General features: G+C 40.7%; 3 protein-coding genes across 4 annotated transcripts; 1 reads left to right on the top strand and 2 right to left on the bottom strand.

The window, feature by feature from the left end:
• Positions 1 to 14,870: 14,870 nt before the first annotated feature.
• On the bottom strand, positions 14,871 to 19,906 carry GNG11 (G protein subunit gamma 11). The gene is made up of 2 exons (XM_019959688.2): positions 19,593 to 19,906; positions 14,871 to 15,317 (listed from the first exon to the last, which is right to left on the bottom strand). Exons 1-2 carry the CDS (start codon positions 19,686 to 19,688, stop codon positions 15,192 to 15,194), a joined length of 222 nt encoding a protein of 73 aa, XP_019815247.1. The 5' UTR covers positions 19,689 to 19,906; the 3' UTR covers positions 14,871 to 15,191.
• A 7,362-nt stretch (positions 19,907 to 27,268) lies between these two features.
• GNGT1 (G protein subunit gamma transducin 1) lies at positions 27,269 to 36,149 on the bottom strand. Of its 2 annotated transcripts, none has more exons than XM_070787376.1 (3): positions 36,062 to 36,149; positions 33,238 to 33,343; positions 27,269 to 27,533 (listed from the first exon to the last, which is right to left on the bottom strand). In XM_070787376.1, exons 1-3 carry the CDS (start codon positions 36,067 to 36,069, stop codon positions 27,405 to 27,407), a joined length of 243 nt encoding a protein of 80 aa, XP_070643477.1. In that variant the 5' UTR covers positions 36,070 to 36,149; the 3' UTR covers positions 27,269 to 27,404. The 2 variants fall into 2 exon arrangements, with proteins under 2 accessions (XP_070643477.1, XP_019815104.2); XM_019959545.2 differs by having other exon boundaries at positions 33,238 to 33,340; positions 36,062 to 36,142.
• A 17,776-nt stretch (positions 36,150 to 53,925) lies between these two features.
• On the top strand, positions 53,926 to 59,673 carry TFPI2 (tissue factor pathway inhibitor 2). The gene is made up of 5 exons (XM_019959687.2): positions 53,926 to 54,240; positions 54,494 to 54,676; positions 55,891 to 56,070; positions 57,234 to 57,404; positions 57,766 to 59,673. The coding sequence occupies exons 1-5, from the start codon at positions 54,153 to 54,155 to the stop codon at positions 57,846 to 57,848; spliced, it is 705 nt and encodes a 234-aa protein (XP_019815246.1). The 5' UTR covers positions 53,926 to 54,152; the 3' UTR covers positions 57,849 to 59,673.
• Positions 59,674 to 64,604: the final 4,931 nt, after the last annotated feature.

Below are 64,604 nucleotides of genomic sequence, written 5' to 3'. Positions count from 1 at the left end.
GCCTTCTCCAAGTGTATCTGCTCAGTGATCAGAAAAAGCGTACCTATCCTAAGAGTATGCAGCACAGAAAATTTCCACAAAGTGAACCCAATTGTGTCAGTAGGGACCTTACTCTACACCCAATATCCCAGATGCAGCATCTTCTTCCTGTCCCCCTTTTAGTCATACCACACCCATAAGAGCAATTACAGTCTTGACTTTTAACATCATAGGCTGATTCTGCATCAAAAAGTTTACTGTCGTTTGGTTCCTATTTTTAATACTCTCTAGGCATTTAATACTCTCTAGTACTCTTGCCTGGAAAATCCCATGGATGGAGGAGCCTGGTGGGCTGCAGTCATGGGGTCACTAAGAGTCGGACACGACTGAACGACTTCCCTTTCACTTTTCACTTTCATGCATTGGAGAAGGAAATGGCAACCCACTCCAGTGTTCTTGCCTGGAGAATCCCAGGGACAGGGGAGCCTGGTGGGCTGCCGTCTCTGGGGTCGCAAAGAGTCAGTCACGACTTAAGTGACTTAGCAGCAGCAGCAGGCATAGTTCAAGATAGATATATCCCCAGGTGGTAACACACCAAAAAAAATGCTAGTACTTTAATACTTTAAATGGCATGTCACAAAGAAGGCCAGTGTAAAGAAAGGGTGTGAAGAGCAAGGCTAGTGCTATAATCACCAGGGTTAAAGAGACAGAGAAATTATAAGGTGGGGGGTGTCAAAAAGTCATCTGAGGTTGGCAGGAGACTGAGGAAGTGGGGAGGCAAGGTCTCCGATGTCATCAAGGAAGAAGCAAGGCTGGTGGGTGACTGCGTCCAAGGAAGGAGGCTGGGGAAAGAGAGCAGCGTGAACTCGAAACACGAGGAAGTGAAGGCAATCGGGTGGTGGTCAGGAAGTGGCCGAGGGGATCCCTCCACCCAGGAAGGAAAATTGGGTGAAGGAGGAGCAGTCTCTCTGACTGACTGTGATCATGGAAAAGCCACGGGAAGGAAACCATTGAGAAGAGGGGTCAGTTTGATTACCCTGGGCTGGAAGGCAGGCAGGAATCAGCACAGGGGACCCGGGACGCAGCTCCAAGCCTTCAACACACTGAAACAGTAACAGGATCTAAACTGAAGTCAGTCCCTTTCATAGGGGTTATACATGCAACCTCCCTCCCAAGGTAAAGAATTCTAACTGTTTTGGGCTTCTTGACACTTCTGAGATGAAAACAGCTGATTGTCTCACCAGAGTGGGCAGGAGGTGGGATAAACATGGATAACAACATTTTACATTAAATTTCAGAGGGTTGCCTGACTCCTAAAACTCATTCACTCATACTTATGTATATCACAAGTTACCAGGAAGAGACAGGCAAGAAGAGAAGGGAGAGGAAGAAGAGGAGGGAAAGATGGAGAGGAAGAAAACCAATATGCCAACAGCAATGTTGGAGACCAAGAAGACGCATGTGCTTCTAACCCCAAACCTCATTTCTTTTATCCTCTTTCATGATCAACCTCTATTTATTAAGAGTTGATTGTGCCCTGTACTAAAGAGAATCCAGATGTATATGATTCAGTTCTTTGTTACATACATGTATACCAGGTAACCAGGCGGTTTCTTGTGAAATATATTAAAATCAGCATCTCTAGAGCAGGTATCCCCAACCACTGGGATCTAATGCCTGATGATCTGAGGTGGAGTTGATGTTACAATAATAGAAATAAAGTGCACAATAAATGGAATGAAACCATCCTTCCTTCCCACCCTGGTCCATGGAAAAAATGTCTTCTACAAAACGGGTCCCTGATGCCAAAAAGATTGGAGACTGCTGCTCTAGGGAATGGAATGCACATATCCAAGGAACCAAGACTAAGCAATGAGCAAAGGAGATTCAGGTGGAATCAGGGTCTCTGGCTTTGAGCACTGGTTTTACCATTTTAAACCTCTATGACCCTGAGGAATTTACCTACACACTCCAAGCCTTGGTTTTGTCACCTAAAATGGGGCTCATTCTAATATTACAAATGTTGCATGGTTTTGGTGAGGATACAATGAGTTAATGTGTATCAAGCCCTTGGCAGAAAGTCAGAAAAACTCAACACATGTTAGCATTTGTCAGCAGGCATGACACAGGAGTAAGAAGAAGCCTCTGAACAAAGCAGGCTTGTAGAGCTGATCCTCTCACGGTGGCCTTGCCACTACTTAGCTGCAGTCTTTATACATGTCCTTGGCTCACGATTTCCTCTTCTGAGAAATTAGAAATTTCAGTCCACAAAATCCCCCTCACTTCTGACACTATGACGCCCCAATAACGAGTTCAGGAGTCCCTCAGACCACCCTTAGAGTGAGTAATTTGCTAGAAGCACCCACGAAATTCACTGAAAGCTGTTTTACTCACAGTGACAGTTCATTACAGCTGGAAGAGACAGATTAAAGTCAGCCAAGGGAAGTGATGCATGGGGCAGAGTTCAGGAAAGTTCCAACTTTCCAAACATCTTCCCCCAGTGGAATCATGGCCACCATGGCTCACTCAGAAACAGTGTGGAGTACACACGGGGAACTTACTGCCAGGCAGGGAAACTCACCAAAGCCTTGGGATCCCGAATCTTTATTGGGGCATCATGGTCAACTGTCCCCATGCTGGCCTGTCTCCAGCCTCTCCAGAGATCAAGCTGATACCACATGACACAAAGACTCACCAGAAATCACAGTGTTAGACTCTCTGGCTTGAGCCAAAGTCCACAGCAAATGGACATTCATAAGGCAGCACATTCAGAGGGCTTAGAGAGTGCCTCCCAGAAATAGGCCAGACCTCTATTTGGATGCTGCTGGTGGTTCAGAGAGTAAAGAATCTCCCTGCAGTGCAGGAGACCCGGGTTCAATCCCTGGGTTGGGAAGATCCCCTGGAGGAGGGCATGGTAACCCACTCCAGTATCCTTGCCTGGAGAATCCCATGGACAGAGGAGCCTGATGGGCTACAGTCCATGGGGTTGCAAAGAGTCAGACATGACTGAAGGACTAACACTTTTTCTTTGGATGAGGTTGAATTCTTTATACTAACAAAACCTGGACTTCCAGTTCCAACACTCTAGACCAGCAACCTTCAAAATTTTATTGACTAGAATATACAAAAAGAAATGAATTTTACATGCTAATTTCAACTTATACACATTTCATAAGACAAATACCCTTTCCCTATATTGCAGGAGACATTAGAGATGTGGATTCTACCCCTGGGTCAGGAAGATCCCCTGGAGAAGGGAATGGCAACCCACTCCAGTATTCTTGCCTGGAGAATCTCATGGACAGAGGCGCCTGGTGGGCTATGTACGGTCCATAGGGTCACCAAGAGTCACACACAACTGAAGTGACTTAGCGTGTGCGCACATGCACACTTGCGTGCACACACACACACACACACACACGAATAATATTGGTAACATGCCGGGGTCCAGCCCCGGTGGATCCAGGGAATTCGAAGCCGGGACGGCATCGGCGAGGATCAGGAAACAATTGCTTAATTAAATGTTAATTAAGGATATAAAGAGTGGTTAAATAAGGATAGCTCAGTGAGGAAATTCAGTGGAGAAAAGAGGCTGAATAATTCAGCCAGAAGGTGAGAGAAAGAACGACATGGGGAGACCAAGTTTCAGTGAACAAGGCCCACGCTTTATTTTTCAAAAGTAGTTTTTATACCTTAAGTTATGCATAGAGGATAATGGGGGAAGGGGTAGAGTCATGCAGTAAGCTAGGCTTTCTTCCTGCAAACTTATCATATGCAAAAGTTTGGATGATTTGCATCATCTTCTGGCCCGGAGGCCTGTTAACATTTTAAGACCCTTTCTTCAGATAACTTATTTTTCTCTAAAGGTGATTAGTCAGGCGCCACCTTCCAAAAGCAGTAGATAAAGTTGCATTCCTATAGGGCAAAGGTGTGGTGGGCTATAACAAGAAAAAGAATTAGCTCAAGGGTCCAAGGTTACAAACATTAAAGCTACTACTTACATTTCTATACACCAATTATATCAATCAGTACACTGCCAGGGACACAGTAAGTAAGGGATATGGAGTCTTAGCAGCAAACATTGGCCCAACAAGTGAAAAGCCCTTCACCAATACAATTTCTAATCAATCTTTTAACTGCTCAAAGGAATCTGTATTTAGACAGTTTAGAACATCTCATGCCTCTCATGGTTGGGAGGCTCTGAACAATCATATGTGGCCGGAAAAACCTATTCAGGCAGGCTAGAGGACTTCCAAAGGAGTTTGTAGGTTGAAACACTGTCACACCCAAGAATTATTAACTGGAGCTGTAAGCTAACTCTTTTTTCAGAGAGAGGTAGTGGGGGACAGCCCCCCGTAAAGTCAGAGGTGTGGGTGAGAGCACAAAGCAGAAAGTAGGCAGACTCTGGTTTTGGGGGTAGATGCTCGAGAATTTCCAGGGGTACTCCTGAGGCTCGATCCCGCCTTTGTGAATGCCGAGCCTCCTTCCTCATATCCTTTGCCATGGGTGGAGCTCCTGCTCCGGGCAGTAACATTACACAAAATTGATTGCTAATGGGTCCTCATATGCAATTTGAAAGACATTGAAGCAGAACAGCCTGCTGCTTACTTTTATAAAAATGATTTGAGTGGAACACAGCCACACCCATTCGTTTCTGTATTTTATTGTCAGTAGCTACTTTCATGTAGGACTAGTTGCCACAGAGATAGTACTGCATGCAGAGGCTAAAATATTTACCATCTGGCCCTTTACAGAAAAAGTTTGACAAAAGGGGGAAGCCCAGGTGGCCAGTGGTAAAGAAACCACCTGCCAATGTCTGAGACGCAAGAGATGCGAGTTCGGTGCCTGGGTCAGAAAGATCCCCTGGAGCAGGAAATGGCAACTGGCTCCAGTATTCTTGCTTGGAGAATCCCAAGGACAGAGGAGCCTGGCAGCCTACAGTCCACAGGGTAGCAAAGAGGCGGACACGACTGAGTGAGAACACAGTATATAAAGAAATGCAAGCTTCTCCAGAGGGTGAGCTAGGAGTGGTATGATATTATCATTTTCTGAAATAATAGTGGGATTGGCTTTTACCCTCACCAGACTGACTGACCAATCTTGGGAACAGAAATAAAAGCTTATGACTTCATGGGGTTTGCCTCTATAGTATTGAAAATGAGCCCCTCTGCTTAAAGAGGTGATCCAGTTGCAGGGGTCCTTTCTGTCTCTAACGTAAGACGTGAAAAGGGACATAATCAGAACTTGTAATCTTCTGCTTTTGAAAAATTGATATGTCTATAAACGGATTTAGTAAAGCTAATTTTCAAGAGGCTGCTCATTTTCTCCTTGGCGCAATCCAGCTTTGCCACACTAGCTGTGAGGGCTTGTCAAGTTACCGAAAGTCTCAAATTCATTTTGATACAGATTTCTAATCCTCTCTCCTATCTTTTTATCTTTTTCAGTTTATGCATTTTTTAAATACTGGAATATAATTGCTTTACAATGTTGTTAGTTTCTGCCATACAACAAAGTGAATCACCTGTGTGTATACCTATATCCTCTCCCTCTTGAACCTCCCTCCCACCCCCACCACCCCACTCCATAGGTCATCACAGAACACCAAGCTGAGCTCCGTATGCCAGACAGCAGATTTCCAACAGCTTGAGTAGCATCGGCATATACACGCCTCCCACCATTTTGGATTACTGCCTGATTTGTGCACTAACCATTTCCATGTTTTGCTGTTAGCACCAGAACCTTCAGGTTTATTCTACTGGAGCTTCTCTTCCTCATATCCCTGCTGCTGCTGCTGCTAAGTCGCTTCAGTCGTGTCCAACTCAGTGCGACCCCATAGATGGCAGCCCACCAGGCTCCCCCGTCCCTGGGATTCTCCAGGCAAGAACACTGGAGTGGGTTGCCATTTCCTTCTCCACCTCGTATCCCTAGGTTGTCCCTATTGGCTTCCACTGCCCAAGGTTGAGACCCCAAGATCTTCATCCAGTGACACAGGTAGATTGTAAAATATCCCCAACTTTCTACCCTTCTTTGTCTCTATGCTTTTTGCTATATGACTTTGCAGCTCCAGCATGCAAAAGGGGGCATTTATTGTCCTTCCCTTTGAATCTGGATTGGGCTGGTGTCTTGTTTGCACAATTGAACACAGCGGAAGTGATGGTGTGCTTGTTCTTCCCCTAGGCCTTAAGATGCCATTTTCACTTCCATGCTCTTTCAGCCCTCCCGTACTACGTCAACAAGCCCAGGCAAGTCTGTTAAAGGATACAAGACTTATAACCTAGTCACCGACTTTGCCCCAGCCAACTCCTAGACAACACCCAGTAACTAGTCAGCCCAGAGTTGATCCATCAGCTGACTACAGATGAATCAGTGATACCCACCAAGATCAGCAGAGCTAGGCCCACAGGGACTGACTGGTGAACTCAGAAGCAATAATAAATGCATTGTTTTAAGTCATTGTATTTGCTTGGGTCCACAATAACTGAAAAAGCATTTTGAAGACTTTTTATTAAAGACAGTATAGCCAATTAAGTTCCTTCTGCTCTTGTGATATATTAACAATATATCATATTGATAAATGCTTTCTTGGTCTGCCTAATTGAACTCAATAAGTGGAATTTCTCTTAGTTTGACCCGCAAACTCTTCTCCTTCACTTACGCTACCGTGTCTCTTTCCATGAAGTATTCCAAGAAGAACAGGTAGAAAATGTCCTAGCTTTACTTTCGTTATTCACTTATTACCCGCTCCTTTTCTCTGACAGTTAATCCACTTAAACTTTGCACATAAAGTTGATTTAATTAATTGAAACTGTTAAGTATCACCACCTTTTGTCTTGACTTCCAGTTCCTAGAATGCAGGAAAATAGTGGCCCATTTTTTCCATATAGTGTCATGCCTACAGGCCCTTAATCCAGCAAATCAAATTAAAATGAATGGTTTTAAAATATTTGAATTACTCCCTGCTCCAAAGTGAAAAGTCCAAATATTAATAAATATTATTCTATCTTACATCTGCTTTTATATTAAAATAATATATGTAAATAAGAATGAGTTGAAAACCCAATAGCATACAATCTTTCAACAATTACTTAAAACAATAAAAGAAAAGGCAAGTCTGAACATCGGCAAAGAGTAAGTGCATCCTTATTGTATAATTGACATGTGACTTTCGTTATAAAGAGGTAACATTTAGCAAGAACGGTCTCTGAAATATTTTTAACTAATCAGTGAACTATATCAGTATTTATCAGAATTTTCAGATGATGTTTTTGAAGTATTTAATATTGGTTTAAATGTCTCTTTCCTTTCCTCTTCATTTTGCTCCCTTAAACTGAGACACATGCAGGCTTCAACACTATTTCAAAACATCCAATAAGCAGGTTCAACTTCTTTTCCTTCTCTGTACTCTGAAAGTTGGAGTGACTATGCCAAGTCTGTAGAATAGGTATGTTCTATATAAATTTAATCTAATTACTTCCAAATGGGATTTGAAGGTGTTTGTTGATAAATACTGATCATTGCCAATACATGAGGACTTTTTATGAATTTAAGGAACTCTAACCTCACTAGTCCAGGTTCCATGCATGAGACAGGGTGCTCAGGGCTGGTGCACTGGGATGACCCCGAGGGATGGGATGGGGAGGGAGGTGGGGTGGGGGTTCAGGATGGGGGACACATGTACACCCATGGCTGATTCATGTCAATGTGTGGCAAAACCACTACAATATTGTAAAGCAATTAGCCTCCAATTAAAATAAATAAATTTATATTAAAAAAAAGGAACTCTAACTAAGACAGGCCCATGAATTCCCAAACCGGCTCTGTGAAGTTTGTGTGTTCACATTGTCTGTCTCGAGCTGGCTAATAAGAAAAGGCTGAGATGACTCAAGCTAAAGCCAATGGCTCTCTTTACTGAAGAGCTCAGTTTACAGGACTGAATTGATGACTTTGAACAGATTCTTTGGTACCTATAGACAGTTCTCTAGGGCTGACTATCACTAATAATGCTAATATTTTCTAGAAAGTCTTTATAGATAGAGTTTGATTTCTCTCTTCCTGGCACTTTACCATAATTCATGTAGCTTCTATCAGACAAATTTTGGTACTAACTTATTATATTATTCAGCAAAAGAGCAAATCTTTATTTATCATTATACAATTAGAGTTCATCATTGTTATAATAATTTAGAGTTGTGATATGACTTTAAGAAAGCAAACTGCACCCATTGGATAAGTTAAAATTGTTATGTTAAGTCGTAATTATAAAAAATCAACCAACAAATAAAAACAATTAAAATGAGTGACTTAAAACTCTGTTTCATACACCAGGGCTAAAATTTCTGAGGCTATAGTAGCTGGCTACACCTGTGCCAAAAGTTACATCACATAGTTGTTGAGCTAATAGTTCTCTTCACTCTATAAGAGAGGTACTAATTTCAAGAATTTTACTATTTTATACATTGCTCTATGTCCATTAACTAAAAAGTACCTGGAATATAGTAAGTGTTCACTAAATAACTTTTGAATGAATGAAAAAAAAAAAAAGAGGTACTATTGCATAATGTTTAAGGAACAGTCTCTGTTTTACTAAACTAGGTATATGATTTTGTGAATTACTTACCCAATACATAAGGCACTTGTGAGAATTAGCAGACATAATCTATGTAAAAAGCTTACTCCAGTGGCAGACAAATATAAAGCACTTCATATGTATAAGCCATCATCACCACCATCATCATAATGTATGTGTATATGTGTTAGTCGCTCAGTCGTGTCTGACTCTTTGCGACTCCATGGACTGTAGCCTGCCAGACTCCTCTGTCCATGGAATTCTTCAGGCAAGAATATTGGAGCTACCATTCCCTTCTTCAGGGGATCGAACCCTCCTACATCGCAGGCAGATTCTTTACAGTCTCTTGATCGGGAAGATCCCCTGGAGAAGGAAATGGCAACCTGCTCGAGTATTCTTGCCTGGAGAATTCCAAGGACAGAGGAGCCTTGTGGGTTACAGTCCACTGGGTCACAAAGAGTCAGTCATGACTGAGTGACTAACACATACATACATACATCATAATATCCTCTGTAATTTCCACCTATATGTGAGTAAGTATAATTTCTGTAAAGTCCATGTTCCTAAGGGCTTTATCTAATTCACTACTGTATTCTTTAGGACTAAACCAGTGCCTGGTACATAAAGGGACCTCCAAATTTTTGTTGTCAAATAAATAAATGCATACATACATTTACATGTATGTCAATACGGATTCTTTATCATGACTGTTGAATTTTACAAGGATCTGTTTCCTTCATTTTAAGAGTAACTTTTGCACAAGAACTTTGGATCCAATTTCTGAAGTTTATAATCCACTTAGTTTCATCCCTACATGAACATGAACATTTTCATGTTCAATGAAATTATGCACTCTTTAATATTAGGTTTTTATTTTTTAAAGAAAAAGAAGTCATCATTTAATGTGTGTGAACCAAAAGGAAAAGAAAGCAACAGCATCAGTGAGTCTCAAGTTTCTCCCAGTGTCAGTGAATGGTTTTTAATAGTCTATGGATTCATTGTTTCAGACCAAGTGTAGCTTGAGTGGAAAAGGTGCTGATGATGCCCTGGGTCTTCCTTGGATGGGGCAGCTCAGTGCATAGAGTAGGGTATGAGATCTTGTCCTAACAGGAGACAGCCCCCAGCACTTTCCTTCTGTGACCATCCAACTACTTCTATCAAATAAAAGATAACTTCTCATTGGTCCCTGCTCTCCCAGACTGTTCTGCTAGAAATAGGGGCTCACTTCTCACTGATTATCATCCTTCTAAGACTAAAAATAGAAGGGGTAACAGTGAAGTATAACTGTTACTGACTCAATATCTTTGTCTTACTTAGTGGGATAAGCTTAATAGATCAAAATGCATGATGGTTAGTCATATCATGTTGACTATACAAACTTATTCCTGGTTCCTATAATATTAATACCCACATATACTTACTTTGGGGCTTCCCTGGTGGCTCAGAGGTAAAGAATTCACCTGCCAACGCAGGAATCGTGGGTTCAACCCCTGTGTCAGGAAGATCCCCTGGAGAAGGGAATGGCAACCCACTCCAACATTCTCGCCTGGGAAATCCTGTGGCTAGAGGAACCAGGTGGGCTACAGCCCATGGTGTCACAAGGAGTCAAGCAAAACTGAGTGACTAAACAACAATATTTGCTTTTAAAAGCCTATACGTAGAAATATGAATCTTGTTCTATTTTAAAATTATTTTTGCCTCTTAAACTAGATAATATATTTGCCAAGTCCCCACATCAAAATTTTAGAGAAAAATATACAATGAGAAAACTCAACATCATGCTTTCCCACCTGGCACACCCAACATTTGTTCTAATACATAGCAATTTTTATTAGTTCCCTGTTTAACCTTCCAAAGTTTATTTAAACAAAGCAGACACAAATAGGTATAATAAAATGTGCTCAACGTGACTAATCATTAGGAAACTGCAAATCAAAACCACAAAGAGATATAATCTCACACCTGTTAGAATGCCTGTTCTCAAAAAGACTATCAACAACAGTGTTGGTGAGGATGTGGAGAAAAGGGACTCTTCTGCAGTGTTGGTGGGAAAGTGAATTGGTACAGAGACAGAATAACGCTTCATCAGTAATTAAAAATAGAATTACCACACAATCCAGCAATTCCACTTCTGGGTGTTTATCCAAAGAAAACGAAACTACAAGCTTATAAAAATATAAGCATTCCCATATTCATTGCATCATCATTTACAGTAGGAAAGATATGGAAATAATCTATGTGTCCATTGATGGTTGAATGGATAAAGAAATTATTTTATAGATACATGATGAAATTATTATTCAGCCATAACAAAAAAAGGAAATCTTACCATGTAACAACATGGATGGAACTTGAGGGTATTATGTTAAGAGATATATCAGACAAAGACAAATATTATATGATCTTATTCACATGTGGAATCTAAAAAAAAAAAAAAAGAAAATGAAACTCATAAATACAGAAAACTGAGTCACGGTTGCCAGAGGTGGAGGGTCAGGGAGGTGAAATAGATGAAGATGGTCAACAGGTACATGAAAATCTGCCTGTAAAACTCACAGGAAATCAAGGAAGTTCAAATTTAGATAATAATGAAATACCAGTTTGCATTCAACATACAAAATAAACTGACTTGAAATAGTAAGGATGGGTGAGCTTGGTAATGTTAATCCTGCCTAGAAACAGAGAAGTCAATTTTCCTAATATGAGTTCATAGACTCTAAGTCTCAAAACACAAAACCCAGTAACTATTTAATCAGATACCAAATGATTACAGAACTAGATTCTTGGGAGAAATTGAACACATGATTTAAATCCTAACAAATTCCTACTTGCTGAAGGTTTCTTTCATAATATATCCGAATATATGGTTTTCATATTTTTTCATTTTCTTTCTAATACATGCTAATACATTTTTAGCAGCTGAACACTCTAAAATCAAGATGATTTCATTGCAATTCTATAGGTCTGCTGAGTTACCAAGATGAAACAGTGAGGAAAAAAAGAACATAATTATATTTAGGAGAAACATCTATGATATTGGATACTTATTAAGGAAGAAAACAAAAGTGGACTGACCAATTTGTCATATGGCTGCAGGTGGGTGAAGAGAAAGCTCTAGGCCTCGGAAGCATACATGACTGAACAGGCGAATATGACAGAGAAATTCAGCGTCAGCCTTGTAATCCACGATTCTCTAGAAGTTAGAGGATACACGAGAGAAGCAAATGATTTGATCTAGTGGCTCAGCTGGTGAAGAATCTGCCAGCAATGCTGGAGACCTGGGTTTGATCCCTGGGTCAGGAAGATCCCCTGGAGAAGGGAATGGAGGCTCACTCCAATATTCTTGCCTGGAGAATTCCATGCACAGAGGAGCTTGTCTGGGTACAGTCCATGGGGTCACGACTGAACGAGCAACACACACACACACACGCACCCCTTCCCAATAACCAGAACAGATGTTTGCTTCCCTAAACAACAGAAGAAAACCTTATGACTTGAAAGAAATGAAATAGCTCATTAAAGTAAAGTTTTTCAAGCACCAAGTGTACTAATTCCATGCCATCTTAAATGCAAATAGTAGCAATACATCCCAAATACTGGTTGTTCCATGGCTGTTGGAAGAGATATATCATTACATTTTTTAACTTCACCGTGGAGTAGATCGTGCTTTGGGATAAAAATATCTCAAGACTCCCAGTAATTCCCACTGACGTCAACACTTGGAAAAAGGCAGGAAACTGCAGGAAATGGGTCCTGCTCTTGGGTTGCTGTCACCTCTCTTTCAAAAGCCTGGGTATCCTGTTCCTTCTCTGAGAGGGGAAAGAAAGTAATTTTGGAGTGAGGATGTTGATATACCTCAGGAAGCTAGTAGAGTTCACTGGCACATCTCTGGTGTAATAAGGTTCACCTATGCATCTAAGCAATTAAATGGATATGAAGTTGGGCAAACTCTGGGAGATAGTGAGGGACAGGGAGGCTTGGCATGTTGCAGTCCATGGGGTCGCAAAGAGTTGGACATGACTTAGCAACTGAACAGCAACACACATCTAAGTAGGGGTTTCCCCAGTGGCTCTGTGGTAACAAAGCTGCCCACAACGCAGGAGACACAGGAGATGCAGGTTCAATTCCTGGGTCTGGAAGATCCCTGGAGAAGGACATGGCAACCCACTGCAGTATTCTTGCCTGAAAAATTCCGTGGACAGAGGAACCTGGTAGGCTACAGTCCATGGGGTCGAAAAAGAGTCAGACATGACTGAGGAAGAGCAAGCATCTTAAGCAGGAGGCAAGATCTCACCAAGGAGAAACCTGGGCTTCTATGCCACATTTAAAATTGCACGTTAGTAACTAAACCCATTTGAGTTGGAGCTAACCTGTCAGGGTTTGGCTTCTCTTCCTTTTTACATCAACCTGGAGCAATCTGCATCCAAAAACAGCGGGAAAGGAGAATACGCTCAAAGAAAGGAAGTCTCCTCTCTTTGGGGTTGTGTTCTGGTGCCTTTATGAAAGATGGGAGGTGGCCGTATACTATGCTGTTTTTTGTTCATTTGTTTCCAACAATAGAGACATCAATGGTTTAAAGAATGGGAGACTTACAAGTCTAAAGCAAGGTCCTGGAGCAACAACCCACAGTGTGCAATGAAGGGTAGGTAGCACACAGCAGCAGCCTTTGCCGAAGCAGGAGGGGAAGAAAAGAGGTTGCCAGTTATAGGGGAATTGATATAAGGTGGGTTCATTAGTTACCAGGGAAACCAGTAGAGGGGTGCGCCTCTCACAGCCCCCTTTGCTGAGAATGAGCACTAACTGGGGCCCAGGGCAAGGTCATGGGAAGGTCAGTTGGGTGAGTAGGGTATAGGCGAAGCAAGAAACAGTCAAGCAGGGGACGTACAGAGAGCAACAGAACAGCCATCCTGAGTGGCCTGATCCTACACTCCACCCCTATATACCCTGTAGGACCCTTACAATCATAGTCTGTCCCTTTTCCGAGATGGCTTCCCTGGTGGCTCAGCTGGTAAAGAATCTGCCTGCAATGCAGGAGACCCTGGTTCGATTCCTGGGTCGGGAAGATTCCCTGGAGAAGGGTTAGGCTACCTACTCCAGTATTCATGGGCTTCCCTGGGGGCTCAGATGGTAAATAATCTGCCCGCAATGCGGGAGACCCAGGTTTGATCCCTGGGTTGGGAAGATCCCCTGGAGGAGGGCATGGCAACCCACTCCAGTATTCTTGCCAGAATTCCATGGACAGAGGAGACTGACAGACTACAGTCCATGGGGTCATAGTCAGACAGAACTGAGTGCCTAAGCACAGTGCACCTTTTCCGAGATCTCCTTGGGGCCAGGCAGTCTTCTTTGGTGTGCTGCACCCTTAGACTCATTAGGACAGCTAGGATCCCATGGTGAAAAGTTAAGCTGTGGACTGGGAGAAAATGTTCATAACACCTGTCACCAGCAAAGGATTGAGTGGCCAGAAAAAAGGAAGAATTCCAACTGAGCAAATGAGAAACAAGGCAAGCTAATTTTAGAAGCTGACAAAAGATTGGTTTGTTCCTTTGGAGAAAGAAAAGAAGTAAGCTTGGCACGGGCCTGCTGGAAAAGGCTGGTTGGCATGGGCACAGAGCCAAGCATCTGTGCCAGTGCTCAATGCCACAGAGCTGGACGGTCGCCATGGAAAGACCTGGTGATCACATGTGAGACATGCCTCCCTGTGGGAGGCAGAGCAGGGCTGGACCCAGAGGGGCTCCTCTGGACTCCCTGCATTTCTCCAGCCACCATCACTATAGCAGCACTCTGAACAAAATCTGTACAACGATAAACTGGGAAGTGCTTGAACTAGACGAGGCTTGGTCTAGTTCCTGACTCAATTATCTGACTCTGTCAACATTAAGAATTCTATTCATTCAGTTGTGTGTGTGTGTGTGCTCAGTCATGTCTCTGTGACCCCATGGACTGTAGCCCGCCAGGCTTCTCTGTTCATGGGATTTTCCAGTCAAGAATACTGGAGTGGGTTGCCGTTTCCTTCTCCAGGGCATCTTCCTGACGCAAGAGCAAAACCGTGTCTCCTGCGTCTCCTGCATTGGCAGGAGATTCTTCACACTAGCGCCACCAGACTCACTCAGTTCTCTACTAGTTAATGCTAGATGAAAACATTCTAGGAGTCAGAACTCAGTGCTGTAAACCTCCTGAGATTCGAAGCAGAGAGAGCTGGATCTGAGACCTGGTCTGTCAAACCACTTCATCTTTAGACAGGTCCCAAACAGCTGAAAGGTTATGGGGAGAAGTATCAAAGGTAATACAAAAAAAAAAAAAAGAGGGAGAGAGAGAGAAAGCGTTCTGAAGTTGCCAACACTCTTTCTGCAGAGATAAAACTTTATTTGAGGCGTCAAGCAATATACTGAAAGAGGTGTGTCATGCACAAGTGGTGTCCTTATTCCCATAATCGCACATCAGATGCTCTCTGTCCTCTTAAAAGGGGTGTGTGATGCACAGGGATGAGAGGCATACAGCTTTCAGACAAGACCACATCTAGGTGAGCGCTTAAGAAAGTCTCATTTAAATTTCATTGTTACTCCTTTAAAAGGGGGTTGGTTTTATTTTGGAAAACGACAACAAACGACCTCTTCCACTGAGGAGGAAGTGTCTCCCCAGTTATTCATGAAATAATGCAGCTGCCTTTTTCTTTAAAGGGATTCTTGTCTTCTGGAATTCCTTTCACCAGAGGATCCTCTCTAGAACGTTCTTCAATATAGTTCTTTATTTCTTCTGAACATTTAGACACCTTAAGGAGAAAGGAGGGAAGGAAGAAAAAGAATCAGGATTGTTCAAACTTTGTCACCACCCTTTAGTGAAACTGACATAACTGGATACAACCAGCATTTTAAAAATCAAATAGAACAGACGAAAATATTAGTGTGCAGCACAGAGCCTATACAATATATATGAATGATATAGTCTATATGAAATAGATTTCTTACTACAGTAGCATCAAGAAAGTTTGAAAGTCACTGTATTAAAAATATTATCCCCAGCAGTTTCTATCCACTATGTCTCATGATTTCCTTCCTCTGCTAAAATATAATGATGGCAGGTCCACAATATTTGAGGAACTGAAACATACTCCACTTTCAATTTTCCATGCTAATGAATTGTTGCAGTGCAGCTACTCCCCAAATAGCTTTTGGGGTGTTTCCTGCAAAAATTCTCACTTTACTGAGTATGTGCCAGGTTCTTCAATTTCACAGAATGATAGAAGCATTGGAGAAAGTCTGATCTGGAAAAGTTAAAGTTTGTCCCAAAGTTTCCCCACCCCACGTGCAGCACCCCCAGATCCCTTCATCTTCATCTCCCCCCAACCCTCCACCTGTGTTTCTGTGCAGAACTGATCATAAGAAAAGGCTTATCTGAGGCTTGTGTTTATGTAAGTAGTGTAAACTTTTTCTGAGTGGAGAAAGGATTGAACAGTTTCTTCAAAAAGCCTATCCTTAAGAGACAGTTTGTAAGAGTGATTGAGGGGAGTAAAAAGGCAAGGAGGAAAAAAAAAAAAGATTACTGCTTAATGAGGATCTGCATTAACTAGTAAGAAATAAGTAAAAATTATAGACGTTCCAGAAAATTCTAATGGAGTCCTCTTTTTTTAATTTTATTTTATTTAACTAACTAGGCAATGTTCCCACTGATTTTGTTATCTAGATTAGTAATCTCCAAACTGTTTCAATGTTGATCGCTAAAAAATGTCTGCATATGTAGCCGAGAATGTACATAATTATTCACTTATACCTAAGTGAAGTTACTACTGTGTTAATACATCATGTATAACCATAAAACACAAACTAGAAATTATTAAAAGATCAGACTTTAAGACAACCAAAAAGACATCATTTTGCAATATACACACATATCAAATCACTATGTTATATGCCTAAAATTATTCACACAATGTTTCACGTCTATTGTACTGCAATTAAAATTTTTAAAAAATAAAAAACATTTTACTCTCACACCTCAAAGATTTCTTGGTACATCAGTGTGGAAGCCTCTGAAAATAAAATTTAAAACTAGGCAACACAGTTAAAATGTGGCAAAATAAAATCCTTACAAGTATCATTCTCTCGGGTAACATTTACGGACAATCATTGTGCGGGAATTTTAAGTAAATTCTCAGAGGTGATGACATAAGTATCCATAAGCTGCGCTCTGTGACCACTGAGAAATTTGCAGATAAGACTCATATTGGGACTTCCCTGGCAGTCCAGTGGTTAAGACTGCCTTCCAGTGCAGGGGGTACAGGTTTGATCCCTGCTTGGGGAGCTAAGAGCTCACATGCCTCCTGGCCAAAAAACCAAAACATAAAGCAGAAGCAATACTGTAACAAATTTAATGAAGACTTTTTAAAATGGTCTATATCAAAAAAGAAAGGCTAAAAAATAGTTTTTAAGAAAATTAGACTCATGTTTCCTTAAATGGTTATGTGTTACCGAGCCTTCTTCATTAAGTGTCCAAAAGATGTGTAATCTCCAAAAGTGAACAATGGCTTCTCTGATGTATTTCCTTCCATGATCAAGAGGATACGTTTGAACAACAATTAGCTACAAGCCAGAATTCAGCCTGTGAATCTGGCCTGAGCAGAACACACAGCTCAGATATTAACAGTTTATTGACTGGGCATCAGAAGATACGTGTCTTAGTGTTTTAATAATGTCTCTATCATTGTCTCTGGGGTCTCAAATAAGGAGCTAGTTAGCCTTCTTGGAATTCAGGTTGGTTTTTTAATCCCTCAAAGTGAAAGGGTTGAATGATCTCTAAGAGCCATAATGTTTTTCTAGCATGGACATGTTATAATTCAAAGTGCATAATAAAATGGTGGAATCTTACTATTAGGACTTAGATGTTTTTCCCTCTGTCCTCTAAGGTTTCCCTGAAAGTTTTCTTCCTTCTGTTCCTTCTCCCCAAGAAAGTAATTCCAGTAGTATGTGTCCTAAGGAGTGGAGGTGGAGAGCTGGAAGGGGGGAACTGCTGATGAATGATACCTCTAACTGCCACACAGTCTGCTGCATTTAGTGAAGTGTGCAAGTGTTAATTGCTCAGTCGTGTCCAACTCTTTGCAACCCCCATGGACTCCTCTGTCCATGGGATTCTCCAGGCAAGAATACTACAGTGGGTTGCCATTCTCTTCTCCAAGGGATCTTCCCCACCCAGGGACTGAACCTTCATCTCTTGAATCTCCTGTGTTGGCGAGCAAGTTCTTTACCACTGCGCTCCTGAGAAGTCCGACAACAGGAGAGATGAGAAATCCTGGACAACTAGGGTAGTAGTAATGATGCGGAAATTACTTCTTGCATTTCTGGTGCCAATGAAAGGGTACAGAACTGAGCAAGACTTTATTTCCTAAGTGGTTTAAGAGACTGTCCTACCTCTGAATGATTTATAAATATATGATTCATTGTCCTCTTTACTGGTAGTTGTTATGAGAAGTGTGGGCAGACCCAGGTCTCCCACATTACAGGCAGATTCTTTATCAGCTGAGCTACCAGGGAAGCCCTAACTGCATCTAGACCCTTGCCCAATTTCTAATTTGAAGCTTTAGGTAAGTGGAGGACACATCTCTTTTTTTTTCCCCCTATAAGTTCTGCATTGTGATACAAAATATTAAAATATTCCAACTTGGCACAGACAACGCTTTACTTCAATCCATGCAACTCTGTTTAATATGTAACCTCTACGATTCACTGTGTCAAAAAGATCTAAGTGGCTAACAGACGGGTTTTGCCATACACAAAATGGGTCTCTTAAAAGTTTCAAGAAACAAGCCTATTCACTTTGTCCTATAACTTTGGTTTTTCCTTTAAACACAGCAGTATTTTTAAAGCTACAAAAACTTTCAACATGTACAGAAAGGACTTTGAACTTCAAAATTCTGGAAGACTAGGGATTTGGAAGTTACAGATTACATTTGAGAAAGGAAGTGTATTAAAAATACCCCCCCAAAGCCTGCATCTTCCAAATATTCAAAATGTGCCTTCTGAATAAAAAGACTTGTCACGAATAGAGTTATCGTAACTAAAGCAGGAAGGTAAGTGAACATATTCTCCATACCCACTTCCTTTCCATTGTTTTCCTTGACTTTTTCTAGTATTAAACCACAAAGTCAGTTTAAATTCTTCTTGCTGGGGAGAAAGAACTACATCATTTATCTTAAAAAATATCTATCCAAAAACCTTTTCCTGGACTACAGGTTGCCTGATTGAGGAAAAGGGGAAGGAATGAAGGCCTGTATTACCAGTAAAAACTTGAAATAAAAATGACAAAGTCTCCAACAAATTTCAGTGGAGACTTCTGAACACTGGCACATACATTCTCACAAAATCTGTGATCACTTCAGTGGTCTCTAAAATTTCTAATCATAATAACAAAAAAGAATGTTTGTATACAGTATATGTATAGTTATTTATAAATAAATACAGATAGTACTGTGTAGGTATTAGTTCACTGTGCATACTTACAAAGCATAAAGTGGAAATTATAAAGGGAAGAAGTTTATAAACAAAGATGGATACTGTAATGTTTTGCTCCCAAGTCCCAGTGGACTGCTCATCACACTGGAGACCCCTGATGAAGACTCAAAACTAGATAATTCAAGACCCATTGTGATTAAGAAAGCCAAAACCAAAACAAACAAACAAAAACCCATCTAACTTTTAAAAGCTATTCTTTCCCATTATGAAAAAGATCAAGGAACTAAACAGCCATCTGCCTTTTCCCTACAGCTTGGGTTTTTAAAATCAACTATCTAATAGCTGGCAGAATTTCTCGCTTGTTCTCATCCTCAAACATTTGGCTTTAAATTACTCATGATATCCTTGCTCTCCTTAACCTCCTATGATCTCCCCACATCAACAGGCAATTCTCAAGCACCACCGTAGAAACAAACAACTCTCCCCCCCACCCCCCACACCCACCCAAGAGCCAAGAAACTATTTGTTTTACTGCAACAAACTGGACAACACCAATCTTGGTTCATTTCACATAAGGAAATATTCTGGGACATCCAACTTGCCTGCTGTCTCTGCAACTTAACTTCTTTGCGAAGTTGCTCAACTTCCATCTTCAGCTTTTCCTTTTCTGGCAGATCTTCGATGTGAAGAGCCGGCATTTTCGCCCTAGAACTGGGCTCAGGGACAGCTCTGGAAGTGGAGCGGCTGCAAGTGCCGCAAACCAGGGCGCGTCCCGAACTAACTGTGCTGCCTGCGCGCCCCGCCCGCGCAGAAGGTGACCGCCTCTCCCAGCGGCGGTCCCCAGCGCCCGGACGAGATCCCCCCACGCCAGCTCACCCTAGCGTCCCAGGATCTTAAAACTCCTGCCCTTTTGGTCAGGTCCTCACAACACCAGGAGATCTGCCCCTGGGAGCCCGGGGAGGGTTGAGTTTGCAAAGGCGGCCCGAAGAGGCGAAGAGGCAGAGAGGCTGCGCACTGAGCGGTCTCCCGCGGGGATGCTGGCCCGACCCGGCCGGGCTCCCGACCCTGCCACGCCCGCGGGAGGACCCTCCTGGGCTGCGGCCCAAGGGTAGGAGTTGAGCTAGTCCCCTTTCCTGGAGAAACAACCAAAGTTTTACTTTTTGTTCCTTCCCCACCTCCTCTTTTCCCAAGTCACATCCGGGTTTTGTTCGTGAAGCAAGAAAAGGAGGACACTACCAGGCAGGAAATAACGGCCTCTTCACTTCTCCAAGAGTTTCAAAAATACACAGCATGTAACTTTCCCCCCAGCTACACACATGTTTACTGTGGGGAAATGCGGACGCTTAAGAAAAGTCCCAAGAGGAAATCGAAACTGAGCTATAATCTCCGAAACGCGCACCACATCTGTTGATGTGAACACAACCAGTCTGCTAAATGCCTGAAATACATTTACAAATTTGGGATAAAAAGGGCATTGGGATGTGAATATTGTTTATGGCTCTGACGTTAATAAATTGGCATCCTCAAGAGCAGGGATTTTATTCTTTTTTCAGGGGAATGATTGTAGTGTTTGAAGTATAAGCAGATGGTCCTGGAGAAGACCGAAGTAGCAAATTTAAAGCCCTACCAGAAAGTATTTCTCCATTCCCTATCTGTCAAGGTTTGGATGACACTTGACACCAAGGGTTTTGAATTCCTGGCTCAAGCATCTTCCCGTATGTCTGCAGTGGATCCACTTAGTTTTGGTTTTTCCACTTTCTGGAAAGCCATATGAATCTCGCTGCTACTTTGTAAAGCCAGGAAGAAGGTTGTGACAAATGTTTGCCTGCCATACAAAGTTACCCTTTAACTATCTAAAACCTTGTTAATGATGCTCAAAAGACTAGAAGAAAAATGAAGCGTGAAGAAAGGAAAATAAAGTATCTCAAGTGGTCAGATGCATATTTCCTTCTCCCCGGAAATGACCTCCTGCCTGTAGAGTCAAATTCAAGTTGAATGGACCTGGGGAGAGGGGAGGAGAGGATGAGATGTATGGAAAGAGTAACATGGAAATTTATATTACCATATGTAAAATAGATAGCCAATAGGAATTTGCTGTATGGGTCAGGAAACTCAAACAGGGGCTCTGTATCAATCCAGAGTGGCGGGATGGGGAGGGAGACAGGTGGGAGTTTCAAAAGGGTGGATTATATGTATACCTATGGCTGATTCATGTTGAGGTTTGACAGAAAACAGCAAAATTCTGTAAAGCAATTATCCTTCAATAAAAATTAAATAAATTAAAAAAAATTCAAGTTGAGTGTAGGCATTAACTGAGTATCTCAGAGTACTTGGCCTTAGACACCATAGCCATTCTCTGTGATGTAAGCAGAGGTTTTTCTGTTCATAATTCCTCACTGGGCTCTACCCACTTATCCTCATTGAATCTGTTAGAATGAAATGAATCTTTGATGACCACCCATGAGTTCCAGTCCTTGCTCTGCCACTGGCCATCACTAGGAAAAGTCACTTATTTTCTTCTGGATTTTGGTTCTCCAATTTGTGAGATATGTGATGGAGTAAGGGAGGGGTGAACTAGCTAAAGTGTGTTTCATTTCTAACTGTTTTTATGTATCTACATCTAATAAACCACTTTCACAAAGAAAAATATTTAGGAGCTTCATTTTCTATATTTGAAATATTACACATTCTAGGAGCTCCCAGGCTCAAAGAAAATTAGATGAACTGCGGGAGCTTTCCCTGTTAGCAAGCAATGAGCCAGGACAAAAAAACCCGAATCTGTCTTCAGAACTGATTCTTTTTTTTTTTAATTTCCCCATTGCTTAAATTTAAAAGCTTGGTTAAAAATAGCTTAAATAAGTTAGTGAAAGTAAGTTAATGTGGCTTGAATTAAATAAGCTCAGCACCCAAATTAAATAGGTTGGTTAAGTAAATTAATGCATGCCTGTTCCAAATCATAAAAGGAGGGTTATTTTGGCCTGGAAATTTCTTCCCTGTGAAATCATCTAGTTGTGTGCAGTGATAGTTATAAAACCATAATGGTTCTTTAACTTTTTCCACAGTATTATCAGACTTAAGTTAGAGATGAAGTGCATATTAGTATACTTAAAAATTCATAGTTTTAATTAAAATCACATGCTAATATCATATTAAGTAAATTGATTACACTAAAATGAGTTGGAAAGTGCTGAAATCTCATGATCACACAGCATTCTGAAAAATGTTTTGTTGTTGTTGTTTGATTTTACATGGTAAAATGATGGGTACTTAAAATAAGAGCGGGTATCTCCCCATTGCTAAGCATGGCAATCATCTCTCAGAGAGCAACCATGGTAAGCAATTTCTCATAAATTCTAAAAACATATTTTATCAAGCAAAGATTTTGAATAGACAAATGTTAAAATCCATTATTAATTGTATCCAACTGTAGTGTTGATTTTTACTTGTATATATTACTTTTAATAGAAGTTGTTTTGCAAAATAGTATGTGTAGAAACCATTCTACAGTGAAGATGACAGACATAATCAGAAACAAACCCGTATCAGCCCAATCGCTCCTGACAAATGTTTTAAAGAATCTGACAAAAAAAAAAAAAACCATGTGGTTATTTTCACTTTTAAAGTATAAAAGGGCAAAGACTATGACATATGTACCTTGACATACAAAGAAAGGGAAAAAGTTCTTTGACTGTTTTTCTAATGTATGCTGTTAAAAATACATATAAAGAAAAGTCTATAAGAAAATATTGAAGTTAGTTGTATTGGAGTTGATTTAATACTAAAGAAAGTGAAGTCGCTCAGTCCTGTCTGACTCTTTGGGACCCCATGGACTGTAGCCTACCAGGTTCCTCCATCCATGGAATTTTCTAGGCAAGAATACTGGAGTGGGTTGCCATTTCCTTCTCCAGGGGGATTGAACCCAGATCTCCAGCATTGCAGGCACACACTTTACCAGCGGATCCACCAGAGAAGTGATTTAATACTAACTTGAACTCAAAAAAAGCAGGGTTCTTGTTTTGTTTTGCCTTCTAATTTTTATAAGACGTGGATCCTCTCTGCATCTATTTTGTAGGTATAGCTAAAACTAGGTTATCTCCCAAATTCTTCCCTTCTAAAATTTAAAAAGTAAATGGTGACTCTTTAGGTCGTTAAAATGATTGTTTCTTTCAGGAAAATATTTAACCCACATTTGATGCACTCGGTTCATTTGATATTGGTTCAATTTATTATAAGATAAGATTCTTCTTCTAAATGAAAAGAATAGGAAATCACAGGATGACCAGGTCTGATACTCCGATTTTCATTAACAGTTACTTATGATTCACGGTATCAAAATGATTTATCAGTCTTGTTCTACTGCATTTCATTTTCATTACTCAGTTTACTGTTTTCCTTGTGGCAATATATTCTTTGAAGAATTTAGGAAGTTTGAAATTAGCCTTGTTTGGAAATCTGGCTAAAGTCAAATCAATCCAAATTAAAATAACATTGAGGTTTTTTCTTTTCCTTTCTTTTTTTTTTCTGGCTACAGTTTAAACTCACTTAAATGTACAAAACATCAAAGTTCAAGTATCTCGAATGACATAGTAAAAATGTGTACTTAACCCATTTCCACGAATATTAGGAAGTTCTGTTGAAGAGCCAAATACTAAGACTCTGGAGCATTTTTTTGATCATTCCTTTTTAATTCCTTTTAATTCCTTAATTTTTGTTCATTCCTTGGCCCTGAAATAATTTCTGGAAAAAACCCAGAGTCACTCACCACCAGATGTAGCTATGTAGGCTGAGAAACAGTCATGATCTTATTTCCTTCTTCCTGGACCATCTTTCTCTATATTTCCTTCCTATAATTTTTATCTTATTCAAATTTCTGCTGATAATCTGTATTTTAAAGCAACAGGAATTTTTAGTCTCTGGTTGGTTTCATCATTAGATAAGCCAATAGGAATTCTAGATTATCCAATATAAAAAGCACCACCCTTGCCTGCTTTTAATTGAATTAAACACTTATTACGTTAATTAAACTGTACAGACAATTTATTAGTTGTTATGGTAGTTTCAAAGATGAACAGAGCTTCTGGCTTGAGAAATTTACAGTATAGCATTAATACTAAGACAACCATATAAGTTATAGTAAGAGAAAGCAAGGTTATGTTAAATGACTTAGGAGATATACTCTGGGTATGGAGATATACTCTGGGTATGGAGCGAGAGACAAAGATTGCTTTTAGTGACCATAGAAGAGGAGTAGGATTTATTACCTTTTTCCTGTATGTTTATCTCCTATCTAAATGACTTGAAATAGTCACATAAGTATCCATCTTAATCCATTTTACAAAGTTCAGATGTTGAAATTACTTACCTGAAGGTCTCAACTAGAAAGTGGATTAGTCAGGGTTTTAATTTAGAATCATCTGGCTCCCAAATCTATTTCCAGTTGAGAGATGGACGGTAAGGATGTTGTTAAAACTATACATGTCAGTAAATGCCAAAGCCAAGACTTTGTTTTTTTTTAATCAAGAAAAAAATTAAAAGATATATGGAACACTTAATGAATATTAAATGGCACATGGGAAAAGAGTCTAGAGATAGACCACAATTAAACAAATAGATAAAATATGTAGGATGCTAGAAAATGATGGGTGCTATGGAGGAAAATTAGAAGAGGAAATGGGCGGTAGAGATGGGCGGTACTGCGGGGGAGGGGTGTTGGAGAGCGTTTTTATTATTTTCCACAGAGGGGAGAAAAGCCTCTGCAGAAGAAAAAAAGATGAGACTCCTGTAGTCTATCTTGGAATCCCTTAATATAAAAAGCGTATTATATAACGGGGCTTCCCGAGTGGCTCAGTGGTAAAGAATCTGCCTGCCAATGCAGAAGACCAGAGTTCAATCCCTGAATTAGGAAGATCCCTTGGAGAAGGACATGGCAACCCACTTCAGTATTCTTGACTGAGAAATCCCATGGACAGAAGAACCCACTGACAGAAGAACCTGGCAGGCTACAGTCCATGGGGTCAAAAAGGAGCTGAACACGACTTAGCAACTAAACAACGTTATGTAATAGGGAAGAACCTTCTGTATTCTATCAACACACAAGAGTTAATCTCTAAAGGGATGTTACCTGTGAACTGAAATTACACAGACTGGCCAATCTCTGAGAACCCTGCCTCCCAGGTAATGAGCATTTAGGGAAAATACTTTTGTTTAGCTTATAGGAAGCATCCTGACCAGGCCCACCTACGGATGACTGCAGGAAGACAGACATGAACACATCCTCTCCAGAGGCTGACGGGAACCAGGAAATGTTTGACTTTACTCTCTCCCCTTTAGTATAAAAGAAGCCTGAATTCTAACTCAGGCAAGATGGTTCTTTGGAGTACAAGTACACCATCTTCTTGGTATACTGGCTTTCTGAGTAAAGTTGCTATTCCTTGCCCCAACAACTCATTTCTAGATTACTGGTCTGCTGTGCGGTGAGCAGTATGAGCTTGGACTCAGTTTGATACATGTTAAGAAAAAGGGACTGGACAAGAGTCAGTAGATCTTTGTTGAGCATTTACTCTGGTCAGAGTAGGAGGTCACTGTAGGAGCCAAACCTGAAACAGCCTTTGTGTGCATGGGGGCTCAGTCGTCTCCGACTGTTTGTGACCCCGTGAACTATAGCCCCCCAGGTTCCTCTGTCTATGGGATTTCCCAGGCAAGAATACTGGAGTGGGTTGCCATTTCTTCCTCTCAGGGATCTTCTTGACTTGTCTTTTATGTCTCCTGCATTGGCAGGTGAATTCTTTACCACTGAGCCACCTGGGAAAGCCCTGGAAACAACCTTCGGATTCCCTTGCAGCCCCAAAAGTCTTTTACCTTGTTTTTAAAAGGATGACAATCAATTAGCATTTCTAAGTATTCTGATGTTGATGTATTCAAAAACAGCACTGTAAACGTGGGCTAGCAACAACAACAAAAAATAACAACAAAAATAGTTTCCGAGTTGGAGTAAAAATAGTTTTCAGGTTAACATTCGTCATGTGTTACAGAAGCATGGGCGAGTTATCTCTTAGTCATCAGCACAAAGATGGTGAAATTTGTTTTATGAAAACTCAGTAAGATGCCAGGAAGAAACTGATTAGGAAGATAGTGCAGGTGATAGCTGTTATTCTATCATCTTTACACTGCCACAGAAAAAAAGGACTATATTGGTAAGTCTTCATGGGGAGGGCAGGGAATAGCATGTATCTTAAAGGATTCTGAACATTTTGTCTAGTTCTGTTTCCAGGAATAATACTGGTTAACACTTACTGGATCTTATTACATGCCAGATATTATGTTAAATACTGTAGCTAAACTAGTATATTTTGTTGTTGCTGTTCTGTCCCCGTGGACTGCAGCACGCCAGGCTCCTCTATCTGTAGTCCTCCACCATCTCCTAGAGTTTGCTCAAATTTACATCCATTGAATCTGTGATGCCATCCAACCATCTCATCCTCTCCCGCCCCCTTCTCCTTTTGCCTTCAATCTTTTCCAGCATCAGGGTCTTTTCCAATGAGTTGGCTCTTTATATCAGGTGACCAAGGTATTGAAACTTCAGCTTCAGCAACAGTCCTCCCAATGACTATTCAGGGTTGATTTGCTTTAGGATTGACTATAAAGGGAATTCATTATCCCTATTCTACAGTAGAAGAAACTGAGATTTAGAAAGATTAAGTACTTTATTCAAAGTCAAGAAGGCAGTAAAGTGCCAGAGCCAGACCTTTCCAGTTTCTCATAACCTTTATACACGTGCTGCTTAAATCCACCGTGCTCCATGACCACAGACTGCACACTTAACCCAACTGGGATTCTGGGGGAAAGTCATGTTATTGCTGACAAGTACAATTGGTAATAATGTAGAAAGAGGTTATGTTAAAGCCATTGCTGCTGACTAGGGGTTCAGAAAGGGACACAAAAACCATAGCATCAACAATAAACATCTTCATAGCACACATTCTGCCAATATAGGTCTTCCATGACTCAAAAGAATAGACTTCCTAATCACCCAAGGAAGAGAAAAGTTGAGGAAAATATAGGTCTAACCAGGAAATTTCTAGGTGGAATATTAAGGATGTTGAAAGGGTAATGGATAAACATAAAACATTTACTATATGCTGGCATCCAGAATAATATAAACTCATTATAAAACACATTATTGTTAAAGAAAGGGATCAATCAATATTTGTTGTCAATTATGTGTTAAACCCTGTGGTAAGTACTTTAAGAAAACCATAGACTCACACATTATCACATTCCAAATTTTATTAACCACTTATATTTATAATTTTAAATTTTATGTATATGCTTAACCATATTATTACATGTGACCAAACATTAGTACATCATTAAAGCTCAAGATATTCCACGGGATTCAAAAAAAGAAAAAATTCTTATGAAATCACACAGCCTCCTTTGAGCTCCTTGAAGGGATTTTTGTCCTCTGGGATACCCTTTACTAATGGATCCTCCCCAGATCTTTCTTCAACATAATCCCTGAATTCTTCACAACATTTGGACACCTTAAAGGAAAAAAGAAAGAGATGATTCATTTGGTTTAATGGAGAATACTTCAGAACCCAAGAATGCATTTATAATAACCATTTGTGTGTGTGTGTTCTATCTTTTTAATGTGACTCTGCTTTCGGCCAACACACTCATACTTTGTACAAGAGAAGAAGAAACATTGACAGCGGCTCCCTCCTCTGTCCTTGTGGATATCTTAGAGCAAAGACTAATCAGCTGGCCAAACACCAGCTAAGGGTTCTCAGCAGATACTGCTTCCAGCCTCTTTAAAGGAGACAGGATCCAGGGATCAGAACACGGCTGACAACACAAGTCAAGAATGTTACCAGAGTAAGCATTGATTAAATGTTTTTCTTCATTCCAAAAATGTGACCTGTGAAGGTGGAAGGGAATGAATCATTGTTAAATTCCAGGCTTATCACCACTCCTGGATTCTCAGAAGGATACACTTGTAATTTTATTTTAAGCTTGTCTAATGATTGATCATGATTGTGAACTTGAAGGTAAGCTCCAAAGGGAGCTGACTGACTTGTTCACATGTATCGCAGGCATCTAGAACAGAACCTATTTATTTGTGTGTGTGTATATGTGTGCTCAGTCATGGCTGACTCTTTGCAACCTCATGGACTATAGCCTGCTGGGCTCCTCTGACCGTAGAATTTTCCAGGCAAGAATACTGGAGTGGGTTGCCACTTCCTACTCCAGGGGATCTTCCCTCTCCGTGTCCTGCATTGGCAGTCGGTTCACTATGCCACCTGGGAAGACCCTTACATTTTACTGGTGTTCAGTAAAAAAATAATGGCTGAACCAAATCATTTGTTTTGTTTATGAGCTTGCTCCTTAGTCATCTGCAACCTTATAGTAATGACTTTGTGAAAAATCAGGCTTTAGTATTTTAATTAATGGACTCAGTCAAAGCCTGTTAATGTACCATATAACATACTGTTTAGAGAGAGGCAAAGTTCTATACATGTGTAAATATAAGTGTGTGTGTTGTGTATATGTATACATATGCATATATACACATGGGGCCACGTTATTCATTCCTTTTAATTGTCAACTTGTTTTGTTTTCACTTAATACATCATCATGATATTAACACAAAGGTGTTTTATTTTTGGCAGTCCAGGAAGTAACCATTCTGCAAGTTATCTAACGAATTTATTGTTTTGTTTTAATAAAATCTTCATGCTATTTTTTTTCATGGAAGTTCTAAGCAACATCAGACAGAAGACTTAAAACTACTTATAACTCTGCAAACTCATTATCTGCATATTAGAACAAATCATTTCTAACTGGGGGCCTGGCACTGGTCAGGTGGCTCCTTCATAGGATGATACTTGGAGTTTATGCACACATTTGAACAATATTAATTTGAAATATATAATGATTTAGAATCACATTTTTTCCTCCTCAAAATTCAAACTTGAGATTTAGATTCACTTTTCCCCCTTCTTCCAAACACCAGCTCTTTGGGCCCCAACTGGATGTCAGCAACAGGAATCAGTGAGGGTTAGTTCTGACAGTGTCTGGTTAGGATCTGAGAATACTGAGGAGCAATAATTACCTACAATCCTATGTGAGTGTATGTGGTTCAAAACTCTATTATATACAGTTTAATACAAGTTTACACAGCACGGTGGAAAGAACATGGACACTGGATTCAGGAGATCCCAGGTTTGATTTTGGCTCTGCTCACTTACCAGCTGTATCCTTATTTAAAACAGTTTATCTAAGGTTTAACTACTTCATCTATGAAATAGAAGGAACATAGGTTGCATTAAATACCTGGCATAGATAGTGAAGCAAATGGTAGCTATTAACTACAAAGACTGCCTTTCATTTTTGCTTATTATATTCACTTAAAGTCATCACACGGAGAAAGCAATGGCAACCCACTCCAGTACTCTTGCCTGGAAAATCCCATGGACGGAGAAGCCTGGTAGGCTGCAGTCCATGGGGTCGCTAAGAGTCAAGTACGACTAAGCGACTTCACTTTCACTTTTCACTTTCATGCATTGGAGAAGGAAATGGCAACCCACTCCAGTATTCTTGCCTGGAGAGTCCCAGGGACAGAGGAGCCTAGTGGGCTGCCGTCTATGGGGTCGCACAGAGTCAGACACGACTGAAGCGACTTAGCAGCAGCAGCAGGAAAGTCATTACAAATCTTTTTAGAAGTTGGATGCCAAGAGTTGTCCCAGTTTGACAATGCTGCTGTTTAGTCACTAGGTCATGTCTGATTCCATGTGACCCCATGGAATATAAGCTGCCAGGCTCCCCTGTCCATGGGATTCTCCAGGCAGGAATATTGGAGTGGGTTGCCACTTCCTCCTCCAGGGAGTCTCACAATGCTACCACCTTGATAGCAAGGTTGAGGCATATTATGGATCAGTCTGGTTCATAGATATCAATAATAATTTTTAAAGTAATAATAATTACCTATTGTTACTATTCCCATTTTATAGAAGAAGAAATTGGCATAGCTAAGTTAGCTAACTTAAGTGAATGTTACACAGGGAGAAAGTTGTGGAGCCGGAATCTGAGTCAGATATGGTTCCGGAGGAGACACACTTAACCATACTATGATGGACACTATGCCATCCTATGTCAGAGTTCTGGGTTCAGGCCTGGAAAGTTCTGAGTGTGTGTGTGTGTGTGTGGTATTGGCAGTCTGATACTAAATTAAATTGACTTCCAAGAGCAAAGACACATTATGTAATAGGAAAAGGAACCAGAAAGCCTGACAAAATGGGGATGTATGTGATGTTTATCCAAAACAATAATTCCCAGGTGAACCTGCCACAGTGAACAGTAAACATGAAGATGACCAAACTGCGTATAAAACAATCCTGGCTATATAAATAACAAAACAGCTTTTGGATGTTTCACGTATAAAAGAAAAAATCATTAACTCCTTTATCTCAAAAGTTTATTTTCCCACAAATTATAAAGATAAGGGTTTTAACTTTTTTGGTGTATGTTCCAAGCTTTTGTGCTGTTTAAAGATTTAATTTTTATCTTTACAACAAAGTATGTTTGGCCAGTATGGAAAGGGCAACAGGGAAGTTTGAGACAATTATAAACGTAAGAGAAGCCAAAATTCCAACTTTTACTGGGAGTGAGAGTTTTGAGCAAAGTTTGAAGATAATACAAACTCCTTTTTTCACTTTGGCCTGATAAAACAAGTGTTTTTAAGAAACATGAAATATACTCTTATGACTTGTGGAGGAGTTTTTGTTCTACTGATGTTTCTAAAACGAAGAGATCTGAAATACATATCTACATTTTCCAAGCATCAGTCACTGTTTGTTGGGTGGAAAGCTTTATTTCTTTGCCATTTCTGCTCCTTCTAATGGGAGAGGACTTTGGGTAACGGTTTTTAAGATCTGAGAAATGTTTGTAGGAGAAACCAGCGAGTTCTTGTGCCTGACCTCATTTTTATTTTCAAAGAAGGAATAGAATGTACTCATTCATTACTGGCCGTGACAATGCTGGAGGGGATGACGTCTTGGCTAAGAGCATTTGAACAATATCAAGTAAAGAGAAACATCAATTTAGTAAAGTAAAAACAAAATGCCTATATGCATTGCTTTACTTTATTGCTTAGCTAAAAAATATGATGTCTCATATTCTTCATTTTATTTTTCTCTCTCCATTCCCTTTAAAAAAATAATCTATAAAAATGTAAAAACATTTTAGTTTAGCACCATACAAAAACAAAAACAGGCCAAGGGCTGGATTTGGCTTATGGAACATAGTTTTCCAGGCTGTTAATTTTAACTCTAAATCAAAAGATAATTATGATTATTAATTTTCTTAATTTCTGATGAATTTTATCTGAACAACTTATTTTCAACTATACTGAGCTTCTCCAGTGAGTGATGTGAAAGAGGAAAAATAATTTTCCCTCTACACTTCTAGGTTCTTAACTGAGATTACTCTGCAATAAGAAAGGCAGATTAACAGGAGAAAAACAAGTTTAAAAACATGTATACCCTCTGTATACAAGGGAGAAACTCAGGAAAACTGAGGCACTTCCTGAATTAGTTCAAGTCACCACCTTAAATACTGCTACAATGAAAGACAAAATAAGATGGTGGGTGTGGATGACAGGGGTGTGGACAGCCACTTAAGAGCCTAAGATAATTATCAGACCCTTACCCGAAAAAGTCCCTGGAGGCTCATATGGTAAAGAATCTGCTTGCAATGCAGGAGACTTGCATTCAATCCCTGGGTTGGGAGGATCCCCTGGAGAAGGGAATGGCTATTCACCCCCTCCAGTATTTTTGCCTGGAAAATCCCGTGGACGGAGGAACCTGGCAGGCTATATAGTCCACGGGGTCTCATAGAGTCGGACACAACTAAGCAACTAACACTTTTCATTACCTTAAAATAATTCATGACAACCTATCCCTTAAGGATAAATATTTCCCTTTCTTATGTCAGAATACAACCTCTTAGCTAAGCCCTCATAAGCCCCTGACTTTCTCTTCCCTGGAACACTCTTCAAGTTTTACCCAAATCTGTCTCCTGAATTGTAATATTTAAGAGCCCCAAATAAACATTTTTCATTAAAGAAAAAAAGGATAAAAGAAAAGCACAGTGTCAAAAAAAAAAAAATAAAAAAAGAATAAAAACAACAGGCCCAAATGGAGTCACTTGTGCTAAGCCCCACATCAACAAACCAAAACTTAATATCTAATTTAACTGCAGTTTCAATGTTTCCCAAGAGTAAACCTAACACACCGGAATTTCCCAGTCTGCATGAGCTAATCTGCATGAGAGACCTCCTACCCTTCCCCCAAAGGAAGTTGTTCCTGCCTGAAATAATTGTTTCTTTGTTTATGACTTTCTTGTCCCGCCCCTTTGTCCCTATAAAAACCTTCCATTTTGCACAGCTCCTTGGTGAGCCTTTCTACTTGATAGATGCAATGCTGTTCAATCCATGAATTATTTAATAAGGCCAATTATGTCTTCAAATTTACTCAGTTACATTTTGTTTTTTAACAACAGTAAACAAGGGGATGGTGGTTAAGCAGATTTAAATCCTTGTGTTCCCCACTGATAAGAGTTTCTAGCAACTTAAGAGTCATTCTCGGAGAAGGCAATGGCACCCTACTCCTGTACTCTTGCCTAGAAAATCCCATGGATGCAGGAGCCTGGTAGGCTGCAGTCCATGGGATCGCTAAGAACGACTGAGTGACTTCCCTTTCACTTTTCACTTTCATGCATTGGAGGAGGAACTAGCAACCCATTCCAGTATTCTTGCCTGGAGAATCCCAGGGATGGGGGAGCGTGGTGGGCTGCCATCTATGGGGTCGCACAGAGTTGGACACGACTGAAGTGACTTAGCAATAGCAGCAAGAGTTATTCTTCTCCTCCTGATACAGAGGAGTGAGTGCTTGTATGCATGCTAAGTCGCTTCAGTCATGCCCGACTCTTTGCAACCCTATGGACCAAAGCTCACCAGGCTCCCCTGTCTATGGGATTCTCCAGGCAAGAATACTGAAGTGGGTTGCCATTTCCTTCTCCAGGGGATCTTCCTGACCCAGGGATCGAACTCACATCTCTTATGTCTCCTGCATTGTCAGGCAGGCTCTTTACCACCAGTGCCACCTGGGAAGCCCCACAGAGAAGGAGACACCCTCACCAATGGAGATGTCCCTTACAAATAAAATTCAAAAGAGGACAGCAGTTTACCAGCATTCTTTCCAGCGTCACTTCTTTCTTGAGCTGGTCGACTTCCATCTTCAATTTGTCCTTTTCTGTCAGGTCCTCAATATTGATCACTGGCATCTTCTGCCTGCTGAAAAAGTAGAAAGTTTTATACACCTGAATTGTCAGACTCACTTCAAGTTAATGTAAGCCAAACCTTCCTTCAGCTCTGAACTTACTAAGCAAACTGTTTGTTTTAACTTCCTTTGATAACCAATTTCTCTTGAATGCCTCCAAACAATACTAGCCTACGCACTAGCCCTGAGATTTTAAGGCTTTCTTATAATCTTCACTAATATGATTAAGTATTTAACTCTAAACACCTGCTAGTAGGTTTGTGGAGAGGTCAGTTTAGTCAGTATATAATCTTAAATATCCAGTCCTTTTCCCTGTTTCTTGGCACAGTGTATAAACTGAGGTTCCAACCCTCATCTCCAACTCCAAAACCCTCCATTATATGATTTATGCCATTTAGGTTAGTTTGAGGTCACTGAGGACTGCCCATTAATTCTCTAAATCACTAGAGTATTTAATCTGGTATTAACAGAAAAACATGCAAAAAGTATCATTATAAGTCCCTTATAAATAATGGATTGACATGTGAACCAACAGGATGAAAATACACCAACAAATGATCTTGCTAATTAGGAACAAACTAGTATCTTACTTAGATTATACCCAGAATTTTTTTTTTTTTCTTTTTGTGTATTACTGTCACAATGAATTGGATAGCAATGATGAGCAAATGCAGCAAGTTAAAGGGGACGTGGTGAGTCTGATCTCCCGATGTGTATTATAAAAGAATTAGGGCAGTAGCAATATCTTCTTCTTCTTAATTAGATCAGTGGGCAATGGGAAAGATAGTATAGTATTTTGGTGATTCCTTTATGAAACTGCCTGGAAAATATTTCACTGTATCCAAGTGGCATCATGCTTTGTGATCTGTCCTCTTTCAGTCTTGTCTTTCCTTCCGTGTCTCTAATCCAACTTCTATGATGACATATTTTTATGAAAGTTAGATACGCTCGGGTCATATGCTATTTTAGAAAAGAGCTTAAAGTCATACATATACATAAAAATATGCTGCTAATCATATGTTAGCAATTAATTTATCTCCTTGTATTTATATAGTATTTTCATTTCCAAAACATTTGAGGAAATATTATTTTCCTTCTTAGTTTTATAATACTCTGTTCTTCTCTGAATAAAAGAGATAGTTTAGCCTATTTTCAGGGATAAATGCCTACTGATGCCAACAGAGAGGTAAAAGAGAAAACCCAATGGACATGCGTGTGTGTGTGTTAATCACTCAGTCGTTGTCTGGCTCTTTGTAACCTCATGTACTGTAGTCTGTTAGGCTCCTCTGTTCATGGAATTCTCCAGGGAAGAATAATGGAGTGGGTAGCCATTCCCTTCTCCAGGGGATCTTTCTGACCCAGGGATCCAACCCCAGTCTCCTGCATTGCAGGCAGATTCTTTATAATCTGAGCCACCAGAGAAGCCCACCCAATGGATACCCAAAGCCAGTATTTCCTATACTTTTAACTTTCATTTTGCATTTTTTATTTTTTTCTATTCTACGAATCCCACTGTGCAATTGTTGTTTGGTATTTGAAAGCCCATTCTCAATTTTATTCTTACCTTCCTTCTCACCTCCTTTAGACTATCTGCAAAAGTTCACAAGCACATCTGTTTCTCCTGATCATTTTTATTTGTTGACATTGTCCTTTGCAAAACTTTTCCCCATCTTGGAAAATGTTTTCCACTTGGCAATGGCTTTGAAGAATCACTTTAGGAACTTGTTGAAACAGAAGCCCAACTTAGGTTTTGATTTAGGGTAGGGCTTAGAATTTCATTTTCTCTGTTGTGGAGAAGGCTTACGATATATTGGCAATAAAATGATCATCCACTAGCACTTGCTAGCTGTGTGGTCCTGATCAAGTTCTATAACCTCTCTGTGATTCATTTTACTAGGAAATAGGAGCAATGATAGTATCTACATTGTAGATTTCTTTGCTTGAGAAGAATGAAGGTTGTATAACACTTGGAGCATGGAGCAAGCACTCAGTCCACGGTAGCTGATGTGACTCACTTACTCTGTACCTCTAGACTCTCACATTGTGCTGTTATACCTGTCACTTGCTGATACGTGGCTTTAAAAGTGCTCTTAAAGGATATCACGCGGACACGATTTAGGTCCTGTAGTACCACGTGTAGTAGATGCTGTTGGTGTCCTTTCCAGACTCCTCTTTCTCTTTCCAGGGTGGGTTATTTGTCCCTCTAGAAGCTGTGGGTATTGACACACACCTTTTCTTATGTTTTCCCTTGGCTGATGAAAACCTTCAACTGATGATACCTGGCAGATTATGACAACTGGCCCCTGTGAGTGTTCTGTAGCAAATGGCTGCCTGAAGTGGGGTTCTGATAGTCCAGACCACTGCCTCTGGGCTGAAAAGCCTTGATATAGCTGAGCTGAGAGCCTTCCTGAGCATCCCATGGGTTCAGGATGAAGCTAGACTTCTGAAACTACATCTTTTCATACCTTCTCCTCCTTCAGCCTGCTTTCCTCATCAGAGATCTCTCCTGAGCACTCACCCTCAATAAATCACTTGGAAAAGGGCCCCTGTCTTAGGATCTGCTTCCGAGACACACTGAAACACAATAGATTATAAGAACCTTTACAACAGCACCCATTTCTTTTATAACATATGTCCTTACCACTCTGTATTGTTTTGTATATTGTTCAGATGCAGAAGAGAACCATGAAGTACTGATAAAGCCACTTGCAACCTATGTCAGAAATATTTACCTCGACATAGAGAAAAGTGCAAGATGTTGTAGAGGAGGAAAAATAATTTTCTCTCTACCCTTCTAGGTTCTCGGCTGAGAAAATCCTGTAATAAAAGATTAATAGAAGAAAAATGAACAGAAGTTTAGTAACACATATACCTCCTATATACATGGGAGAGACCCAGGAAAACTGAGTAACTTCCTCAAATGGCCCAAGCCACCACCTTAAAGACTGCTTCCTGCTAAAGACAAAAGAAGATGTTGTGGAGGGGGAGGAGGAGTCAGTTATGGGAGGTATTCAGGCAAAGCACAGTAAACGAGGGCTATGAGATATGAGTTGCTGTCTTCTCCATTGATAGAGTTTTTAGAGATTTAGACTCCTCCTCCTCTTTCTGGTACAGAGAGGGAGACACCATTACAAATGGAGAGTTCGCTTAGAAATATAAATGTCTCTTATAAAAGAATAACTTCTACTTGATTTTCATGGCTTCTCCTATGTCTGCTGTTTCTTAAAAATAATCAGCTCAAAATACCTCTTATGCCAGAGAGACGTATTGTGAGCTGGCATCTTATTCTCCCTTCCAGTACCTAACTCCACGTTATTAACAAATGATTTCTTAACTCTAAAATGCTCTGATTCACCATATTTAATAACAAGTTAAGCAAAACACACTTCATTTGATGTGAATCTTAGAAGGTGAATCTTCGACAATTTGAGAATGCTTGCCAAATTTGATACCACAGGTCTTGTATGGAAAAATTCAAAGAGTGAAGATCAAAACTCTGACCACCCTCAAGGACACCTAGATACACAGTGAAGCACAGCCTATATTATCTGCATGGAGATATATATATATATATATATATACACACACACACATAGATCTCTCTCTCTCTCTCTCTCTCTATATATATATATATATATTTATGTATATATCTCCATGCTCAGAGTTGTATTGAAGTCAAAGATTTAAAAGCATTTAGATATAATATCATAGAACTACTTTTTTAAAAGCCTTATTGGCGTATAGTTGATTTACAACGTTATGTTAGTTGCAGGTGTACAGCAAAGTGAGTCACTTGTAGACATACATATACCCACTCTTTTTTGGATCCTCTTTTCCCATATAGGTCATTACAGAGTATTGAGTAGAGTTCCATGTGCTCTACAGCAAGGTTCCTATTATCTATTTTTCCATAGTAGTGTAATTTTCAACAGCAATCTCCCAATTTATTCCTCCCACCTTATCCCCTGGTAACCACAAGTTTGTTTTCTACATCAGAAATCTACTTCTGTTTTGCAAATAAGTTCATTTGTACCTGTTTTTTTTATTATTCCATAAATAAGTGATGTCATATGATATTTGTCTTTCTGTGTCTGATTTACCTCACTCAGTATCACAATCTCTAGGTCCATCCATGTTGCTGAAAAGGGGCATTATCTTGTTCTTTATTATGACTGAGTCATATCCATTATATATATGTACCACATCTTTTTATCCATTCATGTTTTGATAGAATTAGCTGGCTTCATGCCGTGGCTATTGTAAACAGTGCTGCAGTGACCACTGGGGTGCATATATCTTTTGGAATTATGGTTTTCTCCAGGGAATAGGACTGCCGGATCATATGGTAGTTCTATTTTTAGATTTTTTTAGAAATCTGTTCTCCATAGAGGCTGTACCAATTTACATTCCCACCATCAGTGTAGTGAGTTCCCTCTTCTCCATAGCCTCTCCAGCGTTGTAGATTTTTTTTGATGATGACCATCCTGAGCAGTGTGAAGTGATACCTCATTGTAGTTTTGATTTTTATTTCTCTAATAACTAGTGATGTTGAGCATCTTTTCATGTGCTTTTTGGCCATCTTATCATCTCATTACTATTTATCCCATTTGCAGATGAGGCAAAGGAGATCAAGAGAACTGACGTGTCCAAAATCACACTGTTGTTAAGAGTAGAGCTGGGGTTATAACACAAGTGTTTGTTTTCTGGTCTGGGATGATTTCCATTCTTGCAAACCACTTCCAGTTACCCTCTTCAAACTACTTTAAAAGACTGGATTTGCTTTTCTTTCATGTACTCCATTCCCCCGGAATTACTTAGAGAAAGAGAGTACAGAGTTGGCAGGGAGGGCTGAAGACTCAGAACAACAAGCCCAGGTAGCAGGTACAGCTAACTAACTCAGGGAAGAAAGATACTCCCATCAGGTAGAAGATACATCACCTTTTACCTCTTCTTCCACCCTGCACTACCAGGGTAGCTGTTGCTGCTGCTAAGTCGCTTCAGTCATGTCCGACTCTGTGAGATCCCATAGACGGCAGCCCACCAGGCTCTCCTGTCCCTGGGATTCTCCAGGCAAGAACACTGGAGTGGGTTGCCATTTCCTTCTCCAATGCATGAAAGTGAAGTCGCTCAGTCGTGTCCGACTCTTCGCGACCCCATGGACTGCAGCCTACCAGGGTCCTCCGCCCATGGGATTTTCCAGGCAAGAGTACTGGAGTGGGGTGCCATTGCCTTCTCTGATCAGAGGAGTTAAGGTCCAAAAAAGCCAAGAGGAGTAGAGGCGGGGGAGACAGAGCAGTGGTTCTCAATGGGAGCAATAGTGCCCCCTAGGGGGCCTTTTGAAACCGCCAGATTGTCTATGGTTTTCACTGGTTTTGTAGGTATGGGTGAAGGATGTTGAGGACAGAACAGTGTAGAGTAGCTTGTTGTTTTAGTCGCTAAGCCATGTCTGACTCTTTTGTGGCTCTGTAGGTTGTAGCCCGCCAGCCTCCTCTGTCCGTGGGATTTCCCAGGGAGGAATACTGGAGTGGGTTTTCATGCCCTCCTCCAGGAGCTCTTCCCAACCCAGGGATCAAACTGGCATCTCCTGTATTGGAAGATGGATTTTTTTTTTTTTTTTTTTAACCACTGAACCATTGGGCTTCCCAATAGAATAGAGTAGCTTCAGTTCAGTTCAGTTCAGTTGCTCAGTCGTATCTGACTCTGTGACCTGATGGACTGCAGCATGCCAGGCCTCCCTGTCCATCGCCAACTCCCGGAGTTTACTCAAACTTATGTCCATTGAGTTAGTGATGCCATCTAACCATCTCATCCTCTGTCGCCCCCCTTCTCCTCCCACCTTTAATCTTTCCCAGCACCGGAGTCTTTTCAAATGAGTAAGTTCTTTGCATCAGGTGGCCAAAATATCAGAGTTTCAGCTTCAGCATCAGTCCTTCCAATGAATATTCAGGACTGATTTCCTTTAGGATGGACAGGTTGGATCTCCTTGCTGTCCAAGGGACTCTCAAGAGTCTTCTCCAATGCCACAGTTCAAATGCATCAATTCTTCTGCACTCAGCTTTCTTTATAGTCCAACTCTCACATCCATACATGACCACTGGAAAAACCACAGCCTTGACTAGACGGACATTTGTTGACAAAGTAATGTCTCTGCTCTTTATCTCTAGTTTGGTCATAACTTTTCTTCCAAGGAGCAAGCGTCTTTTAATTTCATGGTTGCAGTCACCATCTGCAGTGATTTGGGAGCCCCCCAAAATAAAGTCTGTCACTATTTCCACTGTTTCTCCATCCATTTGCCATGAAGTAATGAAACAGGATGCCATGATCTTAGTTTTCTGAATGTTGAGCTTTAAGCCAACTTTTTCACTCTCCTCTTTCACTTGCATCAAGAGGCTCTTTAGTTCTTCGCTTTCTGCCATAAGGTTGGTGTCATCTGCATATCTGAGGTTATTGATATTTCTCCCAGCAATCTTGATTCCAGCTTGTGCTTCATCCAGCCCACGTTTCTCATGATGTACTCTGCATATAAGTTAAATAAGCAGGGTGACAACATACAGCCTTGACACACTCCTTTTGCTATTTGGAACCAGTCTGTTGTTCCAGGTCCAGTTCTAACTGTTGCTTCCTGACCTGCATACAGATTTCTCAAGAGGCAGGTTAGGGTCTGGTATTCCTGTCTCTTGAAGAATTTTCCACAGTTTTCAATAGAGTAGCTTAAGGTCTCATTAATACCTTTCAGAGTTTCCATAGGTTTCTTGACATTTATTTAGAATTAAAGGAAGATCCCTTGTTGTAGAAAATGGCAACCCATTCCAGTATTCTTGCCTGGAGAATCTTATGGACAGAGGAACCTGGTGGGCTACAGTTCATGGGGTCATAAAGAAGTCTAACATGACCTAGTGACTAAACAATGACAAGGACAGTGTAAAGTTAAAAGGCTATTTGTCTTATGTTTACTTTTAAACATTATAGATTAGAGTATTTTGAAGAAAACTTGACTAATAAAACAATTAACTTATAAGGACTATATTGGAGAAAATTACTACAATTAATTTTTAAAAGTCTTTTGTTTTTTACAGAGAATCAATCACAGATTCTTTGAAATAGAAATGCTGTTCAGTTCAGTTCAGTAGCTCAGTAGTGTCCGACTCTTTGTGACCCCATGAATCGCAGCACGCCAGGCCTCCCTGTCCATCACCAACTCCCGGAGTTCACTCAGACTCATGTCCATCAAGTCGGCGATGCCATCAAGCCATCTCATCCTCTGTTAGGGCACTTCAAATATGTTGATTCATAAACATTCAGTTTGACACATTTTTCAGACACAAATCCACTCTGTTACGTAAACTTGTAATCATGGGTATAAACTTTCTCTTCTTGTACTTTTCTTTTTCATCTTGACATTATACTTGGGACTATTAACGAATAATAGCTCACATTTTTATTCATTTGTTCAATAAATATTTACTGAGTTCTATTATGTGCCATATAGTATTCTGGATTCTTGAAGGTAGAGCAGAGAAAAAAAAAATTAGAATACTTACATTCTCATGAGGGAGACAAACAATAAACAAGATTTAAGAAATTAAATGTAGCAATATATTGTGAAAAGTGTTAAGGGGAAAAATATAATGTGGAAGGAAAAGGAAATGTCAAGAGAAGTTATTTCAGTCATTGAGAGAGTGGCCAGGGCAGGCTTCTCCGAGACAGTGCTATTTGAATGAAGACCCGAAGGAGTGATGGCGTGTCTAAGAGAACACTGCATGTATCCAAGAGAAGGTGGCTCCAGGGATCAGTAAGTGCAAGGGCAGCAGTGAACCAGCATGAAAGTGATGAGTCAAGTGAATGTGGGAGAAGAATAGCACGTGGTATCAGGACTCGAAGGGGTCTTTCAGGCCACTGTAAAGATTCCGGCTTCATTATGAGTGACAGGGAACACGGGAGGGTTTTGAGTAATAGAGTGATATTATCTGTCATATGTTTCAGCATCATGATTCTGGCAGCTATTTTGAGGTTAGAACATAGAGCGCAAGGGGAGAGGCAGAGATGAGGCAATTTTGGTAATTAAGGTGAGACACGATGGTGACTAAAATCAGAGTAATAGGTGCGGAGGTGGGGACATGTGATGAGATTCTCAATATATTTTGAAAGTAGAAATAATAGAACATGCTGAGAGATCAGATATAGGAATTAAAAGAAAGAAAAAGTCAAGGTAACTCCAATGATTTGAGTCTGAACAACTGAAAAAGGAATCTGCTATTCAGTTGGTGTAAAAGTAATAGCAGTTTTGGACCCTGAATTTTAAATATAACTAAGGTCAAATACATCTTATTAATCAAAGTAGGAACAGTGATAGTCAACACATTTTTGCCAATCAGAAGTCATTATGTATATTCCTGTAGCAAAAAAAAAAAAAAAAAAAAATTATTATCCGTGCTTCAGGATTTGACGAACTCTTGGAAATCATTTTCTGCCTCCTGCTGGTCTGGTCATGGAAGCATTTTCCCTGTAAAATTTTGTCAAGATGCTTGAAGCAGTGGTTGGTTGGCAAGAGGTCAGGTGAATATGGCAGATGAGGCAAAACTTCGTAGCCCAATTCATTCAACTTTTGAAGCACTGGTTGTGTGACATGTGGTCGATTATTGTTGTGGAGAAGAATTGGGCATTTTCTGTTGACCAATGCCAGCTGCAAGGCTGCAGGCATTGCAGTTTTTGGTGCATTCCATCGATTTGCTAGGTGTACTTCTCAAATGTAATGGTTTCACAGGGATTCAGAAAGCTGTAGTGGATCAGACCAGCAGCAGACCACCAGTGACCATGACCCTTTTTTGGTGCAACTCTGGCTTTAGAAAATGCTTTGGAGCTTCTCGCTCCAACCACTGAGTTGGTTGTCATGTAAAATCCCATTTTCATCACATGTCACAATCTGATTGAGAAGTGGTTAATTGTTGTTGCATATAATAAGAGATCGGAGAAGGCAATGGCAACCCACTCTAGTACTCTTGCCTGGAAAATCCCATGGACAGAGGAGCCTGGTAGGCTGAAGTCCATGGGGTCGCTAGGAGTTGGATACGACTGAGCTACTTCACTTTAACTTTTCACTTTCATGCATTGGAGAAGGAAATGGCAACCGACTCCAGTGTTCTTGCCTGGAGAGTCCCAGGGACGGGGGCACCTGGTGGGCTGCCATCTATGGGGTCGCACAGAATCAGACACGACTGAAGCAGAAGATGACACTTTAAAATGATGATTTCTTCTTTTTTTGAAATGCAGTCAGTTCGTGAGGCACCTACTTATCCAGCTTTTTCACCTTTCCAATTTGCTTCAAATGCCAAATGACCATAGAATAGTCGATGTTAAGTTCTTGGGCAACTTCTCATGTAGTTTTAAGAGGATCAAGATTTGATGATGCTCTCAGTTGGTCATTGTCAACTTCCGGTGGCCGGTCACTGCACTCCTCATCTTCAACGCACTCGTGTCCTTTGCAAAATGTCTTGAACCACCATTGCACTGTACGTTCATTAGCAGTTCCTGGACCAAAGGCATTGTTGATAATTTGAGTTGTCTCCGCTGCTTTATGACCCATTTTGAACTCAAATAAGAAAATCACTCGAATTTGCTTTTTGTCTAACATCATTTTTCCATAGTCTAAAATGCATATAAAATAAACAGCAATAATTCATTAGCAAAAACCATAAAGAAAGAAATGTGTATTAAAATGATGTATAACATGGCCACATTTATTTAAGAATGCATTCCAGTATCAAGTGGCAAAGTTCAACAATGCAAAACTGCAATTACTTTTGCATTGTAAAAGTTTAGGGGAAAGGCCAGAGCTTAGCAGACAGCCAGAAAAAAACAGAAAAGAGAAGAGAACAAAGGCTTAACCTGAACCCTCTAAAGTGAGGAGATGAGATGAAATTAATAAAGGAAAATGAGCTTGTTGTGATGAGGATTAATTGGTTAATAACTTCTGAGCACTTACCGTGTGCCAGACACTGTGTTGAACACCCATAGGTATCCCTTTATATCTGTGTATCTACTCTTTTTCCTCTTTCTACATGGGCCAGTAAAATGATAGCTACTAACAAGCATTTATTTATTCAGCAAATATTTATTAACTCCCAGGGACCAGGTGCTCTTGATTGCTAGGTGTGGAAGCAGCAACAAAATCAACTTTCTTATCTCTTACGGTGTCTATACTACATCCTTCCATAAATCACTCTTTCTGTTGAGAGTTTTTTTCCTATTACATAAAAGATAATTTGTGTCTGGGTTTTTTTTCTTCCGTCTAATCAAGTTGATTACACATTTTATCATATTTGGTTTTTCAAAGCCAGTTGCTTTTGTATTTGTTGCTATTTTTATTACACGGATTGCATACCAATCTCTTTCAACCTGTAGCTAAGCACAAGTGAGCCTAGACATTCAAATAGATTCTATGACAACTCGCTTTCTTCTCCAGGGCAACTCTGGTTCTCTGTTTCTACTGAGCAAGTTGGGTTTTTAAGACACTTGAAAAGAAGTAGGAGAGTGGTAATAATAAAAAATTGTTTATTCCCCAGATACTTATGAGATCCTACTTTCCAGGTCTTACTAAATCAACTAAGTAGGGAAAAACCAAAAGAATATAGTATGATGAAGACTAAAAAAAGGCATTTTGAGAATGATGAAGGATTTGAAATTGTTAGCTACTGCTGAAAGGTTAGACAAAATATAGTTGGGAAAATGTGGTCTCTGGTGACCTTGGAGCCAGCTGCTTTCTCATATGTATTGGGAGGTCCAGTAGGATGTGGCAACGGGATGGGTTGCCCTTGACAAGAGCACTTTTTCTTCCTCTTCTCAGGGCGAAAGCTTACTGAATGGAATGTGGGAAAAAATGGGAGATGAGGAAGTGGAAGCAGAGAGTGAAGATAACATTTCTGAGAGGTTCTGCTGGGAAAGGGAGTGGTGAAGTTGGGTCCTAATAGGAAAGGGCCATAGAATCGAATGTTAACTGCAAGTTTGGGATGAAAAAAATCAGAGATAGAGCACTCCAAATGGAAATTTATAACCTGGGTATTTGTGCTGAAGGATGAGAATGGGTCAGAGCTGATGTCACAGAGGGGTGAGAAAGCAAAAGAAGAAAGGACCCAGAAAAGCGGCTAAGGGGTTGATCTCTGGACCAGGGCATGTCCTCTATTGCAAGAGAAAGGAAGATAGAGAATACAGGACAGTCCGTTGACCAGTAGGAACAACTCACCCTTCTCTGACTCGTTCAGTATATCTAGTCCAGACTAGTACTCAATTCTCTTCTAATACAAACATTTCAGTTCAGCTCAGTTTTCCATTCACTAACAGTCAATAAGAGGGAAAAAACAAAACAAAACCGTGAGTGCTAGGAGATGCATGTGAAATGAAAGTCACTCAGTCATGTCTGACTCTTTGTGACTCCGTGGACTATATAGTCCATGGAATTCTCCAGGCCAGAATACTGGAGTGGGTAGCGCTTTATGCTCCAGGGGATCTTCCCAACCCAGGGATCAAACCCAGGTCTCCCACATTGCAGGCCCCTTTCAAACAGCAGCTCGCGTCTCCTTCTGCCCCCAAATGGGCAGGTTGTCCCCACTTTGTGACTTAATACACAAAACTTTTCTACATAAAGCTACAGCAAATGAACGTTTGAATGGCTTATTATGACACATTAGTAAGTAATGTATACCCAACATGGGATCTGGGCTAGAGTATAAAAATAACAAGACTTTCTCATGAAAGTGTATCTTTATACTTGAAAGGTCATGACCCATTACTCTCTGCTAAATATAACCCTGAAAATAAGGTCTTTAGTGGTTAACTCTCCCAATCCTCTTATCTGATTATCAACTTCGGCAGATGTTTCTCTTAGAGCCTTAGAGCAGTGCATTTAAATTGTAGTTCTCTGCTAGTTCTCAATTATAATTTCATACTTGAGGAGAAAGGAAAACTGAGATAGAGCTGCCCAGGTACTGAACTAGGGTCATGAGCATATGTTCTGTTAAATGAGTCTGACTTTAGTCCCCATGAATGTGGAAGAAAAGGATGTGGGCGCAGTGAGGCCAGGGGAACCAGAAGCCAGACTGCTTGTGCGACTTGTATATGTAGTTTTGGCCAAGTCACATATCTATCAAAAGCTTCAGATCCTCATTTGCAGAGTGGGGAGAAAAAAGTATTTTCCTCAAGTGGTTATTGTGGGAGCATTTAATGAGTGCAAAGTACAATGCAAACTCTGAACAGACATTTATTGCTACTGAGGATCCTACATGGTGTACAAGAGCTCAGGGAAATTTTTCCTTCCTTCCCTCATTCTTAATCTGCCGCTCTTTCTAGTGGATTGGTAACCTCAGCTAGAATTCTGGATAGGTGGTGAAGCTGCACAATGCTAAAAACTTGGGTAAAATAATTCAAAATCTGTCCCAATCTTCTCAGTGCCCTACACAGTTAAATGTCCAGCAACCTGGATGAGAAAAAAGATGGTCTGCATTCCAAGTAGGCATGATATTTGATGGAACATACATCTAGGAAGAAGAGAAAGAAGGGTTCTGAAATCCTGCCTTCTTGAGGAGGGTAATGCTTTGCTATAACCCCAGCTCCTAAAAGAACCAACCAAAGCAACTAGCTGATGAAGAAAAGAGCCTGTGTCCCGCAGACACAGAAGACGCAATATGAGATACATTGACCTGGATTGGTTTTTATTGTGAATTGAGCTCTTGCTTAAGTTTTGATTTCTTCCTCCATGGTCCCATAGAACCTTGTACAGATTTTTAATATTGTACTAAGAACACTATATTGCAACTGGGTCACAGAGTGTTTATCTGTCTACTCTATTTTGCCATGAGATACCTACTGTGTTTATCATCTTTGTATCCCAAATGTACACAAAGGCACAAAATTGGACACACTTTAAATGTTTAATCTGCTTATTTTTAAAATAGGTGAATGAAAGAATGACCACGGTAAAAGACACATAATATACTTCATTATCTAGTTCTGCTTAGGGAGAAGGAGAATAATAAAATTAGGCATAGGGAATGTCTCATGCTTTTAAGTGACTCCACCTTATTATGTAACACTGATAAATGCACTCTGTGTCCGACAGAGGGTGCGATAGAGCAAACATTTCCTCCATAGCCCAACCCACTAGAAAATTGTCTAGCTGGTGAAGGAACTGTCTAAACTTTAACAAAACTCGCGTGACCACTGACTCACTCAGAAGAGATTAGCTGCCTTTCTTTGCAGATGTGCAAACTCCTTGTTATTGCCAGCTGGATTCATTTCAGATTTTATTTTAACAGGGCTAAACTAACAGGAAGCAAGTTCAGTTCAGTTCAGTTCAGTCGCTCAGTCGTGTCCGACTCTTTGCGACCCCATGAATCGCAGCATGCCAGGCCTCCTTGTCTGTCAACAACTCCCGGAGTTCACTCAGACTCACGTCCATCTAGTCAGTGATGCCATCCAGCCATCTCATCCTCGGTCATCCCTTTCTCCTCCTACCCCCAATCCCTCCCAGCATCAGAGTCTTTTCCAATGAGTCAACTCTTCACATGAGGTGGCCAAAGTACTGGAGTTTCAGCTTTAGTATCATTCCTTCCAAAGAAATCCCAGGGCTGATCTTCTTCAGAATGGACTGGTTGGATCTCCTTGCAGTCCAAGGGACTCTCAAGAGTCTTCTCCAACACCACAGTTCAAAAACATCAATTCTTCGGCACTCAGCCTTCTTCACAGTCCAACTCTCACATCCATACATGACCACGAGAAAAACCATAGCCTTGACTAGATGGAAGAAAGTAGGGAAAACCACTAGACCATTCAGGTATGACCTAAATCAAATCCCTTACGATTATACAGTGGAAGTGAGAAATAGATTTAAGGGACTAGATCTGATAGATAGAGTGCCTGATGAACTATGGATAGAGGTTCATGACATTGTACAGGAGACAGGGATCAAGACCATCCCCATGGAAAAGAAATGCCAAAAAGCAAAATGGCTGTCTGAGGAGGCCTTACAAATAGCTGTGAAAAGAAGAGAAGCGAAAAGCAAAGGAGAAAAGGAAAGATATAAGCATCTGAATGCAGAGTTCTGAAGAATAGCAAGAAGAGATAAGAAAGCCTTCCTCAGCGATGAATGCAAAGAAATAGAGGAAAACAACAGAATGGGAAAGACTAGAGATCTCTTCAAGAAAATTAGAGATACCAAGGGAACATTTCATGCAAAGATAGGCTCGATAAAGGACAGAAATGGTATGGACCTAACAGAAGCAGAAGATATTAAGAAGAGGTGGCAAGAATACACAGAAGAACTGTACAGGCAGCAAGAACTTTCTTTACTGACAAGTTATCAATGTAACTTGGAGAAGGAAATGGCAACCCACTCCAGTATTTTTGCCTGGAGAATCCCAGGGACAGAGGAGCCTGGTGGGCTGCCATTTATGGGGTCGCATACATGCATTGGAGAAGGAAATGGCAACCCACTCCAGTATTCTTGCTTGGAGAATCCGAGGGATGGAAGAGCCTGGTGGGCTGCTGTCTATGGGGTTGTACAGAGTCGGACACAACTGAAGCAACTTAGCAGCAGCAGCAATGTAACTCCTTAAGTGGTGATGTTATGTTATGATATGCATCCCCAAATCACTGAGTTAAATTAATTCTCCTCATTCATTCAAAAGTTAGACAGGTCACCACTCCCTCGGGTATCTGACAGAAAGGAAGACCATCTGCCTGAATCCTTTCCTTAAATTCATGGTCACCTTTGAGGTCTGTGGGGTGCTCAGAGGATAGAACAGAATGCTTAAAACTTGGCAATTCTAGAAGCAATTGTGTTCCAAATCAACTGCACATCCACTTGTTACGGGGCCAAGGTGGGGGAGGGTGTGGGAAAGAACAGAGGCAAGGATCTGACATACAAATGCTGCTCCTGAACCCACAGGAGTGTATGTGCGCTCCAATTCTGGTATTTACGTGGACACTAAATACTCTAAGGGCTTCCCTGGGGGCTCAGATGGTAAAGAACCTGCATGCAAAGCAGGAGACCTGGTCGATCCCCGGGTTTGGAAGATCCCCTGCAGGAGGTCATGGCAATCCACTCCAGTGTTCTGGCCTGGAGAATCCCCATGGACAGAGGATCAGACCATGGGGTTGCAAAGAGTTGGACATGTCTGAGAAATGAAGCAGAAAATACTCTAAGGTCCTGACACAGTGGAAAGAGCCTCAATCTGGCTATGTCAGAAAGAATCCAGGGCTGACTAAGTATCAGGAATGTGGGTTCTAGGCTCAGCTCTGCCAACAATGAAGGCAAGTGAACATGACCAACCATTTTATCTTTCTAGGCCTCAACTCGTAAAGGTAAAATAACAATACTGGAACAGATGGTATTGACAGTTCTTTTCAGCATTCATTCTATAAGAATGGGGACTTCAAAGGTTTCTCAGTGGTAAAGAATCTACCTTCAATGCAGGAGATCTGAGTTCAATCCCTGGGTTGGGAAGATCCCCTGGAGGAGGGTATGGCAACCCACTCCAGGATTCTTGCCTGGAGAATCCTAAGGACAGAAGAGCCTGGTGGGCTACAGTCCATAGGATTGTATTTGTCAGCCCAGTTGAGTTGGACATGACTGAGCACTCATGCATGCACCATAAGAATGTACGAACTCCATGCCTTATTTTACAGATCTCCAAGCTATTTTGAGCCTCTGTCTTTAGCTGCGCCATTAGGGCTGTCACTTGGTCTGGCAATGACAAATCAATCTGGGTGACTGTTCTTCCCAGTTCCCTCCAGCCTTGCACTTCCTGTTGACTCGGATAAAGGAATTCTGTTTTTCGGCTGTGCTGTGCTAAGCTTTTGGCCTAGATACAGGTTTAAGGAGATAGAAGTACTATGGCATCCGTATGGAGGCTGATTGTAGTGGTCACATAGCTCCTTTCCACATGGTCCTAAAAATAAATTCAGCAATTTAAAGTAGTCCCAGGAATTTTAGCTTCCTCTTATATTGGAAAAGATCTTTTTTAGGGATATAGAAGTACTCAAGGGTTTTGCAACTGAGGGGTAATGTTCTTCCTGATCACCTGTATTGACAATTTCACACTCCTAACTCCCCCATGTGTTCAGTTGTCCTTCCCTGTCCCTGCTCAGTGGTCACAGAGCTGTTAGAGACATGCTCCATTTGGGACAGAGCAATGAAGGAAACTGGACTTTTCAGGTGGCTCAGCAGTAAAGAATCCACCTGCCAGTGCTGGAGATGCAGAGACGTGGGTTTGATCCTTGGGTCAGGAAGACCCCCTGGAGAAGGAAATGGCAACCCACTGCAGTATTCCTGGCTGGGAAATCCCATGGACAACAGAGGAGCCTGGAGGGCTACTGTCCATGGAGTTGCAAAAGAGTAGGACACAACTGAGAGACTAAACAACAACAAAGGAGGAAATGGACATGTCTAGAGCACCTCTGTGCACAGACTGCAGCCTGAGTCCATAGCCTCTGTACCTCAAAGGGGTGAAAGGTCTGGTCTTGCCCTCGTGTCCCTCCATCTGTTACACAGCAGGCCGGAGGGCAGTGAGCGCCTGCTGGGGCTGATGCTCACCTCCCCAGAAGAGCTCCTCACAAAGCAATATCTGACTGTGTGACACCTTCTGAAGTGGAGAGGTGACCTCTGAGCTCAGCCAAAGAGGAAATCTGATGGGAGCAAAGTCATGGGTTGCAGTTCTGCAAGGTCAATTCGTGGTGCTCTGCTTCTCAAATGTGGTTGGTGCTCCATCTTAAAATGTTGTGCCAAGGCTTTCATTGGGAACTGGGACATGGGGTGACTCTAGTGGATTCTGTGCCTGTGTGTGAGGAGCTGAAGCTCATCTCTCTGAGTTCCTAGGTCCTTTCCTTTTAATCCTCATGTGTGTGTGTGTGTGTGTGTGTGTGTGTTAGTTGCTTAATTGTGTCTGACTCTGAAACCTCATGGACCATGGCCCTCTAGGCTCCACTGTCCATGGGATTCTCCAGACAAGAATACTGGAGTGGTTGCCATGCTCTCCTCCAGGGGATCTTCCAGACCCGGGACTGATCCCTTAAGAACTGTGCATTTTGTCAATTCTAAGACACTCCTTTTTTCTTATATTATCTCTGAAGTTGGAATGCATCTTATATTCAGCATGTGTGTATATGTGCTTAGTCATGTCCAACTCTTCGCAACCCCATGGACTGTAGCTCACCAGGCTCCTCATGTGATTTCCCAGGCAAGAATAATGGAATGGGTAGCCATCCCTTCTCCAGGGGATCTTCCCAATGCAGGGATCGAACCTGGGTCTCCTGCTTGAAGGCAGATTCTTTACTGTCTGAGTCAAATCCTCACAGCACACTTATAAGGGACAGTTAGTATATCCATTTCACAGGTAAGAAAACGGAGGCTCTAAGAGTTTATGTAACTTTTCCAAAGAAGCAAGAAAGAAAATCCAGGTACCCTCTGACTCCCAAGTCTGCTTTCCCACTGCACCGTGCAATTCCCCAAAATAATCTGCCCTAATTCAAAATATTATTCTTTCTATTAATACATGAAGCAAAAAGTGATCACAAATTGCTAGCAGCTGAGAACAAAGAACAGAATTGACAATAGTCAATGCTGAATGGTAATTGTGTCTCAGTCTCAATCCTTGAATCTGTTTTTAGTCCATTTGGGAGACATATTTAAACAGATTCAGAAGAATGCAAATAAGTTACCTTTGAAGTTGAATTAGCTGTTCTTCTCAACATTGTTGTTGTTGTTCAGCCACTCAGTCGTGTCTGACTCTTTGTGACCCCAAGGACTGCAGCAAGCCACGCTTCCCTGTCCTTCACCATCTCCCAAAGCTTGCTCAAACTCATGTCCATTGAGTTAGTGATGCCATCCAACCTTCTCATCCTCTGTCATCCCCTTCTTTTTCTGCCTTCAATCTTTCCCCAGCATTAGGGTCTTTTCTAATGAGTCGGCTTTTCCCATCAAGTGACCAAAGTATTGGACTTTCAGCTTTAGCATCCATCTTTCCAATGAATATTCAGGATTGATTTCCTTTAGAATTTACTGGTTTTGATCTCCCTGCAGGCCAAGGGACTCTCAAGAGTCTTCTCCAACACTACAGTTCAAAAGCATCAATTTTTTCGGTGCTCAGTCTTCTTTATGGTCCAACTCTCACATCCATACATGATTACTGAAAAAACCATGTGGACCTTTATCAGCAAAGTACTGTCTCTGCTTTTTAATACTCTGTCTAGGTTTGTCATAGCTTTACTTCCAAGGAGCAAGCATCTTTTAATTTCATGGCTGCAGTCACCATCTGCAGTGATTTTGGAGCCCAAGAAAATAGTCTGTCACTGTTTCCATTGTTTCCCCATCTATTTGCCATGAAGTGATTGTCTCAACATGATCCTGGCTAAATGTATGGTAAAAGTTCCCTCCCCTATTAGTATTTGGGAGGTATTGGGAAGATCTAATCTGATTCTCAGAGGAGTATATATTTCCAAAACCAGCTGGCTGCCTCAGTGTTGGACTTGCTGGAGCCAACTCATGTTGGCTCTGGTGAACTCGATTGTATTCATTAATTTCCAACTCTGGTGGTTTGGAATCAGCCATAACTGGGAGCATTTATGCCATGGAAACCAGTAAAATATTCAAACCAACACACCCTTCCCCCATTTCTTTTTTCCTTCCTGGCAAACTGGTTGTTCACTTTATCCTTATAACCCTGTCACTCTTAACCACAGGTATCTAGCAATCTGGCAGTATAAGTGACACAGAGTATTTCCAGACCAGGCTAGTTTTCCTAGGAATATGGTTCGTTGCCATGATACCAGGAAAACCGAGAACTGGCCCTAGGCGTTATATGTGGAAATATCCCAGATCACTAACTCACCTTGAGCAGAGAGATTTTCCGAAACTGGAAAGAACTCTTGTAAACTCCCTTCAGTATCTTTGGAAGCAGCCAGGAATAGTTACTCTCTTAAGAATATTAAATAGAGCAAAAGGAAAAGGTGGAGGAAGGAAATACACAGTCATCAAGAGAACCCATTAAAATATTCTCCAAAAATATCCTTCACATTTCATATAAAACCCCAGGGTAGACCATTTGTTTTGTATAAACAAAAGGCTAGGCTCAGGCTATTATGTCAAAGCACCACCGAATGGTAATAGACAAACTGACACTGAGAAATGTATGGGAAGCAGCTGATTTGGTCAAAGCTTCAGGATCTACTCACCACATCCCTCAAGGCCATTGCTTTTTGGATTTTCCTGTTCCGGGTCCAAAAACACAGTTATAACTCAAACACATGGCTGACAGGGGTGGAAAATCATTTTGGAAAACTATTTGGCAGTTTCTAACATTTTAAAGTATTTTATTCGAGAGTAATAAGAGTTGTTTGCATACACAAAGCAGCTTTATTCATAGTAGTAGCCCCAAACTAGAAATAACACAAATGTCCAGTAACAGGACATTTGTTGTATACTCATACATTGCAAGACTACTCAACATTTACAAGGAACAAACTCTGAAAGAGCCTGTGAGTATGTGTGTTAGTCGCTTAGTCGTGTCCGACTCTTTGGGACCCCATGGACTGTGACTCGCCAGGCTACTCTGTCCGTGGGGTTCTCCAGGCAAGAATACTGGAGTGGGTTGCCATTCCCTTCTCTAGGGGATCTTCCCAATCCAGGGATTGAACCTGGGTCTCCCACATTGCAGGCAGATTCTTTACAATTTGAGCCACGAGGGAAAGCCCCTACAATAGCGTATGTGTGTCTTAAAAACAGTACAGTGAAGTACAAAACAGTACATATTTTATGATTCTGTTTGCATGAGATTTAGAACAGGGAAATCAAATCTATGCTGATCAGAAGAGCTATTGTTCCTGGCCTAGGGTTGGAAGGATGGACTGGGAAAGGGTATAAGAGAATGTTCTGGGGTGATGGAAATGTTCTAATTCTGGATTGGAGTGGTGATTACAAAAGTATATATAATTGTCAAAATTGATCTAACTATACACTTAGACATATTATGAGCCCATGAAATGTAAATTAGACCTCTACTGAAATATGAATATGTGTGAAAGTGTTAGTCCCCCAGTCATGTCTAACTCTTTGCGACCCCATGGACTGAAGCCTGCCAGGCTCCTTTGTCCATGGAATTCTCCAGGCAAGAATAGAGTGGGTTGCTATTCCCTCCTCCAAGGGATCTTCCCTACCCAGGGATTGAATCTGGTCTCCTCACTGCAGGGACATTCTTTACTATCTGAGCCGCCAGGGAAGCCCATATCTATGTATAAAGTAGATAGATACGCATATGCTTACATTTGTAATCTAATTAAAGGATATAATGTAATAAGCTCCGCTTCCTTGGGCCCTAGGAGTTTCACACTTTGTACCCGGCAAAGACATAGACTTTGTGCTTTCAAAGTGTGGGTTCAGGCCTCTGCGTGATGCTGCACGTTGGAACCTTGTGCAATCACACCCAGGTCATTTCCCTCAAGCCTGTCGACTTCCCATCTCTGACACAATGCTTCATCTGGGTCATCCCCGCAGAGCCACGGGAGAAAGTTTGGGGCCAGGTTCAGCTTGGCGGGGAATTCCTCTCCCCCGCACACACTTTCCAGCGCAGGGAGGCGGCCGGGTCACAGAGCTCACGGGGCATGAATCAGCCTCCCCTTCCAGGCTCCACGAAGGCGCGCTCCGCCCTGTCCCGTCTCTGAGGGCCGCTAACCCTACAAAAGCAGCGGCACCCACGGCTGGGATCCAGACCGCCTGGAGGTTGGACGCTGTGCACCCTCCTCCCCTCCTCTCGCCGGCAACGTCTGAATCCGGACACCATGGACTCGGTTCGCCCCCTCTGGCTGATGCTTCTGTCGCTGCTCCTCGTGGGAACTGCGCTGGGTGATGCCTCGCAGGCGCCGCCAGGTACCCCACCAACCCGCGCCCAGGGGACCCGTTTTCGCCCTGGCCAGGCGGCAGGGGTTCCGCGGACCCCTGCACCCGCTCTCTGCGCCCTCCTTCCCCCTAATTCCTGTCGTGCACCGCAAGTTTGCACTTTCTGTCTCTGTAAGGCCCTTCTGCTAGGCTGGGAAGCTGCTGGGACAAACCTCCCCACCCCCACTACCCCGGGAAGCCTCTCCCTCCACGGAGATGCGGCTGACCTCCTACCCCTCCGTAGGAAATAACGCGGAGATCTGCCTCCTGCCCCCGGACGACGGGCCCTGCCGGGCGCGGATCCCCAGTTACTACTACGACAGGTACACGCAGAGCTGCCGCGAGTTCATGTACGGAGGCTGCGAGGGCAATGCCAACAATTTTGAAACTTTGGAGGCCTGCAACGAAGCGTGCTGGAAGATTGAGAGTAAGTGCTCTCTCCCACTTCCAGAACTCCAGTACTGCGGCAAAGAAGGGCTAAGTGGGAAATGAGCTTATTTTTCACATCCCATTTTCTATAGTAAGTTTCATCCTTGATTTTCTCGGATACTAAGTTAGGCTTATTGCTTTTCAGTTGACTAAAAGTGATCATGAAACTTCCAACGACAAACATTTCCTCTCCCCTAACTGGCATTTATCATAATTCAGTGTGTGTGCAGACTTCGGAAAGATTTCTCCTAAGGCATAAGGATGCAAGAGTGTCCTGTATTAGGTGCAACATAAGTGCCTGTCTGTATTTATCATTAGTTCTAAACCTATGGTTTTTATGCCTCCTTGAGAGGGCATTTTTCTCTTGTCCACTGTGTAGCGATCTGAAATACTTTCAGTGGATTTTGTTATTAACGTCTGAATTTAGCTAATTATAACCTTACTTTTGTCCCTTGATACCCAAAGAGATCTTGGGTTAGTATAGAGGTATAAAAAATATAGAGATTCACAATGCTGTTTGCAATTTTATTTTAATTATGTCTACTGTCTCTGTGAAGGCCTGTAATAGAACATGGGGCTCAGCTGTTAAAGGAACTGAGCCAGGGAAAAATATGTATTCCTATGAATAAGTTTGATTAATTTCATACATAGAAACAATCAGAACACTCTGAGAGAATAATCTTTCCAGTAAGCATGAAAAATTTATCATAGCTGAATCAGGTCTGGAGACACTGTTAAAAAAAAAACAGAAGCTGAATAGAGTTGTCTCTCAGTGTCTGCAGTGACTGGTTCCAAGACCCCAACTCTCCGATGCCAAAATCCACAGTATTTGCATATAACCTGTGCACATTCTCCCTTATACTTTAAATCATCTCTAGATTCCCTACCAGCATAGGACAAATTCAAGCTTTGTTTTTTGTTTTTTTTTTTTTAATGAACTTTCAGGAATTATTTTTTCCTGAATATTTTCTCTCTGGGTTGGTTGAATCTGTGGAATGCTGGACCCAAGGATACAAAATCTTGTTGTAGCTGGACTAATGGGCACTCTTTTGGGCGTTTACTAGCCCAGCACTAAATATCATGCCTCCCACCCCCCACTGCCACTCTACTCCTGGCCACCACCAGTGGCTTCTGAAAATACAGTTAAGTTTTACAGGAAGAATAAGAAGGCTAATTTTTGACTAACATTGTTTTATGCCCTCCTTTTCCTAGAAGTTCCCAAAATTTGCCGGTTAAAAGTGAATAAGAAGCAGTGTGGGGAGCTCAGAGAACAGTATTTCTTCAATCTAAGTTCTATGACATGTAAAAAGTTCATATCTGGCGGGTGTCACAGCAATGAGAACCGGTTCCCGGATGAAGCTACGTGTATGGACTTCTGTGCACCAAAGAGAGGTAAATACTCTCTTTGTGGTGTCTGTACTTCATTTCTTTATTTAGACTTTAGGGTGAAAACATTAATAATTTGATATGAAATTAAGCTGGTTTGCATTCTGATGATTTCACGTATAATATGATACCAGTCTGCACACTACTGCCCCGTGAGGGAGTATTTTTACATGTGAGAGTGTGAGCTAGAAGGTTAATAACTTGCCAAGTTCTCAGGGCTGGAAAGTGACGAAGCTATGATTCAAGCTTTTACTTCCTCTTTGGCATTGTTTCTTTAGAACTATTTCTCATCTATTTAACTTGCACATAAAAAAACTACAGTGTTCATTAATGAATCACATGCATGAAATCAGGTATGTATATGAGATAGTGTGATAGACTTAAGCTGGTGAAACCTGAAGATTTCTAAACTTTTTCTTCAGATTTCTGTGTTCTTTAGTAATTACAGATTGTAACACAAATTGATCTCTCCTCCCCATGTTTTACCCACATACCCCATGCGATCCCTAAAATGATGGGTTATTTGGGTAGTGGGTAATGTTTGTAGAGACAGTCCAGGTGTTTTCCGTAGGCACAGCAGAGACATGTACACATAGATAAGTTCAACAAACAAGGAAAATTTGCTTTGGCAGTCTGTGATAAAGCTCTGTAGCTATACCGTGTTGAGTATGCAAAATCTTGAATTAATGAGGAGTTGCTTGTTGCTGGTGTTCTCTTAAATTGTTTATGTAAATTTAAGTGTTCCAGTGGCTACCTGGGAATTAGATATATGTATTCTTCCTTAAGAATGGAAGGAGAGCTGACAGAAACATTGAAAATAAAACTACCAACACAAGAGAGTATGCCAAAGCATGTCACATATTTTCTCTTGAAACATAGCTCATTTTTACCTGACCATATGATTTTGGGGTTTATTTCTTTACACATTCAAATGATACAAGATATAGCTTGAAATTCCATAAGATAAATTATAAATTCCATAAGAATTTATAATTAACAAACTATGTGTTTGAAATTTAAGGCACACTTTTTAAATGGCTTAGTATAATATTTTGGATTCAGAAAGAAGCTTCTATGGGATTAGATGTTCTTCAGTTACTTCAGTAATCAGCACAGCTTATTATTTCCAGTATTACTGCATTTCTAATTTTATTTTCTTTTCCGTTAAGCTCCAGTATTTTGCTACAGCCCAAAAGATGAGGGGCTGTGTTCTGCTAATGTCACTCGCTATTATTTTAACCCAAGACACAAAGCCTGTGAGGCCTTCAACTATACTGGGTGTGGAGGGAATGACAATAATTTTGTCAACTTGAAGGACTGCAAACGCACTTGTGTAAAAGGTAATGTTTTGGGTTTTTTTCTTATTCAGTTTTTAAACTAACTTTATACATAATTCATAAACAAAATTATTTTATGTACCCATTTTACTAATAGCATATTGCCATTTCTAGACTACTTCTACATACATAGCACTTCAGTACTGATCCGTTTTGTCTAAATGCTTACACAGGCTAACTACAGTCGGCAGTAGCTGTATTTTACAGGTAGAATGTTATTAACTTAGTGGATAGTGAGTAAAACTGACTTCATACTGATTAAAAGTAAGACGAGGTGGGTTTGTAAGCATGTCAGAAATGGTGATTTATAATGAGTCTACAGACTGGGGACATATGATGTTTATTTTTATTTTGTTGATCTTAGCCTTGAAGAAGGAAAAGAACAAGAAGATGCCAAGACTTCTCTTAGCCAATAGAAGACTGAAAATTAAGAAGAAGCAGTTTTAACCAGCTTTTTTTTTGTTGTTTTTCTGTATGTCATCTTGTGAATGTCCTTATGGTTATATCTGAAGGACAACATGGTAACACAGGCAAGCGAATCATTAGTGATTTATTCACCAGTTCTTACCTGTTACATTTTTTATTTGTGTATTTTTTAATACATAAGTAGCTGCTATTCAAATGTGAATCTATTGTTTTTAATATGCTATTCAACTATTTTTTTATGAGGTTAAATTCTTGCTGTGTTTAAGATATAAAAGCAAATATGACTCACTCAGTTCTTGGGGTTGCTCTCCCTGATTTCAGAAGATGATTTAACTGAAAAACATAAGACAATATAATCATATTTTTTAACATATAGGATTATAAAAAGGATCAGCAAATATATTTAATTTTGCATTTTAAAATTAGATTATATTTTAGGCCCAAGGAGACAAATTTGAAGATGTACCAATACTTCAAAAAATGTTAAAATGCTATTATGTAGGTCCTGCTAACTTACTTCCATTTCTGTTGTGTCATTTAAAAGATAATAAAGTAATGTTTTTGACTGAATTAAAAAGCTAGTACATTAATTATATCAGAAATGGTCTCCTCGGAGGGGGAAAATTCTCTCTGCTCATCTATCCATCCATCCCCATTCAGCATATGTTGTTAAAATTTTTGACCTGTATTTATATCAGAGACAATTCATACATTTAATAATTTAAACTCCACTAATATTTCTGATAAATATGATCATTTCATTTAAACAATTTTTTCTTTCTCTGTAACAACAAGATTTTTTTTAAGAATTCCTACGTTTTCTTGGCAAGAGTAATATTTAAAAGTATGCCCCTGATCTGGCAAAAGTATAAGTACATTTGTGCTTTTCTTTTTTTTTTTTAATTTTTATTTAATTTTTAAACTTTACATAATTGTATTAGTTTTGCCAAATATCAAAATGAATCCACCACAGGTATACATGTGTTCCCCATCCTGAACCCTCCTCCCTCCTCCCTCCCCATACCATCCCTCTGGGTCGTCCCAGTGCACCAGCCCCAAGCGTCCGGTATTGTGCATCGAACCTGGACTGGCATCTCGTTTCATACATGATATTTTACATGTTTCAGTGCCATTCTCCCAAATCTTCCCACCCTCTCCCTCTCCCACAGAGTCCATAAGACTGTTCTATACATCACTGTCTCTTTTGCTGTCTCGTTCACAGGGTTATTGTTACCATCTTTCTAAATTCCATATGTGCTTTTCTTAAACAATCCTTCTTTTAAAAATCTATCCCAAAGGTATGACAACAAAAACAAAAAATGAAAATGCTATATGCTGTGGTTGATGTATTATTTGGAATAACACCGAAAACGGGAAACAAATGAGACACTTATCATTAGGGGGTTGGTTGAAGAAATTATGGGTGAAAAGTGAGCAAATTCTTTATATGTGAATATCATCTGATCCTCAGAATACATTTTAAAAAACAGGGTCTAGAACAATGTGACTAAATACACACACACAAAGAATAGAAGATACAAAGATATTATATTAAAAATGGTTACCTATAAGATGAAGGAAGATGTGAATGTACCTTACTATATAGTTTTGATCTTGGACCATGTAAATTTTTGTGTCATTTAAAACCAAAATTAAATTTAAAAAATAAAAAGCATTTTTCTAAAATTGGAAACCAACCTAAACAATTGAACCTAAATAAATATTAAATGATGGCATAACTGTGAAAAGGGTATATGATTAATTCCAGTGACTTTCAAAACTAGTAATTTGACTATGTATCTTTTGGAAAATATAATCCAAGAGTCAAATAAATTCTGAAAATGCATTTTGTAGTGTTATTTTGAATGTATTATATATAGAATATTATATATTCTATAAAAATGTGTCTCCCACCCTTTCATCGCAAAGTCTTTGGATCAATGACAATCCAGCATTAGTAGGTACAGCTACTGTCCAGATTATAATCACTAAAAGAAACCAGAGGTCTTGAGAATAATCGCTGAGTGTAGGTCTCGGACAAGAAATCTGAAAGATGAACCTGGGCCATTTCATAAATTAAGTAAGGAAACTATAAAGCCTAATGAGTCCTATCACAGGAACAGGAGAGTACCATTAGGGAATGAGGCAAAATGAGCATCAGAACAAATATTGACCACAATACAGGTAAGTATATAAATATGAATATAACATGAGTTGATCATCACACACACACACACACACACACACATACACACACACACACGCGCGCACCTCCTTGGTGACTCTCGAGGGTTGCTAGAGCGCTATCTCATTACTTTGAACACTAATGAATTAAGAGAAATAATAAAGGACTTATTCTTTTTAATTTAGTCTTAAAAACTAAATAGTGTATGAGAGAAAGTTACTCACAGAGGAATCCCACCTAATACAGGCAATAAAATGTTAGAAGATACCCCTAGTGAAAGTGTGCATCTATTTGGCAAAACCAATACAATAGTGTAAAGTTTAAAAATAAAATAAAAAAAAAAAAGAAAGTGTGCATCTAGGTAATGATTATCCGTGCATGCTGAAACCAGGGCATGAAAGATTGATGGAGAACAGTTTCATGGAGCAATGAGACTAATGGACAATTTTAACCTTACTAAAAGTGTGCCAACACATATTATTCACTTCTGGATATGAGGTAACAAGAAATGGACATCCCATCCAATGAAGTGATCTTGCAGACAGAAGGAGAGAAAAAATTAAGCCTAAAGTTAAGCCAGTCTCTAGATCTCCTTACCTATCATTGTACTGCCAGATTGTAAGGCACGCTTGGGGATAAAGGAGCAAGTTCTAAGAGACCAGGGAAAGTTAAATCAGTCAAATCCATAATACTGGACACTCCACAAGACAAACATCCTAGTTTCTCCAACAAACCAAAGACATTTTTAAGAGGAGGAAAAAAGGGAGGAGGCTTTTATAGAGTATGAGATGTAACAACAACAAAAAACATGTCATTAAAAGTTTTCAGTTGAGTAAGGCCTATATTTAGGACTTTACTGGTGGTTTCTGAGAATGATTACAGCAGAAGGATCTTGTCTGTGTTCTGGGATTGTTGAGTGAGTGATACAGAGTCTTTGCGGGGGACTTGGGGAGTTCCGAGAACTACAGGGAAAACTTGATTTGCTATTCGTCGCCTTTAACCCAGGTTCATGGACGTGACTTAGCTTACAGCTGCAGTTTTCTATTCAGCAAGGGTCAAAAGTGGACTTTTATACAACTGTTCTAATACTCCAAATCTCTGCAATTTTAATTCAGTGAAGTAACAAATAAAGCTGTTGTAGGACGTTCTGCTGCTGCTGCTGCTGCTGCGAAGTTGCTTCAGTCGTGTCCGACTCTGTGCGACCCCAGAGACGGCAGCCCACCAGGCTCCCCCATCCCTGGGATTCTCCAGGCAAGAACACTGGAGTGGGTTGCCATGTCCTTCTCCAATGCATGAAAGTGAAAAGTGAAAGTGAAGTCGCTCAGTCGTGTCCGACTCTTCGTGACCCCATGAACTGCAGCCCACCAGGCTCCTCCGTCCATGGGATTTTCCAGGCAAGAGTACTGGAGTGGGGTCATATCGTCTTCTCCATTCTGCAGTTGAAGGGAAATTCCTTCTTGCCACAATCAGCCTGAAGACAAGTCACTACTGTGGTTTCACCAGACAGACTGATTAAAAGAAATGTCCCAGTCTGTGACATGAAAAAGGAATGGGCTAGCTTTTAATATGAATGTGAATTCACTTACTGAAAAAAGTTATTATGGACTACCACCCGTGTATACATATTGTACATGTTCACTCATAGAAACTGTACCTGGAGCCTTTCAGAGGATTCTTGAATCATAGTACCTCCAAAGTGTTAGTCACTCCGTTGTGTCCAACTCTTTGTGACCCCATGGACTGTAGCCCCCCAGGCTCCTCTGTCCATGGATTCTCAAGGCAAGAATACTGGAGTGGGTAGCCATTCCCTTTTCCAGGAGATCTTTCCAACCCAGGGATTGAAGCTGGGTCTCCTGCATTTTAGGCAGAATCTTTACCTACAATCTGAGGCACCAGGGAAATCCTAGTATCTCCAAGTGTACATGCTATTTCTGCCAAAAGTCTTGTAGCCATTTAGGCAATGATGTTTATCAGTGAGGGACTGTCCTTTGGCATGGCCTTCCTTATATTGTAACAACACTTGTAGAAGCTTGTCTTTACAAGTGCTGTGTTTCTAAAAGAAAAATATTGGTTTTGGATAAAAATACAAAAAAATAGAAAAGTGAAAATTGCAAACTTTAAATATTCATTGCCTATGTATTGTTATAAATTTAGAGATGGAGGCAAGCAAATGCAGAAACCAAAATCATCTAAAGGTATTTCTTCTCCCTTCACTAACATATTCAATTGGCTGCCAAGCATATCTACTCAATCCTGTTCTGTGTTGTGTGTGCTCAACCGAGTCTGACTCTTTGCAGTTCCATGGACTGTAGCCTGCCAGGCTCCTCTGTCCATGGGATTCTCCAGGCAAGAATATTGGAGTGGGTTGCCATTCCCTTCTCCAGAGGATCTTCCCAACCCAGGGATTGAACCCGTGTCTCCTGTGTCTCCTGCATTGGCAGGTGGAGTTTTTACTACTAGTGCCACCAGGGAAAGAAAGAAAGTAAAGTCGCTCAGTCATGTCCAACTCTTTGCGAGTCCATGGACTGTAGCCTACCAGGCTCCTCTGTCCATGGGATTTTCCAGGCAATAGTACTGGAGTGGATTGCCATTTCCTTCTCCAAGGGATCTTCCCAACCCAGGGATTGAACCCGGGTCTCCCGCACTGTAGACAGATGCTTTACTGTCTGAGCCACCAGGGAAGCCCGTGCCTATTTTAAGCCTCCTTATTCCAGGAAAATTAAAACATTTTCCCAAGTTTCCGCTCTGCCTATATCTGCTCCATATCCAATCATTCACACTGATGCCCCAGAAATATTTATAAAAAAATCTTATCAGTTTACTCTTCTGCTTAAAACTCTTTAATGATTTTCTGTTGAATCTTCACGTTACTGTCCAAGCCCCTGTGTGTCATTTAAGACTTCTTACAAGTAGCCCATAGTATTCTCTTCCAGATTGATCTACCCCATTCCACCACCATCTGTAACCTACAATTCAGCTGCACTAGATTATGTTCAGTTTCCAAAACACGTCATACTGCCTTATTTTTGTATAACATGGTTATCAAATTTTGTGCATTAGAACCATCTGGGCAGCCAGGCACGTATGCAGACTTCTAAGCCCCATGTCCAAGTGTTTTGATTTAGTGGTTTGAGTTGACACTCAAAAGATGTACATTAAAAACACTGACTCCAAATGATTAGGGTGAATACTTAAATCACTCATTGAGGAACACTTGGCAAGTTGAATTTTCTTGTTGGCACAGAATTCCTTGACCCACCTCAAGCAAGTTTAACCGTTTGTCCCTTGGGCTTTGCTATACCTGATACAACTCCTAGACACACTAATACAGTATTTATTTTCCTAGGAGTTTTATTGTTAGAGTGTTTGGGTTTTTCAAGAAAATTAAGAGGATTTTCTTTCATTTTAAAATATATTATTATACCCACTGTATACTATACAGAAAATAAAAGAAAAATATAAGGATATATAAACAATCTAGTATTTCACCATCAAGTGATTAATAAAAATGTTTGTCTCCTTAAGGTGGAAATAACTTAGTCAAGAGGTATGAGCATTTTTATGCTCTCAGTATATACTAACAAATTGCATTACAAAGTTAAATCAATTTATCCCCACCTAAGAATCTAAGAATGCATGCAAATGCCCAACAAATAGGTTTAAAATAAACATAAAAACCACTTAGTTATAATTGCTGCTAAGTCGCTTCAGTCGTGTCCGACTCTGTGCGACCCCAGAGACGACAGCCCACCAGGCTCCCTGGTCCCTGGGATTCTCCAGGCAAGAACACTGGAGTGGGTTGCCATTTCCTTCTCCAATGCATGAAAGTGAAAAGTGAAAGTGAAGTTGCTCAGTCGTGTCCGACTCTGTGCGACCCCATGGACTGCAGCCTACCAGGCTCCTCCCTCCATGGGATTTTCCAGGCAAGAGTACTGGAGTGGGGTGCCATTGCCTTCTCTGAAGTAGTATCTAATCATTATTGGATTATTAGGTATCTAATAACAGACTATTTTGGTCATAACCAGTATTTTGGTCATCGACTCACTGGAAAAGTCCCTGCTGCTGGGAAAGACTGAGGGCAGTAGGAGAAGAAGGTATCAGAGGATGAGATGGCTGGATGGCATCACTGATGCAATGGACATGAACTTGGGCAAACTCTGGGAGATGGTGAGGGAGGCCCCGCATGCTGCAGTCCATGGGGTCACAAAGAGTCGGACATGACTGGGCAACTGAACAACAACAGATTATTAGACTAGCTTCCTTGCTGGCTCTGAAGGTAAAGAATCTACCTGAAATGAAGGAGACCCAGGTTCAATCCCTGGGTCAGGAAGATTCCCTGAAGAAGGGAACGGGTACCCAGTCCAGTGTTCTTGTTGAAAGAAGCCCATGGACAGAGGAGCCTGGCAGGCTAGAGTTCATGGCATCACAAAGAGTCAGACACAGTTGAACGACTAACACACTTAATCATTATTTTAGTTGGTATTTCCAGGATTATTACTAAATGTTGCACTTAAAATTATTTATTTCCTCTCATTAAAGGTTATATTTTCCTTTATACTTAGCTTATAATGTTAACATAAAAATAGCGCTAA

The sequence above is a fragment of the Bos indicus genome, chromosome 4 (genome assembly GCF_029378745.1).
Source record: "Bos indicus isolate NIAB-ARS_2022 breed Sahiwal x Tharparkar chromosome 4, NIAB-ARS_B.indTharparkar_mat_pri_1.0, whole genome shotgun sequence".
Classification (NCBI taxonomy): domain Eukaryota; kingdom Metazoa; phylum Chordata; class Mammalia; order Artiodactyla; family Bovidae; genus Bos; species Bos indicus.
Note: the sequence above shows the minus strand (reverse complement) of the source record. Positions and strands in the feature narration are given on the sequence as shown.

Bases quoted from the DNA above. Each gene is read 5' to 3' on its own strand.
- GNG11 (XM_019959688.2), bottom strand. From the start codon at position 19,688: ATGCCGGCTCTTCACATCGAAGATCTGCCAGAAAAGGAAAAGCTGAAG. The intron at 15,318-19,592 runs GCAAGTTGGATG...TTTCTCCTTAAG, and splicing joins TTAAGTTGCAGAGACAGCAG to GTGTCTAAATGTTCAGAAGA.
- GNGT1 (XM_070787376.1), bottom strand. The intron at 27,534-33,237 runs GTAAACTGCTGT...TTTTCCTTTAAG, and splicing joins TGACGCTGGAAAGAATGCTG to GTGTCCAAATGTTGTGAAGA.
- TFPI2 (XM_019959687.2), top strand. From the start codon at position 54,153: ATGGACTCGGTTCGCCCCCTCTGGCTGATGCTTCTGTCGCTGCTCCTC. The intron at 56,071-57,233 runs GTAAATACTCTC...TTTTCCGTTAAG, and splicing joins CTTCTGTGCACCAAAGAGAG to CTCCAGTATTTTGCTACAGC. The intron at 57,405-57,765 runs GTAATGTTTTGG...TGTTGATCTTAG, and splicing joins CAAACGCACTTGTGTAAAAG to CCTTGAAGAAGGAAAAGAAC.